Raw genomic sequence first — 70,618 nt, forward strand, 5'->3', positions numbered from 1 at the left:
TTCCCCTCCAACTTTCTGTATGTTTGACAGTTTTCACAGTAAAAGATTGGGGGAAAAGGCAGTCGACTGACCCTCGCTGGAATGTTCAGGAATGGTGAGCAGGTCTGCACAGCTAGGTTGTTGGGTTTGTGGTGGGAGTAGTTGGTGCAACTGGAGAGGTAGATGAGGGCCGGATGTGGACTTCATCCTGGAGGCATTGAGGAGCCAACAGAATGCTTTAAACAGGGAGTAACAGAAGTGGGTTTGCCTTTTTACTTCTCTGCACAAGTCATACCCTGCTTGAATTTTCTGAACAGCTGTTTACTTGACTTGAAACACAAACCATCTGGAGTGCGGTTAGGAGAGAGCAGTTAGTATTAGTTGAAGGGCTTCCTCCCCCTGTGTCTGCCTCAGTTAGTGGGGGTGGCAAAACTAAAACAGTACAGATTTGAGAGCTCACAGTCTGTAGCAAAAGGGCAGGCAATTCTAGCCTTATCTTAATGGCTTACTTGTTCTTGGAGGCAAGCAACATGAAGAAATAAAAATAAAATCCTGGTATAGACTGAATCACAGAGGAGTCCATTCAGGAAAATGATGTAGAAAAAGCCCAGGATCAGGAGTCAACCATCAGTTATGACATTTCCTGGCTGTGTGGCCTTGGGCAAATCACCGAAATTCTCTGAGGCTGGTTTCCCATTTGTAAAATGGGGATAACGCCAGTCAGTGCCTCATAGGGTTGCTGTGACGGCTACCGTAAGTGAGGGAAAGGTATTCGCCAGAAAGTCCTTGATATAGTGCCTGGTGTGTAGTCAGTTTTTAAGAAATGTTCAGTGTTGTACTTACTGTTCACTGGTCCACTTCTCAACAAATAGCATTGCAGTAGGAAGCTTATCTGTACTCGTGGCCTATGCCATTTCTCTAATGTCTTTAAAATGATTATTAAGTGTCTTACTGTAGTCCGGGCTATTCGGAGCTTTAGACCTATATCCTGTTTCCTCATGGGTGTCTTCATTTGCTTATCCCATTGGTACCACAAATTCAACAAAGTCCAAGCAGAACACATCATCCGCACAGGTTTCTTGCCTCCTTTATCATGGGAATGGCACCAGCCTCCCCCCCTCCCCCATCCACCCAAATGGCCCAGCCAGGCATCTGACAGTCCCACCAGACTGGGACCTCTTTCTCTGGCAGCCCCCGCCCCTGTGCGACTTGTGAGCAGCACGCAGATGCTTGATTTTTCGTCTGCACTCCGGTCCCCCTGCTGTGGGCATTACGGTTCACCTCCCTTCCTGCAGGAGACCCTTCCTGACCTCCCTGCTCCCAAACTTGCCTCCTCCAGTCTGTTGGTCTCTGCCATAATGGAGATCTGACCATCCACTGTCCCGTCCAAGTCCTCCAGAGGCCCCCACTGGGATCCAAGGGCTTCCACAGGTTGGCTTCTGTGACCTCTGCAGTGACTGCCACCTGGGACTCCTATCGCTCTTGCAATATCCAGCTGCCTGCAGCTCCCCCCCTGCACCCCATATCTTTATGCTGCCTCTGCCTGGAACCATTCTAACATGTCCCCTATCTTTGCCTGGTTGCCTGTGCCTCTGTGATGCCCCCTTGACCATTTCCATCCCAGGCTGTGCCCCGGCCGGCACTGACCTCCAACACAGTCATCATTGTCCATGACATTGACTGTCTGTAACCTCTGTCTTTCATCTTTGCAACCCTAGTGTGTAGCTTTGCATCCTTGGCATATTGTAGATATTATATTTGTCTGGTGAATGAGGTTGACTCTAGGATCAAAGGAGAGTAAAAGAAAACTCAGCATGTCAGCTAGGGGCCTGTTAGGAAACAGATGGCATTCTCCCAGGGGGAATGAAAAGACTTTAAAGAAGGGACTATTTTCAAAGGTGAGGCAGGGTTAAGGGAAATCATCAAGGGACAGTGAAGCACCCTGAGGCCAGCAGCAGTTGGAAGCCATTTTTTAAAAAAATGTTTATTTATTTTGAGAGAGAGAGAGACAGAGAGCATGAGCAGGGGAAGGACAGAGAGAGAGAGGGGAAGAGAGAGAATCCCAAGTAGGCTCTAAGCTATCAGAGTAGATCCCAAAGTGGGGCTTGAGTCCACCAACTGTGAGATCATGGCCTGAGCTGAAATCCAGAGTCAGATGCTTAACAAACTGAGCCACCCAGGCACCCCAGTTGGAAGCCATGTTCACCCCTAGACCTGAAGGAGGCAGAAGTGGTTCTAGAAAGAGGGAGACTTGTACGACAGAGCCGCCTGACAAGATCTGTGGCCTTTGGTAGAAGGACACTGCCATGTCAAACTAGGGTCTTGGATGGAGGAAGCCAGGGGACCGAATACCTTGATCTCATTTACCTGTGAGGGCTACCTGCAGACTGAATCCATGGCACGAGGGAGTCCATGAATGCAGTCCATAAAGGCCAGCCTGCCAGGGCACAGGGCAGGGTGGAAAGGGTGGGAAGTACATCTGGAGGATCAAGAAAATAGGCACTTAGGAATCCCAGTCTCCTGTCCACAGACTGGGTCTAGGTCCCTGAGACGGAGCATGGAGGAAGCAAGGCACTCACATCCATAAGAGCACAGTACTTCCTTTCTTCTTCCGGCTTCACCTTTTTTCAACCAGAAAAACCACAGTGGCAAGTGAGGAAGTCTGGAGCCATTCCTAGTCCTGGCACAGTAGTCACCAGGGCTCCTAGAGACAGACACTTGATATCCAGTCTCTCCTGGACATTCCCAGCAAATTCTGTGGAGGCCTTCCTATGGTGAGCTAGTGTTCTCTTCTGAAACCATTAGAACCTGCGGCTAGCTTCTGTAGCTCACAGCAGTCAGGAGTGAGTCCATGTTCTACTGCACGCTCAGCATAAACTTTAAGTACCCCACTTTTATTTTTGACTTCAGGTCTGGCCACATGCTCTGTTAGGAAGGAGCCTCCTAAACCAAGTCTCTAGGGCTGAACCTAATTGGTTTCCTCCTCTTCTATTCTGAGCACCCAAATTCAGCCCATGTGCCTCAGGCGGGCTCAGTTCATGCGCCTTCAGGCAGAAAACATCATGTTCGGAATCATGGACAAGACTAATCAGAAGTAGTTGGAGTCACTCTGTTCCCCCTGCGATCCACTTTTCTTTCCCTGGTAATGGAGTGACAGGAAAGCCTCATTCTATTATGATCAGGCACAGGGAACCAGCATTGTCCCAGGAGTTAGGCTGAGTTGGGTAATGTGTAAGAGCCCCCGCCCTCTGGTAAGGACTGCCAGGAGATGCAAACACACCTGAGCCAGTCCTGACTTCAGGGCTTATGTGCTAGTTGGGGAGGTAGAGGGGGCTACAGAGAACACGCAGGGTGGAAGTGTCGGCTGGGGGCTTCCCGAGCGAGGGAGGGTCGCCTGCTTGAGAAAGGGTTGTAGACGTAGATGGGGGCAAGTGGGGTCAGCGTGATTGCAAATACGAGCTGGGCGCGCAGCGGGGTGGTCCCTCTCCCCCCGCCCCCCCCCGCGCCTGATCCCAGGCCCTCGGGAAAGGGTGGGTGCTCCCGGGGCAGCCCTTGGAGGTTCCGTCCTGCAGGGTGCCGCGGGTCAGGACGGGCGGCGGCGTATGGGGCTCGGGGACCGGGGACGGCCTCAGGGGCGGGAGCGCCCTTCAAGGCCACATCCCACCGCGCCCGCCTCCGCCAAGTGCAAAAGATCCCTTGCTTCCGGGGTCAGAGTAAAAGCCCACCGCGCGTCGGGGCGTTTCCTCTCTCGAGGCCACAGCTCCCTGCCCATTGGCTGTCAAGAGAGTGAACAGCAGGCAGGTTGTCCATTGGCTACGAGAACATGGCCACACCCTCTCTCTAAGCCCCGCCTTCCCACCCCGTGATGGGGAACAGCGCCACCTCGTGTCCGGGTAGCGCGGCTTCGCGGAGTTCAGAAATGCTTCTGTTCCGGTTTTGGTTGCGCTCAGCAAATGTTGAATGCATGCCCACCGTGGGCAGGCACTATGCCAGGGGCTGATTTCCCCTACATGGCAGGGATAGGCTTGTATGTTACTCGGGATAGCACCACCCTTCTAAATTCCTCTCATCTCATCCAAACCACGCGACCCTTTAGGAATTCAGCAATGGAATGAGAAGTTTCTAGCTACGGTGGCATATCATTTCATTCAATCCTTACATCTAGCCTCAGCTTCTTTCACTGCGTTTCCTTTTTCTGGCTTTAAACGTTTTGGGAAGTTGAGGCATCCCTGATGTTGATTTTACTTTTTTCTCCATGAAAGTGCTGCTCTGCGTATGAATTCATCTCTAAGATTGTGGTTCTCAATTTTGGGGAGTGTGTTTTCAGTTTGCTGCGACTTCTAAACAACTAGAGTACCTGATTTAGATGTGTCTGCATCCATATCTGTCACAGTAATGGGACACCCTGAATCTTATTTATCATCCAAAATAGGGATTTTAGAACTTCAAGGAGGTGGTCGGTTAGCGTTCCCTCTTGGATTTGGGTCATATCATTTCTGATTTTCAAGTCAGATTATAATCTATAGATTTCTAGCCAGGTCACTTACCACTTCAATGGAATGTGCATTCCTGTTAAGATTTGTTGAAAGAGCTTTGAGTTTGGCAGAACTGTGACTTCTTTATCTTTCTTAAAAATTTTTTTTAATGTTTATTTTTGAGACAGAGAGGGAGAGAGAGAGAGAGAGAGGGAGGAAAGGGCAGAGAGAGAAGGAGACACAGAATCTGAAGCAGGCTCCAGGCTCTGAGGTGTCAGCACAGAGCCTGATGTGGGGCTCAAACTCACGAACTGTGAGATCATGACCTGAGCCGAAGTCAGTTGCTTAACTGACTGAGCCACCCAGGCGCTTTGTCTTTCTTTTTAATTGTACAATCTAGCATATAGATAAATACACATTAAATATATAAATATGGTTGTGTGATTAATTATAAAGCAAACTTACATACCTCTAAATCAAGTCATTGCTCAGTGCCCCGAAAGCATCTCCAATATCCTCATAATGACGTGCCTTCCTCTCCCTCACTCCACAAGAGGCATGTGTGCTGACTCTTGCCAAGCCACTTCTTTTCTCCAGACTAGTGTTCTGCTGTCTATGTGTGTGTCCCTAGAGGTTATAGATTGGTTTTGCCTGGTTTGAATTTTGTATAAATAAAATCTCAAGGAAGGCATTTTTTTTGTATCTTGCACATTTCGCTCAATTTCATATAGTTGTGGGTTGTTCATTGCTATCTCATTTTCTACTTTGGGAGTTTGCAACAATTTATATCTCCATTTTATCAACACTAGATATGACAGATATTAGGCTTGTTTTCGGTTTGGGAATGTTACGAACAATGTTTCTATAAATGTCTGGTGCTGGTGAATATGTGTACCTGAGTATATGCCTCAGAATGCAGTGGTGGTCCCATAAGCCATGTATCTCAATTTTTCTAGTTCATGCATGTTTTTCAAGGTAGTTGGTGCCAGTTTACTTTCCTGCCAGTGGTGTGGGAAACTGTTTATTGCCCCACACATCCTCACCAATATTGTCAGACTTTAATATTTTTGCCCAATATGGATGATTATTTTAAGTTATGTTATTGTGGCTTTAATTTACCTCACCCTGAATATTGATAAAGTTGAGCACATTTTGCTTTTGTTTTTGTTAAAAGATTTAAAAAAAAATGTTTATTTATTTTTGAGAGAAACACAGCGTGTGAGCAGGGGAGGAGCAGAGAGAGAGGGAGACACAGAATCCAAAGCAGGCTCCAGGCTCTGAGCTGTCAGCACAGAGCCTGATGCAGGTCTTGAACCCATGAACTGTGAGATCATGACCTGAGCTGAAGTTGGACGCTTAACTGACTGAGCCACCCAGGCGCCCCAGTTGAGCACATTTTGTAAGCTTATTCATCATTTGGATTTCCTCTTATGTAGTGTGTCTGCTCAAATCTTTGATCATTTTTCAAATTGGGTTGTCTGCCTTATGATTTGTAAGAATTCTTTTTTTTAAAGTTTTTTTGTGTGTGGGGGGGAAGGGGTCAAGAGGGAGAGAGAATCCCAAGCAGGCTCCTCACTGTCAGGGCAGAGCCCGATGCGGGGCTCGAAGTCACAAACCGTGAGATCATGACCTGAGCCAATATCAAGAGTTGGACACTTAACCGACCGAGCCACCCAGATTCCCACCCCCCACTTTTTGAATTTATTTATGTATTTAGAGCGAGAGGAGGACAGAAAGAGAGAGAGGGAAGAATTCTTTATGTTGGGTTAAACCATACGAAATCTCTAGTATTTGACCATTTTTGACTTACAAAACAGGTGGTTTCATATGGTTCAACTGAACACATTCTGGATACTGGACCTTTGTTAATTATATGTATTCTTTTTGTTTTCTTCATTTATTTTTTGAGGGTCAGAAGTTTCTAATTTTAATGTAGTTGGATTTTCAGTTTTTCCTCTACATGGCTAATACTTTTTATGTCCTGTTTCAGAAACCCTTCTTGTCTTTCGTGCTGAAGGTGACCAGACTGTGGGGGCTTGGAGCTGTGTTCCCAGGACGTTCTGTTCTGGGACCTGGGTCACAATGCTTCCACTGTGGGGTAGACAGATTCCTTTGACACCTAAGACTTGGCTGGGTTGGGTGGAGGAACTCCTGGGGTTCTTCTACCATGGATCCCAATTTTCCAAGAAGAGCTTTCCAGAAGGCTGCTCCCCCACCATTCTTATGAGCGTGGAAGGTCTTCTCAATGAGCCGACCTGTGTGCCACTTGGGGCAGGACTGAGCTAACATCTCCGTGGATGCTCAGGCGGGGTGGGCTGTGACAGGGTGAGTCCAACTCAGAACTGGGATATCTGGTTCCTGAATTGTGTCCCTGGAGCAGATGAGGTGGCACAGGGAAAAAACTGGCTGGAGACAGTAGAGCAGTAGGAAGCACCCTTCCCCCTCTATATCTGGAGTATTGGGAATGTAATAACATGATTTTGACCAATTGGCTCACGAGGAGCAGGTGGCCTAAGGACATGCCTGATAGAGGAGGGGGAAAATGTCATGATTTATTGGATCTTATTCCTCAGTGTCACCAGGGTTGGGCAAGGCAGGGAACTGTCCAACCTGTTTAGTTTCACTTCCACTATCCACAGTGCCTGCCACATGGAGATATTAGTAGATATTTGTTCAAAAGTGCATTCATAGTTTTCAAAGAATTGTGTGAAAAAAAGTTATTTTTTACTCTTCTAGTTTCATCTGAACAAAACTTTTAGTAGCCACTAGGTGGCGAGGTTAATCACATCTGTGTGGCTTGTAAGGGGGATTTCTGTTTCGGGGATTTGAATTTAAATTGAATCTTGTTTTAGTTTTGTTTTTGAACTCAGTCATTAAGTTTGAAAAGCATACCGTCATAAGAACCAACTGCAAAGTTGAAATAAAGGCCCTGGTGAATTGCTTTCTTCCTCAAGCTAAAGATGGTATGAATTTCTCTTCCATAGTGTTTCTGAATCAGTCCTTTTATGGCTTGGCTGGATGTAAATTCTTTCCATTCTTTATTCAGATAAACGAATGTCAACTCAGTTTGCCCTTCTGCACAGAAGTCTTTTACTGTCAGAATCTGGCAACCTCCTTTGTTTATTGCCTCTGGCAGATCTGAGTCTCTGAGAAAAACCTGGCCCATTTACAAGTCACCTCCACGGCTCTTCCTCAGCCCTCCCCCGACTACCCCCTCTTCTGCCCCAACAGCCTCACAGAGTCCCGGGATCTTTGGATTTCTCTTCTGCAGGAAATCAGAAGTCACGTCATCCCTGCTTTTTGTTTAAAACAAAACAAAACCCAAAAGCAATTTGTTTATTTGAGAATACAGCTAAGATCAGTTTTGAGGTATTTGGTTTTTATTTTATTTTATTTTATTATTTTATTTTATTTTATTATTTTATTTTAATTTTGAGAGAGAGAGAGAGAGAGAGAGCACAAGCAGGGGAGGGGAAGAGAGGGAGAGAGAGAAACTCCCAAGCAGGCTCTGCACTGTCAGTACAGAACCCAGTGCAGGGTCAAACTCACAAACTATGAGATCGGACATGATCCAAGATCACGAGTCAGATGCTCAACCAACTAAGCCACCCAGACGCCCCTTGAGGTATTGGTTTTGATGGGGAAAATGAAGATACACATCTGGAAATGACTCTGAGACTTTGAGATAGAGATAGGCAAATTACCTCAAATCTATCTCATTATTATTATAGTAAAACTGACTTTTTTCCCCCTGTGAACAGTTCTGTGAGTTTTAATGCATGCATAGATTCATGTAATCAACACCATGATCAGGATAAAGAATAGCACCATCACCCCCAAAACTCCCTTGCACTACACCTTGTTTAGTCACAGTTTCTGTTCCACATTGTGCCTGTACTCAACAATTACAAAAAATATTGTGCCACTTCCTCTGGCCATCATGGTTTCTGATGAGAAACCACAGAAATTTGGATCACTCTTCTTTGTAGGTAATGGGTCACTTTTGTTGGGTTGTTTTCAAGATTTTTCCTTTGTCTTTAGTTTTTAGCAGTTTGATCCTGATATGTCTGTGCTTGCTTCTTGGAGTTTGTTCTGTGTAGGGTTCACTGAGCTCCCCGAATCTTGAGGTTTATGGCTTTCACCAAATTTGAGAAGTTTTCAACCATATTTATTCACACAAGCAAAAGTCATTCTTCTGGATAGCTTTCATTTACTTCTCCAGATAGTCTTTCCACCTTTCTCTAGCCTTCTGTGTGCCCCAAAGGAGAGTCTCGTATTGATCACATCAGTAAGCTCTCATGTTCTATGACTTCCCACTGGGTTTGGCCAATAGGAAACACTAGCAAGAGATCGGAGGGGGGTACTTTGGGTATTTACTTGCCAGGATTCCTCCCTGAAAGTTCATCTCAGGCTGGCTGTGTCTCTCTTGGAAGGGGACAGCTCAAATCAAGCACCATTCCTGTCAACTTTCTCGGTGTCTGGCTGAAACACAGCAATTGCTTCCTTTCCTCATCTTTTGGGCCGAGAAGTAATGATACCCTCCCTGATCCCCCTAGGTTAAGGACCCCAGTAGGGCATGATCACATACAGTTCCCTACAGTTTGCTGGCACCCTTGTACATAGCCCCTTTATCAAACATTTCTCAAATGATCCACTTCGAGTGTGCTGTCCATTTTTTGCATGGACCCTGACAAAAAGAGTGTTTTTTTTAGGACCACAGTTGGCCTGTCACCCCCATCATTCCTAAGGACTCATCACCCTTGAGCAGGCAGCTGTCTCTCATTGTTCCTACAGGTTTTGGTACTTTTCCGAGTTGGGCATCCTGAAGAACAAAGGTCCATTCAATTTTTGCTGATAGGTTTTACATCAATAGATTTGATGAATGACTTTTGCACTAGTCATTATTGCATATTGTTTTGAAATTAACTCAAGCAAAGGAAGTCCTGATATGTACTTTTTATTGTGATTATATCATTCAAACGAAGGGGGAAGAAAATGTTTATGTGCAATTTTTGTAATCACAATCATAATCATAATGCGTCTACCAGAAACTATGACCACTACTGCAGACCTCTATGTAATTCTCTGTAGACACACTTTCCCCCTCCCCATATCTGATTCCCCTACCCTGGTTTTCCTCTTATCCATCTCCCTGCTTTCCTTTTTAGTTTTGAGATATGTAGGTATAAATAACACATTCTTTTATTTTGAAGTACTGAGGGGCAAGTACGAAGCTGGGTGTGTCAGGAATGGTCAAGACGGCCATCCCTGCGTGAAGATCAGAGACTGGATTGCCCTCCAGCAAGTCATGGGAACCCTTTCTGACAGAAGTCGGTACAGAGTTAGGAGCAAGTCTAGGGAAATGTAGAAGTCACCAGATCTGAGGCTGCTGCCAGGGCTGTATTATGGGCCAGAAGGAATATGGTCAGTGGGTCACCATAGCTCACCTCCCACTCACTGGGCTTGGACAGAGCAAAGCAGAGCCCTTCTTTAGGGGGTGATAGGACCGTCCTCGGCATACCCAGGTGGTAGGATACTAAGGGGACATGCACAGGATCCAGACAATTCAAGTAAAATAAGAACCTGACCATTTCAGTCTTTGGTCTGATGCTGGTTGATCATACCCCACTTTTCTTCTATGACTCATGTTATCCACATAGGCCCAAACAATGCTTCTTTAAATATATATAACCAGGGGCACCTGGGTGCCTCAGTCGGTTAATTGTCAGACTCTTGATCTCAGCTCAGGTCGTGATCTCACAGTTCATGAGCTCTGTGGTGACAGCATGGAGCCTGCTTGGAATTCTCTCTCTCCCTGTCTCTCTCTGTTCTTTCCCCACTTATGCTCTGTCTGTCTCTCTCTCTCAAAATAAATAAACTTAAAAAAAAAGATATGTAATGAGCTTTCAATTAGCTATAATCAAGTTGTGCTTTCCAGCTTCTGCTCTGGGAGATACTCAGTCTTTTTTTTTTATGTTTATTTATTTATTTTGAAAGGTGGGGGGAGGGACAGAGAGAGTGAGACAGAGAATCAGAAGCAAGCTCTGCTTTGTTCGAACAGAGCCTGTCTGACACAGGGCTCGAATTCATGAACTGTGGTCAGATTATGACTTGAGTCCAAATCAAAGGTTGGATGTTGAACTACTGAGCCACCCAGTTGCCCAACATACTCATTCTTTAGATGAAGGATTTTATCCACAATATGCTGACTAGACAGGCTTAGCTCTCACTCTTTTGAGGGGAATTGTATTAATTAGAGTAACATTTGGCTGTAAGTGACAGAATATGTAAAATAACCCAAGTTTCTTTCTCACATAAACATTTAGGCGAGCAGCCCAGGATTGAGTATGTTGTACTATGGGTTACACTTTTTCTGTCCTGTTGTTCTCCAATGAATGGACTCCAGTCCCAAATCACCTTCTGGTCTAAGAAGGCTTGCTCTGGACCCAGCTATCACACCTGCATTCCAAACATCATGAAAGAGGGCACAATGGGAAGAGGACACAACCCCTCAACGGGTGCTGCAGGGTACTGCACGTACTACTTTCTCCTAAATCTCATTGCCTAGAATTGAGTGACTTGATCATACTTTGCTGGAAAAGAGATTGAGAAATCTAGTCTGCATTCTGAGAAGTTATGTGCCCAGTTAACACCCAGGGGGCCTATTATAAGGAATAAAGGAAAAATGAAAACTGGAGAACAATACTAATCTCTGAGGAAGGGCACCCCATTGCTATTTCTAGGCACAGCAGACCACACCTTCTACTGTGCCTGCACAGTTCAGGTCCACTGATGGCTTAGCTCTGGTCTCCCTAATGCAAATCTAGAAGTTCAAAGGAGGGGATAGTATTTCCATTTGGGGATGTTATTTTACCTCCTTTGAGGGAAGGAGGAGAGAGGATTTGGGGATTGGTGAGTACTTTCTGTTCTCCCCAATTTTGTCTCTAGTAATCCACATTGCTTCAACAAATTTGTACTGTGGGATGTCCAATTTTTTAGACAGTGTTATATTTATATTTATCACTCAATCCTTACATTAACCATGGGTTTTAGGTACAATTGCCTCTGTTTTACTTTATTTTTTAATTTTTAAAGATTTAGTTATTTTTGAGAGAGACAGAGAGACCGCAAGCGGGGAAGGGGCAGAGAGAGGGGCAGGACAGAAGATATGAAGCAGGCTCTGCACTGACAGCAGTGAGCTAGATGCGGGGCTCAAACTCACAAAACTATGAGATCATGACCTGAGCCGAAGTCAGACCCTCAACCGACTGAGCCACCCACGTGCCCCCAATTGTCCCCATTAAAAAAAAATTTAATGTTTATTTAGTTTTGAGAGAGACAGAGACAGAGTGCAAGCAGAGGAGGGGCAGAGAGAATGGGAGACAGAATCTGGAGCAGGCTCCAGGCTCTGAGCAAGCTGTCAGCACAAAGCCTGACGTGGGGTTCAAACTCACAAACCGTGAGATCATGACCTGAGCTGAAGTTGGACACTTAACTGAGCCACCCAGGTGCCCTGCAATTGTCCTCATTTTAAAAGTGAAAAGACTATATTGCTCAGGAGGTAATTGTAACTGACTCAATGTTGAGGAGCTAGTAAGTGGCAGTGCTGGGATTTGTGCTCAGGTCTTCTTACTTCTGACCCAAAACTTGTCCATTCCTGCATTATTCTCCCTGTGGTCTCTGGTTTGGCTCTGCCAGCCAGGGAGCTGTCTGGTCTGAATGCCTACCTGGTCCAACTCCCCACCCCCCCCTTTTTTTTAATGCTTATTTAGTTTTGAGAGAGAGGGAGAGGGAGGGGCAGAGAGAGAGACACACACACACACACAGAATTCAAAGCAGGCTCCAGGCTCTGAGCTGTCAGCACAGAGCTCGATGTGGAGCTCCAACTCACAAACCATGAGATCATGACCCGAGCAAAATCAGATGCTTAACCAACTGAGCCACCTAGGCGCCCCTGGTCCAACTCCTTATTTGAGTTTCATGGGACAGTGAGATTGTCTGCTGATCTTGGTCTTTTTTTTTTTTTTTAGGCTTATTTATTTATTTTGAGATGGAGCACGTGCACTTCCACACATGCACGAGCAGGGGAGGGATAGAGAGAGAGGGAAAGAGAGAATCCCAAGCAGGCTCTATGCTCAGCACAGCACCCAATTCTGGGCTCTATCTCATGAACTGTGAGATCATGACCTAGCTGAAACCAAGAGTCAGACACTTAACCAACTGAGCCACCATACGTCCCTGTTCTTGGTCTTTTGATCTGTATCAATTTGAGAATTGGCTAAGCAAGAACTAAGAAAGGCTGTTGAGTTTTTGATTGGAATTTCATTGAATTAAGGAGTCAATTTGGAGCAAGAAGCCATCTTCACAGAACGGAGTCCTCCCTTCTGTTGACATGGTGTATGCATTTCTATTTATTTAGGTATTCACAAACAGTTTCCATTAATTTTATTAATGTCTTGAATATATAGATTTGATCTTAGGTAGCTTACAGTTTCCTTGTTATTGTAAATGGTTTCTTTAAGAAGTTATTTTCTCTTTTTTTTAATCAGTAAGGAAATAATTTTTTTCATAGACAGATATTAAAAGGTAAGCAATCCAAGGCTGGTTTGGCACATGCAATCATGCTGTGGAAGGCACAGGCTCCTTGGGTCTTCCTTTGCACGGTCTCCAGCCTGTGGATGGTACCCTCCTTGTTATAAGACAGCTCTTCCAGCTGGAAGTACAGATTCCTGCTTCTGGGAGAGAATGAATAAAATGGGAGAAGGAACAAGTTCTGCTGAATTGACCACTAGTGGCCTTTTCTTCTGTAGGAATGCTCTCTGCCTTAAAGTCTGATTTTAACAGAGCCAGAGCAATTTAATTCTTATATAACAAAATATTTGTATTATATATAAAATGTGTAATTGTTTAAAAATTTTTTTAATGTTTTTATTTTTGAGAGAGAAACAGAGCGTGAGTGGGGGGAGGGGCAGAGAGACAGGGAGACAGAATCCGAAGCAGGCTCCAGGCTCTGAGCTGTCAGCACAGAGCCTGACACGGGGCTTGAACTCACAAACTGTGAGATCATGACCTGAGCGGAAGTTGGATGCTTTAGTGACTGAGCCACCTACGTGTCCCTCTTGTGTTTTCTTAATTCAGAAAATTCCTCAGCCTTTATGTCGGATTTTCTATTTACTTTTCTCTTTCTTTCTCTCTATTTCTTCCTTTTGGAATTCTGTCCATACATCAAATCTAAATATCTCTTAAGTAGTTCTCTATTTTCCATTTCTTTTTTTCTGTCTGAGCTGCATTTCAGATAAATCTTTTAGACCTATCTTCTAGCTTAGTATTTCTCTCTGCAGCTATGTCTAATTTGTTTACTAGGGTTTTTATTCTAATGACTATAATTTTCATTTCTAGAGGTTGTCTTTGGGGTTAAAAAAAATCTAATAATTTTTGCCAAGCTCTTATTTTTGCCAATACTTTAATTCCTTTTTAAAATTTCTTTAAACATATTAAGCATGCTATTTTTAGATAAGAAAATAGCAATGACTGAAGGATTTGTGTTCCTGATTTGATGTTTGTAAATTTATGCTGAATTTCAGTTTCTTTTTTCTTTTCTTTTCTCTTCCTTTCTTCTTTCTTTTCTTTTCTTTCTTTCTTTCTTTCTTTCTTTCTTTCTTTCTTTCTCCATGAAACAGTGTTTTTAGGAATTCTTAGAGGTCCAAGGATGTAGGTGAATTTCTCCTGACAGAATTTGCAATTGGTTTCTGACAGGTGTCTAAGGTCACTACCATCTTGAGGACTTTGAATTCTTTTCTCAGGGTCTCAGATCACCCAAGCAGTAGGAATTCAAGCCCCAAGTCTATATTAGAGTAGATTTGCTTTCATGGGTCTCCAGTCACTTCTTTCACCAAGAGTTTGCTCGTCACATACTTTGATAGGGTGGATTTTCCCCCTAGTTGTTCCCTGAAATTGCAGATTTATATACAGGATTCTTCACTTTGACTCCCCAATTTAAGTGACTCTAGGATTTGATGGCTGCCTTTAGCATGGTTATGAATTGCAGTTTTGGGTTACAGAGTTTGATAGATGCCTCCACAGCAGTGAGCGGGAAACATTAACATAGAGGCTGCTCCTTGCAAGGCCCTGTTCGAAGGACTAGCTCTGGGCTGCCTTCTCCGAATTTGGTTTTTGGAATGTTCTTATACTGATAAGGTTGTTTTGTGTGCTGGAAGCACTGAATTGCATTGTATCAACTTTCCTGGACTGTACAATGTGATTTGAGGTGGACACCTGCTTTTCTTCTGAGAGCCTTGAACTGTGGTCATTGTGCAAGTGGAGAGACTGTCTACGTGAACAGCCTCCGGTAAAAACCCTGGGCTCTGAGACTTCAGTGGGCTTCTCTGAGCAGAGACACTGCATATGTGTTTGTAGGAGTGCTGATAATAGTGACTCCATCTTTGGTCCTCCATCTTGTTCATGTTTGCTAGATCAGAAATGCCAGCCAATGTCGGGATGGAGGAGGCTTGTTTTGGCCCCCCATACATCTGTTAGAGATAACATAGTTTTTCCCTTTCCTGATGCCCGGGTGGTGCCTCAAGACCTAATAAAAGGGTATCTGTCAATTAGGAGCATATAAACCATCTGAGGTGCATGTGAACCCTTTGATCTCATGACAGAATCTGTGGACGGAGGTCTGGACTTTGTGGAGAGTAACTTTGCAGCTGTCGTGGACCCCTTGCGAGTATGTTAGCCTGAATAAAACTCTGTGTAAATGCTATGGAGTGCCTCCTTCATTTTCCAGTCTCAAAGTGCCTTCCAAGTTTGGGGGATACTTGATTATCCTTCCCCCACCTTTGAACTGTGTTACTGTCCCTCCCTTACTGGTAGGAGGATATCGGAAGCCTGAACCCAGACTCCTCCCGAGTCTACCTGATACACCTTTGTCCCTGGTTGATACTGCTGTGGACCCTTTTGCTGTAATAAATACAGCCATGAGTACAACCTTGTGCCAAGTTCTATGGATCCTTCCAAGGCAGCACTGAATGTGTGGGTGCTCATAGAAGTCCCAGACAGGCAGATCATAATATCAAGACTCAGCTCTCTGAATTCATGCTCCTACTTATATTGTAGCCTATTCAAGTTAGCCATGAATTTAAAAATATATGATTCATATAGTTTCCAGAAGTTCTAGGTATTTTTTTCATGGGGCAACTATTCAGGGTTTCTATTTCCTCAACTGTCTTTAAAAGAAAATAATTTCCAAAATGATTACATCTTCTGTTTCTCACTTTTTCGAAACAGCCAAAAAACCAAAAAACAACAACCCCTCCCTCCCCCCAAAAATAAAACTAATTCTCAGTTTGCCCAGCATTCACTCTGTTAAATCTGAATCATAGGGAGCAGGGCTCAGAGCCCCCCGCTTGCCTCATCCTTTGTACACAGGCACTTGGATGTACAGTTCCAGAACCATCCTCAAAGAGAGGCTACTTTCATGGCCAGTGACTCCAGACCCAGATGGAAGGTTGGGACAGGGAGGAGCATCTTAGGTTTGCATCAGCTCATTCTCCTCCACCTCTCCCAGCCAAGAGAAATTCCCTGGAAGAATTGTGGAAGAAGCTGGGAGCAACAGCAGGACATTTATTAGCATCACTGCTCAGGAGGGACGGGAAGCAGAGCGGGATGGTGAAGGTGAGTCAGCCAGAAGAGCTTCTGTCACGATCAGTGGGGCAAGGCAGTGGGCACGGCAGTGGGGGCAGGAGCTGCTGCAGAATCTCTTTTCCCCAGTCTTGTCCTTCTCCCAGGAGCCAGAGGCAGGAACATGCAGTCCAGAAAGAGTCCAGGCTTGAACACTCAGGAAAAGCAAGGCTAGATTTCACTCACATGAAGCAGTTTCTTCTGGTCTGTTTCCTAAGGGAAGCAGAGGGGCAAGATAGCCCAGGGAGAGAAGGTGCAAATCCTTTCCTCCAGAGCAGCTTAGTTCTGGAGCCAACCAGATCCAACACTAGCCTCATGGTACCTGATGCAAAGATCCCTAGAATCCCACCATGGATATGGACTTCCCTGCCTTCCTGGGGTCCTTATCGTGGGGACCACTTGATCAAGGAGTGAGGCTCTCTGAACTGGGCCACCAATGGTGTAGAAAGACAGGCATGATGCCCCTTGGGACTCGCTGTAAGGGCTCTTTTCTCCTCCCCAAGCCATGGGCTCTCCATCTCTGTCTCCTCTGGACAGTCTTTTCACCCAAACACAGAAGCATACTTTAGGGACTCACCTTACATCGGAGCCTTTTCCAGCAGTACAGGCACACGGGGACCAGAGATGCCAGAAGCAGCAGAGCCCAAACCCCCAAGAGCATGGCCTGAAAACTTATGAACAGGACCTGGGGACAGAGGACCAAATCTGTCACCACCAAAGTGCTGCCATCTGTGCTCTGTGCTGTCATGCATTTCCGACCTAGGGTCTCTCTCTACCCCTTCATCCTCAAGTCTGTAGCTTCTTGAGGGGCTGAGGAAGGAGCTGTGCATGGGGGGTAAACGAGTCCAGCACGCAGAGAGCAGCCAGAAACCCCTCTCATCAGACCTCAGTGTCCTTGTTCCAACAGTGAAGGGCTCGGGCTACGATTTGGTGCCCCAGCAGCCCCACGGCTTGAGAGGATCAAGGGAGAACATGCATTTAATGCCTTTGCAGTACTTTGCACACTCACAAGGTTAATTCATTTATTATTATTTCAGTGTTTGTATTTTCCACAAATCTATAACACCCACAATCCCAGGAACTATTTCTAGTTTGTTTAATGCCACATTGGTGGTGACACTAGTCAAGCTAGGTGTGGAACAGGTAACACAGCCTTACTCTTGTGTTCCATCTTGGTCTTTCCTGCCCACTGCCAGCTGCACCCCTCCCTCTTGCCCCCCTACCTTCAGCATGCTCAGATAGGAGAGACACAGGTGCAGCCTTCTGACTTCTTCTGGACTCGGAGTGCTGGGGGGCGGGGTGCCCCTGTACCAGGTGCTCGAGGAGACATCACAGATAAAGTCTCCAAAATCAAAGTAGCTCTTATAGAAATTATCAGCCCCAATGATGATAGCAGCAATGGCCGTGGAGAAAGCTGCCAGGGCGAGCAGGGTCCTCAGCAAGGCCTGGTGAGCAGAGGAGGCAGAGAGAGACCTTGGAGACTCAGCGTCTCTGGGAACCCAGTTGGGGAGAGAGGGGTAGGCCCATGTAGCCTATGTGTGTTTGAGCAGAAGGCTTGGTTGGGTGGCCTCCAGCTTCTGGGCCTGGTGCCTACTCCTGCCCTTCCCCAAACTCACCCAGTAGATGCCACCCCGTTTCTCATAAATGAAGGCAACAGCTCCAGCCAGCACAGCCTGGGGAGAGATGGATGAGAGCAGGGCTAACACAGCAGATACAAGACTTTCAGCTGCCAGTAACCCCATCAGACAGAGCCAGCCATGGGCTGGTCCTTCCTTGGCGCACTGCAGGTGGGCCTGAAGTTTTGAGCTAAGCTTTGTCATCTGTAGTAAGCTAATGGTGATGGTTGGGCCAGGATCAAACTCTCAAGGTGACAGGATCCTCTGTTTTAGGGACATTGGAGAGCCCTCCCTCCCTTCTCCAAAACCTTCCTTTTAAAGCAATGGTGCTTTGTGAAAGTTCCAGATGGTGGATGCCCTAGGATATTGGAGAAGCTCTCAGTGCAGGATGAGCCTCTGGGTGGTCTCTAGTCCAGGCACCTGTCCCAGCAGGTGCTCAGCAACCCCACAACCCGGGCTGATAGAACAGGACATCTATTACATCATGGTAGACAGATGGATTCGAATCCTATCTGCAATTCTAGAACTAATCTGAGTGTTTTGCCTTTGGGTAGATGAGGATGATTACTTTTGGCTCCTCTCTCAATAAATGCGTGTGTTTTGCTATTACTCTGTGCGTGTGGGCATGCCAAAGGGCCCCTCAGTGCTACCATGACCTGCCCCCAAGCCCTTGTTGCACACACCCATCTGTTGACATTCATCACTGTCATTCAGTGACCCCTATTGGATTCCCACTGTGTACAGGGCCCGCACAGGGCACTGGGAAATGATGAAGAGTTGACTTTATCTTGTAGAGTATACACTCTCTAGTATGTTCTTCCTCCTCATCTCAATGCAAGTCTCTGGAAATCAGCTATGTCCTAGAGCCTTGGTTGATGTTTGCTGAATTGGGGTGAAGTGGCCCACCTGGTGGGAGAAGGCCGGGGCGGGAAACCAGGATAGCTGGCCGGTCGACTTTGGACAGACCACCACTTTCCTTGGCTGTTTTTTCATCTGCATTCTCAGCCTAGAATAACTGAGGGACTTTTTGATTGCTGACATTTTATAGTACCATGGATGATGGTGCTGGTGCTGATGGTGGTGGTTTATCACCTCTGATAGGAGGTGACTCTGCCCCTTCTTGGCCTGTCAACCATCCCCTTTCCACACTCACCACAGCCCCTGTCCAGATGGCAGCTCCTGAGTTGCACAAGGGGGAAGAGTAGAAGATGTACAGGAAACTCCCTAGAACCCCACTCAACACCCCCAGCACGATCTGTACCACCTGGAGGAAAAGAGAAGAACTAAGAGCTGATTCCCAGATGCCTGGGCCCAGGAGCAACCCTCTGACCCCAAGTCTCAGGCAGCTTTGAGGATTCCAGGTATAAACAGTTGGAACCCCCCATGGAAGAGAAATGGAGAAGGGAGAAGAGAGGAGGGAGAGCCAGCCCACGCTGGGTCTGGAGGAGGGGAGAGGATGGCTCAGGGCTCCACCAGGTGGGACTTTAAATGGCCATGTCTCTACTGCACCCTTTTAGCCCAAAGCCCACTCTGCCTACAGCTTTTATGGAGAAGCCAGTAAGTACATAAAAAAGTCAGAAATGGAGCACAGGAGATCTTGATTTCTAATAAGATAAAACTGGCTCAGCATCTGATTCAGAGAGGCTGGTAAGGAGTGTGCACAGCAAAAGAAAGTTCTTCTTTTCCTGATGTGGGGAGCATGGGCACCCCTCTGGGCCCCTACTCACCCAGGAGGCCACCAGTATCCGGCTCCTGCTCCTGGTCTGGGAGAGGTCGCTGGAGATGGGGGAACGAAGCAAGGAGCATCCACTTATCAGGAGTTTGGCCAGAGCTGACTCCTGGTGGATGTGCACATCAATGTGGGTGGGCTGCAGGGCTCCAGGGGCCACCTCATCACTGTCTACTGTCCCCATGCCCGTGGACATCTTTCTGGGAGGGAGGAGGAAGGGAGTGTCAGGGAGAGCATTGGCAGAATGTTTCCAAAGATTTCACTGGCTTTTGGGATTGGTGGAGGTCCCTGATCACAGAGCAACATCCCTGGCCCTTTTTTGAGAGGTGTCTTGTCAGGACAGCCTAACTCTCCTGGTGCTGTGGCAAATGCTGAGCCCACTGGAGCCTCCCCCTTCACCCTCGACCTGCTGTCCCCCCATCCTCCCATGGCCTTGAGGTCTGCACCAAGCAGTGCCTTGGATTCCTCACCTCTCCAGACTCTTCCCAACCTGCATGTGCCATCGCGGTCCCCACCCGGAGCCCTTGGGCTCCTGGGAAGAACCCAAGTGACCGGCTTCCAGGTGAACTTCTGTTGCCGCAGGTGCTCCACAGAGGGCCCGGGGACCCCCCTCAGCCCCTAAACACCCCCCTCTCTACCAACAGCCATTCAGCTCTGCACGGCCTCTTCAAGCTGCGCTCCCCACTCCCACACACATCACACACAAGGAAGGACCAAGTTGTGTGCCTGTGGAGGTGGAGGTCAAGGCCAGACTGACTTGGTATCAAAGAGGGACACACCTGCCTTCTGCTCCTGCCACCTTCCTGGAGTCCATTCTCCACAGGCAGTTGGTCCCTCCCTCCCACCATCCTCAGCAAGTTCTGGACCAGGCTTTGGAGGCTTGTGAGGGGGCAGATGGGAGTCCTGTGGGGAAGGGTCCTGGGAAAGGGTTGCCTGGCTGTGGGCTTGCCTCACCTGCTCTCTCTTTGGGTTTCCGGATGGGGGACGGCAGGGAGTGTGCCAACAGGGAAGGCTGAGCTGGAGCTGGGCACCAGGCGGATGGAGAAAGAGGTTGATAGAACACCAGAGGGGCAGGGTGGAGGAGGGGCAGGCTGAATTTTAGCCGCAGCCTCTCTGGAAGACAGCCCAGGCAGAAGGGCCCCTGTGTGGGGGGTTTCCAGCTGCCAGTACATCCTTGGGCTCCAGCTTGGAGAGCATGGGGGCAAGGTGGGTGGACTGGGAGTCCATAGAGGTGATCAGCCCAGGGAAACCCTGGGAAGCTTCCCTCTCCCCCATGGCCACCTGGGCAGGTGCTTTCTGAACACAGATCTGCCAGTGCTATGAGTGTGTGTGTGTGTATGTGTATGTGTGTGCACTCCCATACACACAGTCTCTTTCCTCCACCCCTCACCAGCCTGGTTATCTACTCAAGACTGGACCCCCCCCAGAGGGGCCCCTTTGCCTCAGCCTTTTTCTGGGAAGTTGCGGTGCTGAAGGTCAGGCCCTCCTCCCTCTACCCCTGGCTTCTGCTCTTCTTCTCCTTCCTACCCGCTGGCAGGGGCTCCCAGAGGACAGCAGGTGAGCAGGGCCCCCACAGGCCAGGTGGCCCCTTCCCTGGAGACTCTCACCACAGGACATTTTTCTCTTGCAGAGTCTCCAAAGCCAGTTCCCAAATCCCCCATCCTATCTCACAGGATGCTACTTGCCCCCATTCCCAGTTCCTATAGGACCTGCTTGGGGGTGGTGGGATGCCCTAGACAGAATGTGACCTGGGGAAGGGAGGGACATGTACTGGCTGCAGCAGCCTGGCTCTCTATCACCTCACCAGGCCTCACCCTACCTTCATTGCCAGTGCAGTAGCTGAGACTCAGGTGGTTTGGTGGTGAGAAGTCCTTCAGAGTGAAGCTGGAAAGTGGAGGGCCCTGATGTAGCAGGGGTCTGGTGGTGTGGGAGGGAAGTTCTCATGGGATTGTCCTGGTCCAGAGGTAGAGCAGGGGGCTCAGCTGAGCTGGGATTGTAATGTGTTGGGGGAAGTGGTGGTTCCCAGGAGGCTCAGAGAGGGCTGTTCTGTGATGCTGGCTCCTGGGACCTCAGGGGAGATCTGGCTGGAATCCAGCCAGACGTCCTTATGTATGTCTATCAATAAGTCTGAACCTCCTTGTGTGTCTGAACTGTCAAACACCTGTCCTTTTACCTCCAAAAAGAACAGGTAGGTACAAGTATGGCACTGCTCTGAAAAGAACATAGAATACAAAAGGAAGACTTTAGGGTTGCCATCATTGTTGTTGCTAGAATTGTTACTGATATGATTATGATTTCCATCATTGATGCTGAAGTAGGATGCCCATTAGAATTACTATGGAGGGTTGCTTTTGGAGGTGGGCAAGTTGATTCCAAAGTGCATATGGAGAAGTAACCTAGCAAAAACGGCCATGAAAGAAAAAAATAACACGAAGGGTTATGAAATAACTCAATTAAATATACTCATTTTTACTCCATACTCTTTAAAGATTTACTCCATATTCATTTAATTAAAAATTTTTTACATTTATTTATTTTTTGAGAGACAGAGTGGGAAAGAGCACGAGTGGAGGAGGGGCAGAGAGAGAAGGAGACACAGAATCTGAAGCAGGCTCCAGGCTCTGAGCAAGCGTTCAGCATACAGCCCAATGTGGGGCTCGCACCCACAAACTGTGAGATCATGACCTGAGCTGAAGTCGGACACTTAACCGACTGAGCCACCCAGGTGCTCCTCATTTAATTTTTTAAAATAAATTTACTCCATACTCATTACAAATTTTTTTAATTTTTTTTGGAGAGAAAAGGGAGAGGAGCAGGGAAGGGGGCAGAGGGAGAGAGAGAAAGAATCTCAAGCAATCTCCATGCTCAGCACGGAGCCCACAGGGCTCCATCCCATGACCCTGGGATCATGACCTGAGCCGAAATCAAGAGTCAGACACTCAACTGACTGAGCCACCCAGGCACTCCATAAACCCTATACTCATAATTAAAATTGTGGCAATGGTACCCGACTCATCAGAAACACCAATGGGTGGAGTATAAAGACTAGAATAGCCCTGAATTCCAATGAGAATTTCGTTTTTGTTCAAGGGAACATTTTGAATCAGTAGGACAAAGATAATATATTCTTCAAACAGACCTTATCCTTCAGAAGTTAACCATCTGGGGAAAAAAACCCCACAACAACTTGGACCCATACATTCCAACTTACAAGATAAATCCCAGATGGATTGACATTTAAACGTGAAATTGTAAAGAAATATTTGGAAATCATATCACAGATGGCAATTTTTTGAATACGCAAAGAACTCCTACACAAAACAAAACAGTAAAAATGAGAAGGACATAGGATATGAACAGAGAGCTCACAGAAGAAGAGAAAAAAATGGCTCTTAGACATAGGAAACAATGACCAATATCATTCATAATAAGAGAATTGTGGATTGAAATTATACTGGAATAGTCACAGAAAGCAGATCAGTGGTTGCCTCAGGCCAGGGGTTGGGAGGCTTACTGGGCAGGGAACATTGCAGAACCTTTTGCAACATAGAAATGTTCTCTGTCTTGATTGTAGTTGGGGTTGTACAAATGTATGAATTTGTCCAATGTCGCTGAGATATACACTGGAAGGGGGCAGTATATTACATAAAACTAATTAAAATCTAAAATGAAATGTAATTTTCCTGATATGCATTCGAAAAAGACTTAAAGATTTGCTGACACCTTCCTCTGGTCATGGAGAGGGGCAGTGGACCTTCTTCCATCTTGCTCCTAAGTGTGAATTTCATGGGGTAGCTCCATAGAGGGCAGTATCTATTCAAGTGACAAATGCTTATCCCATTTACCTGCCAATTGTTTGTAACCAATTATTCACTGGTTTGTAAGAGACAATTATTGTTTGCAAGAGAAAATAAATGTCTACCAATAGAAGACTGCTTAAAATTCATGATGCATTCCTACAACAGAATACTTTGCAGCTGGACAAATGAGTGAGAAAGGATCATTTTTGAATACAGTTCTGTGAACAAATCATTGTGCAGACAGTGTATGTAGTATCCTGCCATTTGTGGACAAAGGGGGAAGAGAATATTTTTATATGTTTTTGTGTGCAAAAAATGTCACTGTAGGATATAGAAGAAGATGATAATATTAGTTTCTGACTAGAAGGCAACTTGGTGGTGGGAGAGCAAGAGAGGGAGGGTTTTAAAAGTATACCCTTTTATATCTTTTGAATTTTTTCACCATATGGAAGTGTCATGTGTAAATATGTATACTAAGTAAATAATTCCGATTCCTTTCTTTGTCCAACCCAAGACCCAGACAAACCATATCAGACAATTCTGGGGAGAGACCCAAGAATATACGTGGTGAAGAACTCTAGAGGTGATTTGGATTTGCATCCCAGATTAAGGCCACGGTGACATTGATACTTGCTCCGGAAAGACCCTTTGGTTGTTGACAAGGGACCGTTTTCTCTCCTTTCACTCAGGTGACATATTCCTTTTTATCTTACTTGGTTCCCAGACCTCACTTCCGTACATCTTCTTCCCAGCAGGAAGGATGACCCAAAATATGGTGACTGTGAATGGAGTCGATGTGGCCTCTACGCTGTCCCAGCCCACTCACATCAACATCCACATCTACCAGGAATCAGCTTTGGCACAATTGTTCAAAGCTGGGGCCTCCCTGAAGGAGCTTTTTTCTCATCCTCTGGACACTAGCCCTTTCAAGGCCAGGATGAGCTATGGGCAGCTGGCACTGGGGGTAAGAGTGGCAGGTACTGCAGAGGATGGTAACTCTCCTTCCATAGGATGGAAAAAAAGTGGGTTGACTCCTCATGAGAACTTACTAATTGTATCCCATCTTTTTTGGGAAAAGAAAGTTTTAGCAGGTTCCCCACACACTTAGATGGAAAAGAATGATGGGCCTCTTCTTTGGTACATACAGCACGGGCTGTCCCAGCTGGAGGTGGGGGATAGGTGAAAGAATCCCTGGGGGCTGTTAGCTCAGTTGAATGGAACCCATGTGAACTGAGGGCCTGCAGATGTGAGGCAATATCATAAGCACTTCGGGGAGAATTACAGAGAGAATCCCTAGGCTGTAACCTAAAAGTGCTCAACATCCATCAGAGGGGATCAGATCACTACACGCATAACTAGAATTAAAGGTAAAGCAGGTGAGATCCTTGGGAATTGACCTGCAGGAGTTGGCATCTGAGCCAGACCTTGAAAGGAGGAAGAGTGCATGTAGACAGAGGTGAAAGATGGAAGAAAAAAGAAATCCCACGTCAGGAGAATGGCAGGAGCAAGGAGGGAGAAGAGAGTATGCATCGGGCAAGTCCCATCAGAGTAAAGAGAATGAGGTTTCTGGCAGATCAGACTGGAAATGCAGCCTAGGGCCCTATTGCTGAGAGCCTTGAGTGACAAGGTGAGAAGTTGTCCTGAATCAGCATCAGTGGTGGGAAGGCTGTGGGTGGCTTCTGAGCAGGAACCTGGGCTCTGGGCTGCCTCACAGCTGGGAATTGTCCAGATAAGAAGGGTGGAGGGTCTGCACCTGCCTGGGTCACAGTAGAAATGACAAAGAAACAGAGGAGTCGACATTATCTGTAAATGATATCTCTTTTACTTGGGAGTGGGTGGGCTTGTGGTACAAAGGAGGAAAGGAATCCAAGAACATGCTGAGGTTTGGAGTGTGGGTGACCAGGGAAGTGAGGTCCTGGAAGTCAGGAGAATAAGACACTGGGGGTGCAAGTGAGGTGTGGAACTTGGACATGACAGATCTGAAATGCTGCCGGGATGTGTAGGTGTTGACGTCCAAGAGACTGTTGGGTCTCCAGGAAGCAGGTGCTGAGTCAAGAGTTCAATGTGCAATGTCACAGTGTGACAGCTATGAAATGAAAAAAGGAGGGAGCAAGATTGGCAAAGGGAGCCACCAGAGCATGATGCAGTCCCGATAAGGTCTCTGCCAGCCCAGTATGGGGCTCCAGAGCAAGGACTGCCCATTAGCGGATGCCATGTTGGATGAAAGTGGCCCTCATACCACTGCCCTGCTTCACCAGTGGCCACTTGGCCATCCCCAAAGAGTGTGCCCATGGCTTGAAAGATGAGGGGACCCTGAAAATGCTGACCACTGAAAGCTGTCAGCCAACACAACTCTTTTTTTCTCTTGAAGGGAGTCCTTTCATCCCATCTTGGATGGGATGATGGGATTCCCAAGGGACAATGAGGAGAAAAAAGTGAGAATCATCAGGTAGGATGACAAAGTGTGATATTTAGGAAAAAGTAATGATAAGAATTCACATCAGAGGGATGGTGAAGAGCCATGATATGCTTGCTGGTTCATGGATGTAAAGGGGCCAGAACCTTCTAGAATCAGAGCTGCAGAGAGGTCAAGACAGGAAAAGGAGGGGAAAGACAGCTAGGTAGGAGTTGAGTGGCCATTCCTGGGGCCTGTGGACTGGTGGAAAGGGACCTGGCTTTTCACCTTGTCTTTCAGGTGACCCAGATATTGCTGGGGGCTGTGAGCTGTGCCCTTGGAGTGTTGCTGTGCTTAGAGCCCTGGATAGAGCTGTGTGCCTCAGGCTGTGCCTTCTGGGCAGGGTCTGTGGTGAGTAAGGAAGGGGCTGTAAGCTCAGTGGGAGGCAAGTGGTTATGGGTGAGGAGAAAGTTCCTTTGGATCTGGGTCAGGGATTTGGGGAAGAAACCAAACACCCGGATCCAAATGCCCTTTGCCATGAGGAAGGTGCCTTAAGGGACAAGCAAAACCCTTTTACTCTCTACTTCCCTCCCTAAGGCCAGGCTGGGAAGGATGGGGCTGCTGTAATGGGGCCCATCACAAGTGTCCATATGCTTACTTTCTTTGTCAGTCCTTCAGATCCTGCTTCAAATCAGCAGTCCTGGGAATAAATGAGGGGTCATTTCAGGAGGGTAAACTGGAGGCCTTTTCCTGTGTCTTGTCTTTCCAGGCTATTGTAGCAGGAGCTGGGGCCATTGTCTATGAGAAGCACCGGGGAAAACTTCCAGTGAGTCTTGGGTGTCCTCTGCCCCCTCCTACGTCTGTTTTTCTGCCCTAGTTTTTGGTCTTCTTCCCTTTGGTCCCTGATACCTTGGGATCTTTGCTACTGGGGGGATGGGGAGGGATTTCTGGGCCAGGAAGTGAAGAAGAAGAGACAAGTTTGGAGCCAGGACCTTATGGCTCTACCCTTAATAAGGAGGCTCTACCCTGCACTTCTCCCTTTCAGGGCTGCATATCAAGTCTGCTCATGCTGGCTGGTGTCGCCACAGCCATGGCTGCTGTTGTCCTTTGTGTGAATAGCTTAACCTGGCAAAGTGATGGCTTCTACGACATCGACTATGTGTGTGATTACCCAGAACCTGCTGCCACAACCACTGGGTACCAAGAGACATGGCAAAGAAGTCACAAGTCACATTGGACAGAGGATAGATGTAAAACCTACATGCAAATACTGATGGTGAGAAGAGTCCAGTCTTCCAGAGATCTATCACAAGGCTCTATTCCCAAGGAGCTAGGGCACCAGAGGGCAAAGATGTAGGCTTTTTGAGCGTGGACCTAGGTCTGTGGTTCAGGAGGTTTTAACTTAGCTGGAGACATATTTCAGACCCTCATAGCATAAGAATTCCCTGAATCAAAGGGAATGAGGAGCAAAGAGGAGACACTGAAGAGAGGACATCATGGAATACCCTTCTAGCTTTCCTGGTGTGCCCCTGTCCCAGTTATCTATTGTTGTATAACACAACACCCAACATGTTGTGGCTTAAAACTAACTTGCTATTACTTTTTACATTCTGTGGGTTGGCTGGACTCAGGCAGTCTTCACTTGGGTTTTTTTCATGCAGTTGTAGTCGGATGTCAGTTGGGGGTGAAGTCGTCTGAGAGCTCATTTGGGCTGGATCTCCAAGATGGCTCTCACATGGCTGGGAGCACAGCTGAGGCCATCAACCAGAGAGCCTACAATGGCTCCTGCATGTGGCTTGGGCTTGGGCTTCTCACGGCATGGCAACTAGGTTCCAACAGGAAGTATCTCACTGTGCATATTTTAAGAGGCAGGAAATGGAAACTGCCAGGCATAGTGTCACCCTCCACTGTATTTTATTGTTCAAAACAATTATAGGCTGTTCCAGATTTGAGGGGTGGAGAAATAGACCTGCCTCTTCATAAGGTGTGGTAAGGTCACATTGCAGACCACTATGGCGTAGAGCTGTCGCTGTCCAGTAGTTGGAAAATGCACTCCGTTTTTGTGGGAAGTAGTTGGTTGGACAGAGTCTGATACCTGGCTGGGTTGATAAGATGGTTGTAAGAGCAGAATCAGAGGAGCAGACTCCTGACTATCTCTTTTTCTTCTTTCATCTCTAGAACTTGTTCCTAGGAATTCGTGCTCTGCTCCTGGCTGTCTGTGTCCTGCAGGTCATTGTATCTTTGGCTTCCCTGAGCGTGGGTCTTCGAAGCTTGTGTGGCCAGAGCTCTCGGCCCCTGGTGAGTTTTCGAGGATGCACTGGGGAAAGAATGGGTCTATTTGGTGAAGCTCTGGGAACATGGAGGGTCATCAGGGAGCACGGCTCAGTTGCTTTCTGGAACATGGCTGAGCCCTTTGCTGTGCGAGGAGCATGTGCCAGCACCGTGTCTGGGTTGGCCTCTGCCCTCTGCCTCTCCAGGCCCTCCTTTGCCCCTTTCTGTCCCAGATCTCTGGCTAGCTCACCCTCCTCTGTATCTTTTCCTTCACCTCCTCTTTCCTTTCCCAATTTCAAGTTCTATGAAGCTAACAAGGTCCTGTCTTTTCTCCCACAATTATTGACTTCTCCCTGTTTTTTTCAGGATGAGGAAGGGACAGAGAAGAAGCTACTGGGAGAGAATTCAGCGCCTCCCTCCCCCTCCAAGGAGAAGACCATGGATGCCATCATCCTGTGAGCCGCCAAAGACCCTGCCTGGGCTCCCACATGTCCCTGATGGGAGTAGCCCAGTGCTACTGGGGAGGACAGCACCCACTCCCCAGGACTCCTTGCTGACCTGCCCTTCACACTTGCCTCTCTTTTGGCCACTGTCCTGGCCCTCCTCCTCTCCCCACTGTTCCCATCGCAGTGGCCTCAAGTCATTGAACAGGTGTTGTCGCATTTTCTCCAGCGCTAATTAAACAGAAACAACAGGAAACATCATTTTGCCCAGAAAAGATGTGGTCTCCCTTTGTTTATGCACACAGTGTGTGCATAAACGACTTACTCTGTGTTGATACATATTGAATTAAATGAGGGCCAGTTTGTGACATGGAAACAAAGTCCCACTAAGACTAAATTTAATTATGTTCTGCTCTATATCCCAAGTGGCAAACTTCCTTTTTTTGATTTCCTTCTATTCAGTGTAAAGTGAAAATAATTCTCATATACTGTACTTAGAATCTTTTTACCTATTGAATTTGTCTTTAAGCATCTATAATTTTGACTATAACTTTCTTTGGGATTTATGGGACTATGTGAGGCATGGAGCAAGACTTTTTTTTTTTTAATGTTTTTTATTATTTATTTTTGAGAGAGAGACAGAGCACGAGTGGGGGATGGTTAGAGAGAGAAGGAGACACAGAATCCAAAGCAGGCTCCGGGCTCTGAGCTGCCAGCACAGAGCCTGACTTGGGGCTGGAACCCACGGACCACTAGATAATGACCTGAGCCTATATCGGATGCTTAACTGATGGCTCCAAGCTCTGACTGAGCCACTCAGGTGCCCCTGGAACAAGACATTTCCCTCCCTCCCTTCTTTCCTTCTTCTTCCTTCCTTCCTTCCTTCCGCCTCTCTTTCTCTTCTTTCTGCAGTAATTTGTTAGTTCTTTCCCTCTACACACACACACATGCACATACCTATTATTTTTCACTTTCATTTTAAATGATATGAGGAATTTTTACAACTTTTTTCATTTTCAGGGTGCCCGAGTGACTCAGTCGGTTGAGCATCTGACTCTTGATTTCAGCTCAGGGTTATGGGATTAAGCCCCGCATTGGGTTCCTCACTGAGTGTGGAGCCCACTTAAGATTCTCTCTCTCTGTCGCTCTGCCTCTCTCTCCTCTTGTGCATTTTTCCTTTCTCTTTCTAAAATAAAAAGAGAAAGAAAAAGAAAGGAAAATAGCTAAAATTTTTTTCACTTAAAAAATTTTTTTAAATGTTTTATTTATTTTTGACAGAGAGAGAGAGAGAGAGAGAGAGACAGAGCATGAGCAAGGGAGGGGCAGAGAGAGAAGGAGACACAGAATCTGAAGCAGGCTCCAGGTCAGCACAGAGCCCAACGCGGGGCTTGAACTCACAGACCGCGAGGTCATGACCTGAGCTGAAGTCAGATGCTCAACCGACTGAGCCACCCAGGAGACCCTTTTTTCACTTTCTTTATACACCTATAAAAATATATTATAAATATATAGATGTAAGCATTTCTGAAGGGTAAGAAAGCAGGTTATGGTCTGTAGAGTTAACAAGTGATAGTGAGTCTGGCTATCTGATTCCAACGTAGCCAGCGGCCTTGTACCTCCATGTGGCTTTATGAAATCGCTGTGAGGTGGGATTTATCACTCCTTAGCAGACCATGGGAAGAACTGGTCTTCAAATCCAGGCAGACTGGCTCAGAGCATCAACCTTCACCAACCACACAGTGCTGCCTCACTGGGTTGTGCTGAACAGATGCAGAGCTGCTAAAATGAGTGAAGGATGGCCCTGCACATGGGGGTTCAGAATGGAGGGTCTGTGTCTGTCTCCCCAGGGCCCCTTACCACCTCGTCCTTGATAGAGGGTTGTAAATAAGCTTGTGGAAGAAAAGGTCACAGAGATGAGACAGAAATATGTTCAGAGAACTGAACAGGGGTTGGCAAATTTCACTCTGAGGGTCAAGTCCCATCTGTCACCTGTTTTTGTCAATAAAGTTTTATTGAAACATAACCACACCCATTTGTTTACACATTGCTTCAAAGGCAGAGTGGAGTGGCCTCAACAGAGACTGAATGGCCCACAAAGCCTAACATATTTACTAGCAGACCTTTTACAGAAAAAGTTTGCCATCCCCTGGTGTAGGGGACCACAGTAGGGAGAGTGGCTAGTTCTACCGGGTGACTGATGGCAGCCTATATTCTTTTTTTGGTTTGTTTAATTTTTTAATGTTTTTATTTATTTTTGAGAGAGAGAGAGAGACAGAGACAGAGAGAGAGACAGAGAGAGAGAGAGAGACAGAGCACAAGCCAGGGAGGGCCAGAGAGAGAGGGAGTCACAGAATCAGAAGCAGGCTCCAAGCTCTGAGCTGTCAGCACAGGGCCCAATGTGGGGCTCAGACTCATGAACTGCGAGATCATGGCCTGAGCTGAAGTCGGACACTTAACCAACTGAGCCACCCAGGAGCCCCAGGAGCCTATATTCTTGCTGCCTCAAGTGTGAATCTGCCCCCAGATGCACTGGCCTGTGTCACAGGCAACTCAGGGAGATTGCTAGAGATACAAACCCTGCCCCATCCCAGACCTGCTGGATAAAAATTTGTATTTCACAAGATGTACAGGTGGTGTTTCATGTGCTGAACACATTTTGAGAAGCATAGGGATAGATAATGACACCTTGCTGGGGAGAATTCAGATATGGAACATGGCCCCTTGAATTAAATCTTTTTGTTTTAGTTCTTTGTATGAGCTTGTCAGATGCTATTAGTTTCTGTGCATCAGTGTTTCTAAACCAGTCCATTTATGGCCAGATCAGACAGAAGTGGTTTTCATTTTTCATTCTGGTAAATAAATGTCAACTTGATGAGACGTTTTTTTGGGGGGTTTTTGGATGTTGTTGCACGAAATGGTCTCTTACTGTCGGAGTCTGACAACTTCCCCCTGAAGTTGCTAAGTCTCTGAGGGTGGTGCTCCCTCCATCTCATCCCTCTCCCCTCCCCCATTTCCTTTATTCTTGTCTCTCCTGCCCTCCCTCTCCTCAGTCTGTGACTAGCCCTGGATGTTTCTGAATCTTTTTCTTTTCTGTAGGAAATCAGATGTGAAACCCCTCTCCCCTTGCTTTTGTTTACTTAGAAAAACCAACAGCTATTGGTCTATTTGCACAGCTTGGTCTTGGTGGTGAAACTGTATATATAGATGGAAACAACCTCATGGCCCTGACATGGGGTCAGGCAAGTAATCCTAAGCTTTATTTACATTTATTGAAGGATTTAAAACCAGAGTATAAACAGGAAATGGTTCTATTTTTATTTCCTAATCACTGCTTTTAACTGTGTTTTGTCAACTCGTCATTTCCTCATTGGATATGAGGTCCTTCAGCATCAGGGCCAGGTTCCAGATTCCAAAACCTGCACATGGTCTCACATTTGGTGTTCAAGACCCAGTCCTATTCATTTTCATTAGTTTTTTATTGTTTATTTTTAAATGTTTATTTATTTTGAGAGAGAGAGTGTGTGTGAGAGTTTGAGCAAGGGAGGGACAGAGAGTGAGGGAGAGAGAGAGAGAGAATCCCAAGGAGGCTCTGCACTTTTAGCACAGAGCCGGGTACGGGGGCTGGAACCCATGACTGGTGACTTGGTGATCTGAGCTGAAGTTGGATGCTTAACCGACTGAGCCACCCAGGCGCCCCACTGTCCATTATTTAAAACTTCACTGGTCAGAGCTTGGCTCCCCTGCTCCAGTGTAGACCAGGATGCTAGACTGGGAGGGACTGGAAGGAACTGTACCCCACTCTGGGAGGCACCAGGCAATTCCCCCCGCCCTCTGCTCCATTTGCTGCAAATGGGAAAACTTCCTGGAAAAGTATGTCCAAAAGACAGCGCCAAGATGGTGGGAAGGGGAAGGCTTTCTGGCAATGGGAATCTTCCTTAACTATTTCTGGCCCTTGCAAAACACAGTCTCTTCAGATACGTTTCTGAGAACAAGGTCAAACCCCATTGTCTCAAATCGCACAAAGAAAGCCCTGGAGCCTCAGGTCCAAAGAACTCTCTCTCTCTCTCTCTCTCTCTCTCTCTCTCTCTGTCTTTCTCTCTTTCACACACACACACACACACACACACACACACACACACACACACAATGTGCAATGAAAGTTTAGGAAAAACTGTGGACTTTATTTTAAACATTCCTTCTGAAAGTAGGAAGGAGACATGACAACTGTTCGTTTTCACCGCTAGGGGCTGCTGTGGCCGTCGTCAGTATTTTCTGGCTGAGTTCATTTCTCTCTCTCCCCTCTTGAGGCGCCCCCTCCTCATTCATGAGGATTTCTTGTTTTGTTTTTGTTTGTTTTTGTTTTTAGTGGATTCCCTTGACATCTTAAAAAAAAAAAACCAAATAACAACAACAACAACAAACTTGCGCACTTGACCAAAAGGTGATCAATATCCTATCCTCTATCTGAAAAATACAATGCCTTTAGAGGATTCCTTGCTACATGCCATTCTTGTCTTGAATTTTAAGTTCTATCTTGATTTATTTTAATCTCACAAATTGGATATCTTATTTTTTTGGTGTGCTCAATGTTTGTTCAGATTTGCTTATTTTTTTACTAAGAAAAGAACGCTCTCCTTTTCTTCTTGTAATTCAGGCCTTCTTTCTGATACTGGTTTTCTTCTTAAGTTACATCCTTTCTAAGTTTCTTTAAAAGTAAAGGTCTCACCTCACATCTGTCAGAATGGCTAAAATTAACAACTCATGCAACAACAGATGTTGGCGAGGATGAGAAAGGGAACACTTTTGCACTGCTGGTGGGAATGTAAAGTGGTGCGGCCACTCTGGAAAACAGTATGGAGGTTTCTCATAGATTAAAAATACAGCTACCCTACGACCCAGCAATTGCACTATTAGGTATTTACCTGAAGGATACAAAAATGCTGATCCGAAGGGGCCCATGCACTCTCCTGTTTATAGCAGCACTGTCAACAATAGCCAAGGGGCGCCTGGGTGGCTAAGTCCGTTAAGCGTCCGACCTCGACTCAGGTCATGATCTCGCGGTCGGTGAGTTCGAGCCCCGCATCGGGCTCTGGGCTGATGGCTTGGAGCCTGGAGCCTGCTAACGATTCTGTGTTTCCCTCTGTCTCTGCCCCTCCCCCATTCATGCTCTGTCTCTGTCTCAAAAATAAATAAACATTAAAAAAAAAAACAATAGCCAAAGTATGGAAAGAGCCCAAATGTCCATTAACTGATGAATGGGTAAAGAAGATGTTTATATATATATATATATACACATATACACACACACACACACACACACACATACAATGGAGTGTTTCTCGGTGATCAGGAAGAATGAAATCTTTGCAACTATGTGGATGAAACTAGAGTGTAATATGCTAAGTGAAATAAGTCAGTCAAAGAAAGAGAAATATCATATGATTTCACTCCTATATGGAATTTAAAAACACAACAGATGAACATAGGGGAAGAGAAGGGAAGGAAAAATAAGATAAAAACAGAGAGGGAGGCAAACCATAAGAGATTCTTAAATACAGAGAACAAACTGAGGGTTGCTGGCAGGGTGTTGGGTGGGGGCAGGCTAAATAGGCGATTAGCATTAAGGAGGGCACTTGGGATGAGCACTGGGTGTTATATGTAAGTGATGAATCACTAAATTCTATTCCTGAAATCATTATTACACTATATGTTAACTAACTTGGATTTAAATTAAAAAAAAAAGAATGCATAAAGTACTAAAACAGAAAAAAAAAGTAAAGGTCTCTTGGTGGTAAACCTTTTTAGTTTGTATTTATCAGAATATTCTTTATTATACCCAGCTCAAGATAAACAGTTTCACTGGACATACAATTCTAGCTTTTGCTAAATGCAACCGATTCTGGTTGCTCCTTAAAATCTTTTCCCTTTCTTTGGTGTTTTCAAGATTTTCTTCAAAATGTGTTGGTGCATATGAATTTATTTTCCCTTGAAAAAGCCTTCCTGAGGAATTATTTTAAAGAATTCTGAGTCTTGGAATTCACACTTTTCTTTTTATATTATTTTTTTATTTTAACTTTTTTAAATGTTTATTTTTTGGGGGGGAGGGGCAGAGAGAGAGGGAGACACAGAATCTGAAGCAGGATCCAGGCTCTGAGCTGTCAGCACAGAGCACAACTCAGGGCTCAAACTCATGAACTGAACTGAAGATCATGACCTGAGCTGAAGTCCAATGCTTAACTGACTGAGTCACCCAGGTGCCCCCACACTTTTATTTTTAAAACCTGGGAACCTCTGAATTATGTCTTTGATCAGTCCTTTTCCCGGGTTCTCCCCTGTAATTCCTTCTGAAATCAAAATGAGACATGCATTAGACCTTCACACTCCAGCCCCTGATCTCCTTGTTCCCTTCCTGATTTCCATTTTTCATCTCTTTGTTTCTACTTGTTTCATTACGGATAAATTCTTCATAATTATTTACCACGTTCACTCATTACTGCCTAAGTTATAGCAGTCTGCTTTATTTTTGAGAGAAAGAGAAAGGGGGAGGAGGAAGAGAGTGCACTCATGAAAACAGAGGAGGAGCAGAGAGAGAGAGAGAGGGAAAAAGACAATCCCAAAGAGGCTCTGCTCTGACAGTACAGAGGGAAGCTGGATCTCATGAACTGTGAGATCATGACTTGAGCGGAAATGAAGAGTCGGATGCTCAACCTACTGAGCCACTCAGGCGTCCCTGTAACAATCGGCTTTTAACTATCCTATTACATTTAAAATTCTTATTAAATATCTCTAGACATTATATTCACTTCTTTTTCAAATCTTCCTCTTTTCTGTTTTTTTAATGTTTATTTTTGAGAGAGACAGACAGAGAGAGAGAGAGAGAGAGAGAGAGAGAACAAGCTGGGGAGGGGCAGAGAGAACAGGAGGGCAGAGGATCCGAAGCGGGCTCTGCACTGACAGCAGACAGCCCGACGCAGGGCTCGAACTCATGAACCATGAGATCATGACCTGAGTCGAAGTCAACCGACTGAGCCACCCAGGTGCCCCAAATCTTCTGGCTCTCCTGATCCTCTCTTGTTCCTCAGCCATCCACTGAGGATCTCTTATATTTCTTTAAAAGCTTACTGCATTATTTATTTTATTGTCTGTAGGAAATAATACCAAAGTTTGAAGGTTTGAAGTCTTTGTTGTTTTCTCCTAACCTACTCTCACTAATGATATCTAATTTATTTTTATATACAACTCTTTTTTTTTTTTACCATTTTAATCAGTATTAAGTGTACAGTTCGATGGCATTAAGTACATTCACATTGTTGTGTGACCATCCCCACCCTCTGTCTCTGGAATGTCTCATCTTCCCCAAAGGAAACTCTGTCCCCATGAGCCACTAACTCCCCCCAACCCCCACACCCCCTGCCCCCTGGTTTCCAGCCCCTGGAAACCACCATTCTATGTTCTGCCTCTATGAATTTTATGCTCTAGGTGCCTTATATAAGTGGAATCACACAATATTTATTCTTTGTGACTGCTTGTTTCAAGGTTCACCTATGTTGTAACATGTGTCACAGTTCCCTTCCTGTTTAACCATGAATAATATTCATTTGTATGCATATAACACATTTAGTTCAGCCACTCTCCTGTGGATGGACAGTTTGGTCTGTAAATGTAAATTTGGAAGTCAGCAGTGAATTGTAACGGTATACAAACCTTCCTGTTTTGTATATACAAGAGTGATAGTAGGGAGAGTTGGGAGGACAGCTTCTAAATACTTGTTGGATGGATCAATAAATGGAATGGATTATTTTTTCTAGCTGTGCATAGAGTTTGTTTGAGCCACTTACATTCAGTTTGCATTGGGATTAGTGGGACGTGTTTGGGTGGTAATTGAGTAGGGTTGTGATTTCCAGTGTGGGGTTAGAAGAACATTCCTACTAGGAGATACATCAGAACCATCTGGAGGCTTTCTCAAATTATCCACCTTTTCTTGGTTGAAACATTGAGGTGGGGAAAATACTTTTTGGGAACCAATGGGTGAGTGTTAGTATGGAATCTCAGAAGCAGGTGGCCTCAGCATTCATTCTCCCTTTTCCTGAGGACGGCCCTGGATTTCCATTTGGGGATCCTCCTTTTCCTCATTGTCTGGCTATGTGTTCATGGTGGGGCTTTATCTTCAGTTCCAGGGATGAAGTATGTAACCCAAACTTAGACCCCAAATTAGGCCACAGATCATTGCCTTGAGACCATGGTGATTGTTTCACGAGTGGGCACACCTAAACTGGCCACATCAGGGTAAGTCTTAGGGCTACCAGAAAAGACTTTTGCTCTTTATGCTGAACTTGAACCTGGAAGGATGTAGAGTTGGAGCTGTGGTGGCCATACTGTCACCATGAGAGGTCCACCCTAGGAACTTAAGAATGAAGACAAGCTGTGGAGTCAGAGCTGAGGTGGAAAAAAACCCACTCCAGATGATATTGCTTGGGCCTGAATTCAGCAGTGCCTGAAGCCAGAGTGACTCTTGATCATTTTAGTATGTGACCAGGTAAGTAATATTTTCCCTAAAAGCCACTTGCTGTTGAAACAGGTCCAATTAACAGGTGGATAGGGATGCCTGGGTGGCTCAGTCAGTTAAGTGTCCCACTCTTGATTTCGGCTAGGTCATCACCTCATGGTTTATGACTTCAAGCCCCACTTTGTCAGGCTCTGCACTGATAACGCCAAGTGGGCTTGGGATTCTCTCTCTCCCTCTTTCTCTGTCCCTTCCCTGCTTGCACTCCCTCTTCTCTTTCAAAAATAAATAAATAAACTTTAAAAAAAATAGGTAGAGAGACAGAGATAAGTAACTGGCATTTAAGTTGGTGCCCAGGAGTCTCTAGCTTCCAGATGCTAGGTGGTGCCCTCAAAGCGTCCTGAGCTGGGTACTATTTCTGGGAGTGAATCGGGCACTTGCTTGATTGTTGTTACTTGGTGGGATAAAACATTATGTAACACCAGGGAGAAAATCACATATGCACCAACGTGACTGTCACATTATACTGACACCATTCCCCTAAGTTACCACTCCCTGATGAGCAAATTTGGGTTACAAAACCATATGTGTAGCATAACAGATTGTATATATTCTTTACAATGTAGGCAAATATACACATGCATATATATGTAAATGTATGGATATTTATGTACATATGCACAGGATGGTTTGGGGAGGAAACACCAAAACTGGTGACATTGGCTGCCTCAAGGGGGAGAAACTGAGCATGTAGGAGAAGAGGTAGGAGGGAGATTTTTATTGTATACCTGTTCCTATGTTTTGGACATTCTCCAATCAAAAAAGTAATTTGAATTAAACATTATAAAAGCTTCTAAAAACTGGAGGAAGACTTCCCCTACATCCTCTTTCTGCTCCCCGAGCCATCTGGCTTTCTCACTAAACCCATCTGCTTGTGTCATTTTACTTCTTTAAAGCGAGACAACAGCATGGCATCCTACAATCTGTGGGCTGACCCAGCGTGCACAGAGAAGGACCCAGAGGGCTGGCCAAAGAGCAGAAAAACTCATAAACCATGAAAAGCCCTTCTCTAGAATGACTGAGTCTCTTGGGAGAGCTGAGATTTCAAGTGGTCCCCTTTCTTGAGCTGTTCTGGGGGTTGGGAGTCCCTGACTGGACTGCTGGTGTGGGGAGGAAGCCCTGGAGAGAGAAACCCAGGGTTGACCAGGTACCTGAGGAAAGTAGAAGGCTAAATGAGCTGAGAGAAAAGCAGGCTCTAAGAGAAGCAGAAGGGAAATGAAGAACATCCAAATAGCATATGTAGCATCCTTTTTAATGGCTGCATAATATACCCCTCATCTCCCCACTGGTGAGCTTTGACTCCACATCCTGTATTTTTGTCTCTGGAAACACTGCTGCATTGCTAGAAGGCCCCGACCAGAGCTTGTATTGCTCTTAGAGGAAGTCTTTGGATAAGATTGCTCGTTGAAGGGCATAAATATTTCAAAATGCAATCAATATCATCAGAAAGCTTTCCATAAAGGCTGTAATAATTTACATTTCACTGGCAGTCCATTAAAGCATCCTTTGTACTTCTCCTTAACCTCCCCACTAATTTGTGCCCGTCGTGGATATTATTACCCTTTCCAGTGTTTGCAAGTTGATATTTTAACTTTCACCTCCTTTACTGTTTACAAAGTTGAGTATGTTTTCATAATGTGGATCGGGTGTTTATTGTGTACCTTGGAACAGCCCACACATATGGTGCACACTTCCTGGATTTTTGTGAGCTCTTTTTAGAACAGATTTTAAATTTTCATTTTTAAAAAACGTTTATTTATTTTTGAGAGAGAGAGAGAGAGAGACAGAGCAGGAGCAGGGGAGGGGCAGAGAGAGAGGGAGGCACAGAATCCAAGGCAGGCTCCAGGCTCTGAGCTGTCAGCACAGAGCCCAAATTTTCATCTTTTTTCAAATATGGTGGTTTTTTTTTCTCATTTAACTTTATTTATGGCATCTTTGCCATAATAAAATATTTAAAGCTATCTTTTATTTATTTATTTATTTATTTATTTATTTATTTATTTATTTATTGGATAACTTCTGTCTCCATGTCTTGGTTAAGAAAGTATACCCAACTTGGATTGCACAGTTTCCTGTATTTTATTTTAATATTTTTGCTTTTTTTTAATACATGGGAATTTGATCTTTCTTAGATTTATATATAGTGTGAGGTAGGAGCTCAGCTTTATTGTCTTCTAGTTAGAAAAGCATTCAGGTCAGCAACTCTGACCACATAAACTGTTACTTCCCTGCCTTTGTCATATATTAAATTCCATTATTAACTGGGGTTCACTCTGTCCTATGTATATTATTCTATTGAATTATTTGTTTGTTCTTATGTCAATATCAGACTGATTTCATTATACTTAGGCATTTTTCATCCCATGGGGGCCTTAAAGTATTGTGTGATTCTGCACATGAAAAGTTGGGATTTCAGTTGGAATTACATTAAATATCTATCCATTTTGGAAGAATGCATACTTTTATAATATAGTATTTTAATTCAAGAAGATAGTACATTTTTCTATTAGTTCAGATCTTGTTTCGTGCTTTTCAATCTGGTTGAATTTTTATAGTTAAGTATATCATGTATGTGAGTGTATGTATAATGTAAAGAATATCAATGAATCCAGTGTAAGAAATAGAGCATTGACTTTGAGGCTCTTCATCCCAATTTCTTCCTTCTTGGTCACATAGCTCTTCCTCCCTCTCACCCTGATGTAATCACTACCCTGTCCTTTGTGACCATCATTCCTTGATTTTATTTACAGTTTTACTGTAAAATTTATGTCTGTTGCTGTAATACATATTTTTAGTGTTGTCCATTTTTAACCTTGACAAAAATGGAATCAGACTCCATATTCTTCTGGGAAGTGCTTCTTTTGTTCAACATAATGTATATGAGATTTTTTCAGGTTGATGCTGATACCTGTACTTTGTTCACTTTTACTGCTGTGTATTTTTCCATTGTATGTGTCTTCTGTGACTTGTTCATCCAGTCTACTGTTGATGGATATTTGGGTTGTTTCTAGGTTCTAACCTTAATGAGCTTTTTTATAAAAATATATCATCATGTGTTTATGTAAGAGTTTATCTAGGGCAATGGTCTTCTAACATTTTTGCTTTTCTATTCACTGAAGAAAATTTATGTATGTATGTATGTATGTATGTATGTATTTATTTAAGTTTTTGAGAGAGACTGAGACAGCATGAATTGTGGAGGGACAGAGAGGGAGAGAGAGGAAATCCCAAGCAGGCTCCACACAGTCAGCACAGAGCTCAGTGTGGGGCTGGATCTCACAAATTGCAAGATCATGACTTGAGCCGAAATCAAGAGTCAGACACTTAACCCACTGAGCCACCCAGATGCCCCTTCACTGAAAGGATTTTAAAACTCTAAGTGTTCTCTTGAGCATTTTAAACTGAACTTCTAAAATTTTTTCATCCTGAGTGCTTGTAAAGAATGCAATTTCTAGCACGTTGTGGATATTAACATTTTAAAATAATATTACTACTTCTTTAAAAAATATAAAAACACAGAAATTGAATACCTATAAACTATTTAAAAAATACATGAAAAAATACGTGAGATTGAGTCCCGTGTCAGGCTCTGTGCTAAGCGTGGAGCTCGCTTGGGATTCTCTCTCCCCCTCTCTCTGTTCCTCCCCCACTCACACACACACACACACACACACACACACACACACACACACTTTCTCTCTCTCTCTCTCTCAATAAAGAAAGAAGCATTTAAAAAAAATACAAAATACATAATACATGTGCAAACTCTTTTTTAATAGTCAGAAAATTTACACTCTTCCTTTTTCTCCTTCACTGTCCACTTACCTGCCCCACTGAACTGTATTTTATTATAATAGATTTTTATGCTGGGAAATTCTGATCACCCTAGTCACCTACATTTCTGCTATAAAAATATATATGAAAATTGAGGAAAATGATGTGACTATAGAGCTTTAAGTTTGAATAGCTTATGTAGCTACAAATACAGAAGTGTGTCTTCTGTATTTGGTTATTTCTTAGCTGTTATTTGTACACAATTGATCAAAGCAACACAAACGTACCACATTTATAGAAAAAACCCCCAGAATTCTATTTTGGAAATGCATCTCTCAATGGGATGAATGACATTTCCCCCATTTCTTTCATATATATGTGCATGACTATTATTCTTTGCAGGAATGGGGCAATGTTCAGATTAATTCTATTCCAATATTTTGTTTTAACCAACGCAGGCATTGAGAAGCCTCAGTCACATAAATAAATAAATAAATAGGGATGGAAACAATTTCGTTATGGCAATGCCACTCAATTTTAGTACTCCTTCCAAGATGAATGCCAAAACTACAATAGCGATCTGCCATTAATTTTTAATTGTCTGTTAATGGATACATCTGCCTTCCTTTTTGTTGAACACAAAATAGTGTAAACTGCTTGACTTGCAAAAGGATTTATCAGCCAGTCATTGGAGACATGAGATTTCGCAGTCTCTGGGAAGTATACCAAAAAAGCTTTACCAAGATGTATCAAATGACTGTACTGTCTCTCTTACTTTCTCACTGAGAGACTGGAAGTTATCTTGTTTAGCCCAATATATCTAAAATGTTTGGGTAAATGGAAATTTTGTGAACTTTGACAAATCTTTGTCAATATATTTTGAGTGGAAAATTCTATATAGAGAAAAGTTGAAAAAATAGTGTACTGAACTCCAAGTATCCATCATTAAACGTCAACTACTACCATACATGGCAATCCTGTTTCATCTAAACCCTATCCCTTCCTCTCCCGATTATTTGAAAACCAACACTAGATATTATCATTTCATCTGTGAACATTTCAGCACATCACTCTAAAGCAGTAGGACTCTCCTTTTTATTAATATCACATCTAAGAAGTGAATATGTAATATTAAATTTCTAGGCAGTGTTCAGTCTTCCGCCACTGTCATGATTTTTATTTTGCATTTTATTTGAATCTATATTCAAAGGATGTATTTGGTTTATATTCTATGGACCACATAAGGTCCATGTGTTGCAACTTATGAGTAATGTGTACACTTCCTCCTGGAGGCATGTGATGTCCACTTGTATCTCTTTTAGTGATACCTATAATCATTGATGATCATTGCCTAGATCCATTAATTTATTTATTGGTGTTGCAAAATAATAATACTTTATCATGCCTCCGTGTTTATTAGCTATACTCTATCTATAAAAAGAAGGCCTTGGCCACTGGTAACTCTTCAGGTTGCCTCTTGTATCCTTTTGATATGACCTCATAGAGTGCTATATCTCTCAAGGAAATAAATAAAATCTATACTTTAAACATTCCGAAAAAAGGAAACTCCAGGCCCAGATTATTTCACTGTTCAGTTCTATAAAATATTTAAGGAAAAAACATCAACTCTACACAACACAACTCTTTCTGAAAATAGCTCACTTCCTTAACTTCTTGACACTATAAGACACTCCAGGCTCATCTTGTATTTTCCCTGTCCCAGCCCTGGAATCAGCTACTTCTCTAAGGAGTCCTGGTTCCTTTTTACTGGAGAGTGGTTTTGGAAACTGAGATCTGTGTGCTGACTGTTCTTGTTGCTCCTGGGATGTATGTGTTACTGATCCATATATACACACACACATATATTTGTTTCTCTATTAAAAAATAACAGTCACTAATTCATATTGGTTGTTCTGACTCCAGTCCAGCAAGAAGGTTTATTCTAGCATTCTTCCTTTGCTCATTTGTAATTTCTTGCTTTGACAGTGAGAAACTTGGCTCTTGTTAGCTGCAGTATATTTGCTAATTGGTTGGACCGTAGTATTCTACAATTTCAAAATTGCTAAGTTTCCCATCTTAGGGCTAAATCATTCAGTGTTTCACCATTATATATAATGTAATGCAATGCAATGTAATATAATATATACATTATAATATATTAATATATTAGCATGGTACTATAATATAATATTTTTGGTAGATGCCCTTTATCAGAATGTAGAAATTCTCTTCTTAGTGTAAGAGAGTTTTAATATGTTTCTTGAATTTTGTCAAATTCTTTTCTGCATCTAATGAGATGATTACATGATTTTTCTTCATCAGTCTATATACATGGTGAATTGCATTGATTGATTTTTGAATGCTGATTGATTCAGCCTAGCATTTCTGTGATGAAACACATTTTCATCCTTTTGAGATATTGCTGGGTTTCACCTGCTAGAATTTTGTTTAGGATTTTTGCATCTATGTTTATGAGACATAAATGAGGATTTTCTTTTCTTGTAATGTCTTTCTTTGATTTTGGTATGAAGATAATGCTGGCCTCCTAAACGAGTTGGGGAGTATTCCCTTCTTTTCCACTTCTAGAAAGGGTTGTGTAGAGTTGATATTATTTTTCCTTAAGTATTTGATAGAATTAGATGGTGAAATAATCTGAGCCTGGAGTTTCTTTTTCTTTTTTGGAATGTTTCAAAGTATGGATTTAATTTCCTTGAGAGATATATAACTATTTAGGCTATTTTTTCTTGACTGAGTTTTGGTGGTTTCTGTCTTTCAAAGAAGTGAAGACTGTTGAAAGTCTATTTTTTCTAAGATGTCAAATCTATGGGTATAGGGGTGTTCATAGTATATCCCTAATGACTATTTAATTTTGGTGGGATCAGTAGTGATGTCTCCTCTTTTACTGGAGATATTGGTAGTTTGTGTCTTCTCCCTTTTTCCCCTTGGCAAATATTTTTTAGAGCTTTATTAATTTATTGCTCTTTTCAAAGAATCAGCTTTTGGGTTCATTGATTTTTCTCTATTATTTCTTCTGTTTTTAATTTCATGATTTCTGCTCTCATCTTTATCCTTTTTTGGCCTTTTTGCTTGCTTTGGGTTTGCTTTGTTTTCATTCCTCTAGTTCTTAAGGTGCATGCAAAATTACTTTTCTGAGAACTTTCTTCATTTCTGACAGAGGCAATTTATGCTTTCTATGGTCTGAATGCTGGTGTTCCCACATATTCATATGCTTATCATTAGTGTGGTACATTTGTTTTAATAGATGAGCCAGTGTGATACATTATTATTAATGAAAGTCCACAGTGTACATGAGGGTTTCCTCTTAGTGTTGTACATCCTATAGGTTTTGACAAACGCATAATGACACATATCCACCATCACCATATCATATCATACAGAGTAGTTTCACTGCCTTAAAAATCCTCTAGCCCCACCTATTAATCCAATCCCCCAAACCCTGGCAACCAAGTGATTTTTACTGTCTCCATAGTTTTGCCTTTTCCAGAATGTCATAAAGTTGGAAGCATATGGTATGTAGTCTTTGCATATTGGCTTCTTTCACTTAGTAATCTGCGTTTAAGTTTCCTCCACGTCTTTTCATAGCTTGGTAGCTCGTTTCTTTTTAAAACAGAACAATATTACATTATCTGATGTACCACAGTGTATTTACCCATTCACTTATTGAAAGATCTCTTGTTTTTTTCCACATTTTGGCGATTATGAATAAAGCAGCTATAAATATAAAGATGCTGTAAAAATATATATATTATTTATGTCCATGTAGATTTTTACATGGACATAAGTAATATGTCCATGTAGATTTTTACATGGACATAAGTAATATATATATTTTTAAAGTTTATTTATTTATTTATTTATTTAGAGAAAATGCGCAATGAGTAGGAGAAGGGCACGGAGAGAGGGAGAGAGAGAGACAATCCCAAGCTGACTGTGGGGAGCCCAATGGGGGGCTTGATCTCAGGAACCTTGAGATCATGACCTGAGTTGAAATCAAGAGTTGAACGCTTAACTGACTGAGCCACCCAGGTGCCCAGTAATATATTTTTAAATAAAGGGAGGAAGTGGGGGTGGGAGGACTTTCTAAGAGTGACAGAAACCGTAAAGAAAACAGTTGTTGTAATTTCTGGACTTAGTTAAAAATGTACCATAACTAACTTATGACAGACAGCAGGGGGTGGTATTTGCAAGACATTTGACAACCTTTGACAATTCTGTTTTGCTTAGCACACAGTGAATTTAAACCACATTAAGATTTCCAAACTCTGATTATTCTATTTTGTTTTATTGTATTACCTGCGTGCCTGTGATAGAAGAGGGAAATATCAGCGATCTCTTTTGGATCTGTCCAAGAAATTTTGTAAGTATTTCGATCTCTCAGGAATCACTAGATTTCAGTATACATCTCACTGATAGGGAAACTATTATTAAGAAGGACAACCATAATTCTCCAGACTTTTGGAGGTGACGCCCAGGACAGAGCTACAATTTTCAAACACTGACTAGTTCACAGACTTCTTTGTAGGACCAAATATTTGCTGTTTTTCTCTGTAGCTGTAGGAGAAAAGGAACAATTTCCCCCCCTCTTTATTGCTGACATTTCTCTCGTCAGTGTTTGAAGTGCTGTCACTGTAATTCCATGAATTAATGTTGAGAGAAAAGAAGAGACCGAATGGCTATAAACTCTGAATGCAGAAAAGAAATGGGCAAAAAAGGATTGTTAGCAGGTGTAACAGAGAGTGGCTGATATTTTGCTTTCTTGAATCAGAAATAAAGGCCTTTCTTGAATCAACTAGAAAAATACATATAATTTAACAGAAAAAAAAATCAACCAAGTCTTTGAAGCGAATGTGTAGAGGAAAAGGAAACTGTCCCAAATAGAAGGCCATCCCACCTCAGTCTACAGAGTAGCTGAGGAAATGCCTAAATACAGAATCAATATTCTTTTTTTCCCTCCATGGTTAATTTGTATTTTCTCTGAGGCACAGAAAGTAGCTGATTGAGATCCAGTCTTCTGTCTCTGGTGGAGACACAGGAGTATTAGCCTGGGTAGTTTACAGGTTCACCTCAACCATGAAAACCATGCATTTGATACCTTTGAGCAAGGTCCCTTTCTTGCATGTTAACTATTTACAAAATATATGCTGAGGCAATTAAATGAGTTGGCTTCAGGCATAAAAATAAAATAAAATTCGTGATAAAGCAGTTTAGAGCTGATAAAGTTCTATTCAAAATAATTATTGGGGCACCTGGGTGGCTCAGTCGGGTAAGCATCTGACTCTGGCTCAGGTCATGATCTCGTGTTTTGTGAGTCCAAGCCCCACATGGGGCTCTCTGCTGTCAACGTGGAGCCCGCTTTGGATCCTCTGTCTCCCTCTCTCTCTTCCCCTCCCCTGCTCTCTCTCTCTCTCTAAAAAAAAATAAACCTTTAAAAAATAATAATTATTTTTGTTTTGGAGGAGCTGATCTTTAGCCTTTTTTTTTTTTTAATCTTGGCAAAAATGGGATATCAGAGGTATTTCTAGCTGGTGAAAGAAAATGATATCTTCTATGCATTAGACACATGCCATTCTGTCCTCCATAGCAAGAGGGCAGATACCCACCCCATTCAGTGTAATAGCCATTATTATTTGGAAAGTGAAGACTACAATATTAATATGGGAGAATATTTTGTAAGTCACGCATGGCTTTCATCGCAAAATGTGAATTGTGTTTATCTGCACTATGATTGCCCTTCTCTCTAAACTAAGCCAAGAACCAAGAGTTACCTGTATCTCATTTTCCTGCTTCTAGGTGCTCTTCAAGAAGCAGTCTGAACTCAAATGTGCAAGCCACCAGTGGAACTCTGCCCCACGCAACCTAAGGATGTCTCCAGAAGGGCGTTTAAACCACCCAGGACGCAGGTGCTCTGCAGCAGGGCCAGTGGGCACAGGGAGAGGTGGAGCATTACCCAGGGCAGCATGAGGGGCCCAGAGCACCCCTGACCCCTTCAGTGCTTGTCGCTTTGCCTCAATCACACCGTGGGGTGGGACCGGATGTCGCCCTGGTTTCTGTGCATGTACGAATCCACCTGTGTGGGAAGAAACTTACTAAACCTTGTTTACCTCTCAGGTCAGAGCACCAGCAACCCAAGTGCAGGGCATTTGGCAGAGAAATAAGAGAGAACGCAGAGCCAGAGACCATCTCAGCAAGATGCTGGCCTTGAGCTCAGCCTTCACTGCCATCTCGAATCACGTATAAGAAACTATCTTTATCCCAGAGAGGTATGTGGCAGGGATAGGGAGATGCATATCCAGTCTGAAAGTTTTATTTCTCCCAGAACCACTACATTTGGGATCCAGTGAAAGGCAGCGGCTGGCTTGGTTTGGGGTGACTCAGAGGTTGATAGGCTTCTCTGGGTCTCCATTCTGCTGACTAACTTGGGTAGAGAACTTGTTTTGCACAGAAGCATTGTGAAGCTGTGGTGGGGAGAAAGGAATGCAGCCGTTACTAAAAGCAGAACAAAACAGAAAACTCTTCTCCTCTGGAGTCTCCGAGGGCTTCTGGGTCACTTGGAGAATGGCTTTTTGAGGAAACACACCTGTTGTTCTTTTCCTGTTCCCAGGGACACGGTCTAACACCTCCCCTCACCAGACAGAATTTGTGGCGGCCAGTTTTTTCTTCTCTCACTGCGTGTGTGTGTGTGTGTGTGTGTGTGTGTGCGCATGTGTGTGTGTGTGTGTTTGAAGAGACCAGAAGCCAGTGAGAGAGCTGCACAGGAGAGGAGGGAGGGGAAGATTGCTCAGACACCCTCTGTAGAACTTGCAAAATAATCCCAGGGCCCACCAGATAACAGGGTTCTCCCTGTCTCTGTCTCTCCCCATTTCCCTCTATCTCTGTCCTCTGTCTCTGTCTATCCCTGTCCCTCTTGTCCCAGGTCCACCAGTAACATCTGTGTCAATCTGGACATTTGATCTTTCTAAACCTTATCTTTATTCTTAAATAATTAGGGTCAAGGATTATATACCCTAAAGCCCTCGATAAGAGCAAACTGAAAATATTACTGATACTATATTTTTCAGAACCTAAAATTTTGAACAGAATGAGCTCAGAGCAATGAAAAGCCCTTTGGCAATATAAGCTTATTTCCTGTGTTTGTGCAAAAGCGTTTCCACATATACACCTGCTGCACCCATACCTGGGTGCACATGTAGGGTGCCCTCCCCACTGCTGGGCAAGGAAAGATGCTTGAACTTCCTCCCCTACTTTTCCCCCGGAACTCATAGGATGCCCTTTGAAAAACAGTCTGAAAACTTGCCTTTTAAAAAAAAGTTTATTTATTTATTTTGAGTGGGGGGAGGGACAGAGAGAGAGGAAGAGAGAATCCCAAGCAGGCTCTGCACCGTCAGCACAGAACTTGATGTGGGGCTCGAACCCACAAATTGTGGAATTGTGGAATCATGACCTGAGCAGAAACCAAGAGTTGGATGCTTAATCAACTGAGCCACCCAGGCACCCCTGAAAACTTGTCTTTTGATTTTAATCTTCATTTCCATCACTTGTTTTTGTTGAATATACCACCCAACTTGGTGGAAACAGTTTCCATTCTAAAGCGAGGGAAAACGATTTCAGGGGGTATGGCTCAAAGTGATCTGCTCAGGTAAAGCATTTTTTTTTCTGATAAAGAAACACACGCTATTGTTTAAAAATTTATTTAAACCTCATCGTTAGCCAGAATGTAGTTATAAGCAGCAGGGTTCTATTCCTGGGAGATGACCGGCCTCTACCCTCTCACTGGCGGTTTCCTACAAATGCACCTGCATCAACGGGACCATCTCCAGCCCCTCCAGTGGGGGAGGGAGGGATGACATTACTGTTACTCTGGGTAAACCACAGTGAGTTTCAGACCACTTTGCACTTCCCCCAGAGGTGGCTCCACCTTTCCTCTCCCTGCGCTCTCTCTCACCACTAGCTGGAGTGTTGCAGGACGCAGGGCTCCCCAAGGGGGATGCAGGGGACCCCCTTCCACTCTCCTTCTCTCAGAGGTGCTTTCCTGGCAGGAAGGAGCTCTTGTCTACCGCCCCCCCCCCCCCCGCCGTCCACCAAGCACCATGAGGTGCTTAATAACATTTATTAACGGATTAATGGGAGGACGGATGGCTGGAGATGAGAGGCGGCTGGATGGGCAGCCCTGAGTAGGGTTTTGAGCAGGGGGGAAGCCTGATGTCTAGAGGGGACTGAGTGGCCACCAGGGCACAGCGACGCGACGCGCGGGGACGGAGCGGGGAGGGGTGGCAACAGCCGTGTGGCCCCAGATGGCCGCTGGACTGGAGGAGTAGCACTGTGACTGGGGAAGGAAAAATCCGCCCTCCCCCTCCCCCCCCCCCACGCCTAAACAATTGAGGAAGCTGAGAAAGCCTGAGATGGCCTGGAGAGGGACTCTTTTTTTCACTTCTCTTCCGTTCAGTCTGGCTTCCGGGCTAGGGGCCGAGGGCGGTCACCCCCCTCCCCACTCTGCGCCCTCCCCCCCCCCCCCCCACGCACGGGGCAAGAATCACTGAGAGGTCCAGGCAGGTGCAGCCCCTTGAATCCCACCGTCCCTCCATCCTGTGGTCCTGGGCGAAGACGGCTTCGTGTCTCTGCCGTGTTAGGGGCCCCGCAGTGCATTGCCCCCCCCCCCCCCCCGCCACAGGTAAAAGAACTGATGATGTCACCTGACTCCAAGGTCCTCTCTCTGCCAGTCTATGCACACCAGCCCCCTTCCTGGCCGTGCTCCCCCTCTGGAGACCACCACCGAAGACGATCCAAGGACAGTCAGTATGTGGGAAAACAGAGCACCTTGGTTTCAAAATCCTCAACATCGAAAATAAGCTGTTATCTCAAAAACATCAGCTTCCAGCATTGCCACCACCCATGCAATCAAGTCTTCCAAAAAAAAAAAAAATCTCCATCTTTGAAACTCCATCCTTGAAAAGAACCAGACAAAGATGAGAATTATGTTCAGGTTTGTTCCTTCCCCAACTTTCAATAGGGGGAACTGGGCTAGACTGATGTATTAGTGTTCTCCAGAAAACAGAACCAATAGAACATATAGATGAATACATATGCTTTAAGGAATTGGCTCATGTAATTATGGGGGCTGGTAGGTCCAAAATTTGTAGGGCAGGTTGGCAATCTGGAAACTCAGGCAGGAGCAGAAATTAAAGTCTTGAGGCAGGATTCTTTCTTCTCTGGGAAACTTTGCTTTTTGTTCTTAAGGCCTTCAACTGATTGCACGAGGCCCACCCATGTTGGCAGGCAATCTTAAGGACATCCAAAGAACACTCTCACAGCAATACCTAGATCAGTGTTGGATTAAATCACTGGGTGCTATGGCTTAGCCAAGCTGACACCTAAGATTAACCACCACACTTGATTAGACAGGCCCCTTCATGGATGGCAGGATGACAGAAAATTCTTGGGGCTGATCTCCATCCAGCAGACCCACACTTGCTTTGACATAAAAGCAGGGCCTGACTTGAATATCCAGTACTGTGGTTAAATCTGGATAACTCTTATTCAAACTGGACATTCAGGGGCACCTGTGTGGCTCAGTCGGTTGAGGATCTGACTTCGGCTCAGATCATGATCTTGCAGTGTGTGAGTTCACGCCCCACATTGGACTCACTGCTGTTAGCCTGTCAGTGCAGAACCCTCTTCAGAACATCGCTGCTTTTCTTTTAGGCGTTGTTGGATGTAAGCATGATGCTTGGAACCCCAGCAGCCATCTTGCATCCATCCTGATCTTGAAGGCAACACTTCCAAGCAGACAGAGAGATGGAACAAACCTGAGCCTTGAACCAGCCAGTCCTGAAGCCCACCCTATCTCTGGATTTCAGAAATGTTAACCTACAAATTTCCTGATGCTTCAGTTCTTTTGGAACTACACTTGGAAATATTTGAACTAATGAAGAATTCTCCATATTCCTTTTTAAAAAATCTTTAAATCTCTCAGATCTTTCCTGTTCCCATGCTTCTTCTGAGGACAGGGCACTGAGAACAGATGAACTGGTTTCTCTTTTCTTATTCCTAGAATTGGGAAAGGCCTCCCTCTACTACTAACGTGTCTGATCCATAGTAGACATTCAGCGAATCCCGAGTAACGTGAAAACTCCATTTAGTTGGATGATTTTGATAAAATGGGAGAGAGTAGGGGAAATATGAGCCTCTCTTGGCAAGTCTTCTGTGTGTTTCCTTTACAGTTTTTAGGAGAAACAGAGCTTACCTTTGAACACTTTCCAAGGAATTTCTTTGGCAAACATTTTCATGTGAGTAAATGTTTAACAAAACCGTGTCTTCATCCCTGGTATAAAATACCTTTGGGCCAGCTCTCCAGCTTTATTCCCCCTGTAGAGCAACAGAGGTGGGATGCAGTCTGGATTACTGGGCAATGACACAGACCCCTTGTGTGAGCCCCAGGCTGGACCGGGAGTCTGGGGATGGACCAGCCACACGCCTGGAGGGAGGCTCTCCTCCTGTAACCCTGCTGCAGCCGATACTTTCTTGGGCTGTTTATGCCTCATCCAGATGCCTTCCTGAAGGGAGGCCAGATCATCCACTCTCTCCTGGATCTGTACTGATGTCTCAGAAGGCTTCAAGGTTGGCACATTCAGATCCAAAGTCTTCACCTTGCTCTGCTCAAACCACTCTCCCTCTGAAGGTGCAGGGCAGTGAAGGGAGCTACATGTCACAGGGTGGCCCAGACAGAAATCTGGTTCCCTCCCTGATTGATACAGGAATCTCCTTCTTTTGAAAGTTCATGGTACGCCACTTTGCTTTTATAAAAGACTTACAGGGGCGCCTGGGTGGCTCAGTCGGTTGAGTGTCTGACTTCGGCTCAGGTCATGATCTCACAGCTCATGAGTTCGAGCCCCACGTCAGGCTCTGTGCTGACAGCTCGGAGCCTGGAGCCTGCTTCAGATTCTGTGCCTCCCTCTTTCTCTGCCCCAACCCACTCGCATTCTGTCTCTGTCTCTTTCAAAAGTAAATAAACATTAAAAAATTTTTTTATGAAAGACTTACATTAGTACCTGTTTTGCTTAGTGAAAGAAATCTGAAGAGGATTTTCATTTTTATGTCAAACAGCAAAAAGTGAAAATAGATTTTAGCATTGGTTTTGCAATGAGACTTTGGAGGGGCAGATGCACCCCAGGCAGTGAGGGCGGCCCTGTCAGTGCTTTCCCCTGGAGCTCCACACAGCGTCTCAGCATCCAGCCTCCGGATCTCTGGGCTTTATCTCAACTGATTTTGTGCACCTGTTAGCGACATGTGCCTGAAGAATGGTTATTTTGTGGGTCTGGGAATGCTCAAAAAATTTTCATATAAATTAACAGTAATTGTTTCTTTGCTTTATGCCATGTTGGCTTTCAAAAGGTTTCCTAGGAATGTCCTGCTTTTGGAAAAAGCAGACAGCCTGTGTTGCTGTCTAGGACCACCTGGTGTTGATTCTGCCCCTCCTCAGTGTTGCCCATGGACATCCTCTCCTTTCCATCCATTTCTTTTGCTACAGCTCAGGCCCTGATGGCTGAGATGGAAATCTTCTCTTCTAAATGTTGTCCCTGCCCCTGGGCTTACATTTATATAATCCAACCACCACGTTGCTGCTACGGGAACTTCTTAAAATATACTAAGCTCTTTAAAAGCCTCCAGTGACTTCCTTTCTGTAGGAGACAGCCATGGAGCCCCGGAGGTGATGCCCAGGACCCCCCTCAGCCCTGTCTCTCCCTGTCCCAATCCTCCCGCATGTTGATTCACCTCTTCGTCCTTGACAGTGGCCTCCCCCAACCCAAAGTGACTGCCCAGAGAGGCCAGCATGTTCCTAGACGGCACACAGCACCCTATCTAGGGAGCCTGTGTAGTCTCCTTTTGGTGGACACCTTATTTCTCCAGTAAATTTCCCTTATACCTACTTCCATGTGCCCTTCACCCTTCCACCACACAGTCACGTGAGTGAAGCAGGAGCCACGTACCGTTTATGTTCTATTCCTGGTGCCCATGTAGAACCCGGCACTCAGTACTCATGTAGTAAACGCATGCGGAGCTGGACCAGATTAACTCAAGGAAGGAGAGACCAAGTAAGGCTGGCCAAATTGGGACTACTGCCTTCAGGAGGTGGTCCTTGGCCTGAAAACTCAAAGTTCCTTAGTGTGTCCAGGGCTTGAGGAGCTTAAACTTAACACTCGTGGAACATGTCTGGAGTCAGTTACGTGATACAGTTGTAAGGTTCAATATGGCACCTTTATTACCAATACAGGCTTGGAGAATGATGCTTGGGTGTCACATCGAGTTCCTGAGACTCACCCCACATCCAGTCGCAGGCTGCCCAGGGTGACTGCAGGTCCCTCACAGGTACAAAGGAGCACAGAAGGAGGGGCAGCTATCAACAAGATGGCAGGGGAGGGGCCACCAGACACGCCCTCATCTGATTTCCTGTTTCTGCTGAACTCATGACCTCTGCTCAGATTCCACCCCAGTGTCTGCCCTCTTCTCTTTACTACCATCGAACAGTTGGACACGACCCTTTTCCCAAAGTCCCACGGAGAACACACATGATTGAACTGGCGTTTCCTGGGTTTGAGGTTAAGATGTTGCATTATAACATAGCTCGACCAGCAACAGGAAATATACCATAAGATAGACCCACTCTGGCCTGCTGTGTGTTTCATATGTCCTGTGAGGGAAGAGAAGCCTTCACATTTTAAAATGGTTGAAGAAATCAAAGGAAGAATTATGTTTCATGGCCACATAGGAAAGTTACATGACATTCAGATGTCCCTGTTCATTAAGTTTTATAGGAATGTAGCCTTGCATTGCCTGTGGCGGCCAGGGCAGAGCTGAGCAGACTACAGACCATTTTTAAGCCTAAAGTATTCACTATCTGGCCCTGCCAATGCCTGCTTTAAGACATTACAGTTCCTTCATTTCCCCGCCACTGGAATTTCTCAGCGATTGCTTTTCCTAAGGCTCAGCCCCACCCCGCTGTGGTGACCCCTTTTCTCTCCTTGATCATGCCAGACCCTCTTGTGCATTCCGTCCCGGACCTCTTCTTGCCTTGGAAAGTCCCCTCAAGTCCCCTCAACAACCTCATCATCCTCTCTCGAAGGTGTGGGGATGGGGATGGGCGTCTTTTATGACCAACTCCAATGAAATCAGAGCATGTTTCTGAATAAAATAAAGAATTTTGCCACCAGCTTTTAATGTAACGCGTGTCTCCCCTCGACAGCATCGTTGCACAAAATACGGCCCAGAGGTAGGACATCCGCACAGCTTCACAGTCCACCACCTTCCTTCCTGCAGACATCCTGTGACGGTTAGTTTCTCATCCCTTTTGTTCTTACTGCTACAATTTTTAACAAAAACAAAAAATTTTTTTTCCTTTGGATTTTATTTACCTAAAAGCACTTGAAAAGAAAAGGTGGCATGTCTAACACAAGGAAGAGAAACTGAAGTGAAATTATGTAAAAAGGCATATAAAGAATCTGACACAGACAGAGACGGGGACTCAAAAAATAATATAGCTGACTGCAGAAATCATCTGAAAACGCTCAGTGTGCATGAGTAATACACAAGTTAATTAAAACGGCAAGAAAAATCAGAAAACATATAACAAGGAAGGCAGATATCCCAGGGTTAGAAAACACCCAGGTTTTGACTCTGAGGAGCACCCTGGAGGCCCAGTTACTGCCTCTCTCTTTCAGGGCTCGCTGCTGCTTTTCCACATACTCCTGCACCTTGGTCAGGAAGCACCTGTGCTCTTCCCCGTGGGCACTGCCCCCCTCTTGCAGCAGCATCTGGGCTTCAAAGAAGAGGCTGTTGGTGTGGAAGGCGCCCTGGCTCTCCCTCTCCAGCCTCTCGACCACGGCCATCAGCTGGGCCCGCTGCTCCCCCTGCTCCTCCCCGGTGGCCTTGTTGTTGAAGGCGCAGTATCTCTTGCTGCACTCCTGGACCACGCTCCTCAGGCTATGGTTGTCCGTGTTTGCGACGTAATTGTCCAAGGACTCGCCCATCAAGTCCTCCTTGTGGGTGAAGAGGACCACCATGTGTTTCATGGCTTCTTCCCCGAAGATCTCCATCACCCTCCTCACCGCCACCGTGTCCTGGGCAGTGAAGCGCCCCAGCTGGGTCACCAGCAGCAGCACGTGGGGCCCCGGGGCAGAGAGCAGGTAGCAATCCCCAATGTCCTTGTACGTGTCCTGGGTCTGAGCCCCTGCCTCGAAGATGGGGGGTGTGTCAACCACCAGGATGTTCCTTCCATCCCAGGTCCCTGTCTCTGCCTGGCACTTTCTGGTCACAGGCTGGCTCCTCAGCTTGGACTCGAACACTGGCTGGCAGAGGATGCTGTTCCCTGTGGCACTCTTCCCACTGCCTGTCTTGCCCACCAGGATGATCCTCAGTGAGGACGATGTAGCAAACCAGTTATCTTCCCCTCTGCCTATGAAAAAACCAATTTGTGTGTGTCTTACTAAGTTAGTGATTAAGATTTCCAGGGCAGGGACCTTCATGGAATCGCATGAAAACCCGTGGACCTCCCTGTCGTCAAAACAGTCACATCTAAATACATATGAAAGTTCGTATCCTTTAGGATGTTCTTGGATCAAAGAAAGCCTATGTTAGAAATTAGAAGCTTGGACCCACAACCAAGGGAGGGACCGCTCCACTGAGAAGAATTCTCTAAGCACTTCATCTACAGCAGGGAAAATACAGCTTTTTTTTTTTTTTTTTTTTAAGGAATGTGATCCCAGGGCTTTTCCATAGATGGTGCTTTGGTCAATTTCATGCTAGATAAATGTGAGATTAGAAGGAGGCAGAGGATGAGAAGCCACGAATGAGAAAACATTATCACCTCTTTTCCACCCACAAATCCCCAGGCTCAACGCACACATATGAACCTCAGGCATAAAGTGCATCTCCGCTGTCAGAGCTTCGGTGACCTCCCGCCAAGGACTAGCTGAATGTCCCTGGATGTCTGCTCTGTGGGTGGGCAGCTGGAGGCTTGAAACTGAGATGACAGAAGGTTAACGTCAAGGACAAAGTCTGGGAGATGCCCCTGGATGGGAGGCTGAAGAAAAGTGGAAGAAAGGACATTAGAAGCACATGTGTTGGAGATATCTGGCTGAGTGAACTGCACAGGGAGGTGTTGGAGGTGGGGTGACACGAGCCAAGAGCTAAAATCTTCAAGGGTTGGAGGGGGGTGAGAACCTGAGGACTTTTAGAGTTTTCATGAGTTCAAATGAATTAAGGCCATTTTCAGGCTCCTAAAATCTGTTATTTTATTCCTTCTACTTGGTGTTGGTTCCTCCTCTCCTTAAGCATTTGGAGCATGCAGGGTTACTAAATCTCTACGGGAACTCTTCCTCTTTCCAGTTGGGAGCAGACAAGGAAAGAGAAATCGTGTTCACAGCCTGGTTCCAAATCCTCCAAACCCTGACGTGAAGTTTCACCTCCACATTTCCCACCGATCATGTGCAGGCGAGAGTGTGCTGGGCATGATGATGACAGGGAAGGGGAAGAACAGGTGACAGTTGTCTCTTTCTTCTTCAGCTTATTTTTTTTTTATGTTTACTTATTTTGTGAGAGGAAGAAAGCGCGAGCAAGGGAGGGGCAGAGAGAGAGAGGGAGAGAGAGAGAATCCCAAGCAGCCTCCTCACTGTCAGTACAGAGCCTGTGGCAGGGCTGGATCTCTGCCCTGATCATGACCTGAGCCGAAATCAAGAGTTGAATGCTTACCTGACTGAGCCACCCAGGTGCTTCTTTATGTGTATTGTCTTCGGTGATATGTTTCTTCATATCACCCATTTTTTATTTATTATTTATTTTATTTTTGATGTCTTAGTATTAAGTTTGAAGATTTCTTTTTTTTTAAAATGTCTATTTATTTTTGAGACAGAGAGAGACAGAGCATGAACGGGGGGGGGGGGTCAGAGAGAGAGGGAGACACAGAATCCAAAGCAGGCTCTAAGCTCCGAACCATCAGCACAGAGCCCGACGCGGGGCTTGAACTCACAAACTGCGAGATCATGACCTGGGCTGAAGTCGGACGCTCAACCAACTGAGCCACCCAGGCGCCCCATGAAGATTTCTTTTTTGAATATACCATAAAATTAGGTATGGATTTTTCCAATATTTTCTCCCAGTCTGTAGCTTATATTTTTTCATTCTCTGGACAGTGTGTCACACCAAAGAGTGCCACCCAGGCACCTCCTCAGTTTAAAGTAACTGGGTTTCTGTCCCCGTGTTTGAGGTGAGAGTCGGTGGAGACAGAACAGTGATGCTCCCGGGTGCCTGGAGCTCCTGCAAACACCAAGGCTTTCTTACCTTCAGTCATAGTTCCATATCTGCTTCTCTGAAGCCCTTCCATTCTCTTCTGGAATAAAAAACAGGAAAGGAATAAAAGCAAGTGTCCATATGGGAGTTGCTAAGGCCTGAGAACACTTTCAATTCAGACAACTAAGAATAATTATCCTGGGATGAGCCATTTCCATTGCTAATTTTCTAACTCATATTATACTTCCAAACATCTATGAATAACTATGCAAGCCAGGCAAATTTAAGTTAGGTTATGTTAACGCAATGCACTGTTGCTTTTTTTTTTTTTTCAACTTATAGGAAATTAGGAAAGATTTTTAAAATGGAATCAGTTGGTTTTTCTTTCTCCAACTTGAAAAGGTATGAAATGAAGAAAGCATTCTTCTATGGAACCAGGAGTGGGGCATTATTATTAGTTGGAATCAAAGTAGGCAAACTTGCTAGAATACAGAGAAAAAAAAAAAAAACAAAACCCTGCCTTTCTGTAAATAATACTGGTTTGTTTGAAGTACTGAGAGTTTTTGCTCCCAGAAACTGTGTCAGATACTCCATTGGCAAAGAGGAAAGCACAATGTTCCTTCCAGTGGGAGAGCGGGATGGGAACAAGGTTAACTTCAGGCACTGACAGCAGAGGAAGAAGTTGTAGAGGGCCGAGCCCCAGCACCTTCCTTACCACCCCATCCCCCACCTGGCCCCACCCCAGGGAGTTTGGTGGAGAGAAGGTGGTGCCATGACTGAAGGGACAGAATCAACATTCAGGACAAATTCAGGATAAACTCATTGCCTGCTCAGATCTTAATCCAACTTCTTTTCTGGTGGGCTCTGAGGTCCTGGTCCCCAGATAATCGCCTTTTCTGTATCTCAGCGGATTTAATCAGAAATCGGCACCAGGATTGGCATAAATGTTTCATTCAAATGAGGCAGATTATTGGGTCATTCGTCTTGGTATTAGGAAAGGTAAGTAAGCATTAGATAAGGCAGGCACGAGACATGCAATATAATTAAGATGAACTCTGAGGTTCTTTGTCTTTATCCAGGTTTAAAGATTACGCGGTTTTGAAACACATTTTTTAAGTGGAGAAATGCATGAAGTAGCTACCATTTGCAATGAACAAATGTAAATATTTGGGCATTTTTACTGGAGCTATTCTGTTTGAAAAGTCAAACATTACACATGTAGTTTCATTAACATTGTTTGGCTCCCCAGTCTTATTGTCCCTCCCTCTGTCCTCTGAAAGACAATATTCTGAGGATTTTATGGATCATTCTCGTTTGCCTATTTATACTTCTGCATACACATGTCTCTATAGATAATGTATAGTACTGGTTTTGTATTTTAAGCTTTTTATGTAGATGACCTTGTTTATGGAACATTTTATCAATTATCAACAAACTTTGAGCTGTTTCAAGCTATGTGCTTGTACTATCAACAATGCTGCAAAAGAATCCCCATGTATGTCCTCTTGTGCACACGTGCAGCAATTTACCTGGGATAAACAGCTGACATGTGACTAGGTATTGCTAATTATGCCCCCAGGATGGTTGTGCTAACTCACATTGGCACCAGCCATGTATGAGAATTCCCAAACCTTCACTGGCATTTGGTGATATTAGGCTTAATGTTTTGTTGCTCTTCTGGGCATAAATAAGGATATCTTAATTGGTTTAAACCCGAATTTTACTAATTGCCATAGAATCAAAAGTGTTTTTCATAGCTTATTGGCTATTCAGGTGGCTTCTGTCATATAGAAATAACTTCTGCATGCTTTTCTACTCATGCAGTGGATGTGTTTTTTTGTTTGTTTGTTTTTGTTTTTGTTTTGTTTTGTTTTGTTTGGCCCTCCTTAGGGGAAACCATCCTCTTCCACATTATCAGAATATATTAAGACAATTTCCTTCTTTTCCCTTCTTCCTTTCCTTCTCTTTCCTTTTCCTCCCCTCCCTTCTTTAAGCCCAGAGAAGACCATTTGCCTCACCATCTTTCACATGCTGTCCTTTGCTTTTGGTAAATTATATTCCAGCTTTTGCTAAAACTCCTCAAGTTCTCTGACATCTTTTGTATTTTTAGACGACATTTTCTGAGGTTTGGGAACCTCATAAAACATGCTGGAATCAATCTACTGATTCCGTAAAGGCGATGATGATAGGGGTGAGGATGTTGATGATGGGTTTCATCATTGTGAACATCCTCTGTGCAGTCATCTATAACCTTCAGAATTCTTTCATGTCCACGATTCTAACTGTTCTTCTAAGTTCCCTGTGATGTGACGGGTGCCCGGGTGGCTGTCGGTTACATGTCCAACCTTTGATATCAGCTCAGGTTGTGATCTCATGGTGGTGGGATCGAGCCCGTCAGGCTCCATGCTGAGCATGGAGTCTGCTTGGGATTCTCTCTCTGTCTCTCTCCCTCTGTCCCTCCCTCCCTCTCTCTTTCTCTCTCAAAATAAAGAAAAACAACAACAACAAAAAAAAGAAATAAATTCCCTGTGATGTGATCAAGATAGTCTTGAAATTTCTATTAAAATATTAGGAAATTGAGCATCAGATGACTTGCCCAAGGTCACCCAACTGCCATGGAGCTAAGCTATATAAAAAAGGCCACTTTTGCCTGCATATCCTCCTTGATTCCACAGGGGGTAAAAGAGATTATTCCAAAGAAGTCTACCATCATCTTGGAACACCGCATACAATGTTAGCATCCCACAGTCAGAACATCAACTGGTGTTGACAGGCCGGATGTCTGCCTTAGAATCAACACGGAGAATTGTGTTGCAAAATCTTTAAAATTTTTCTTTTACATTTATTTATTTTTGAGAGACAGCATGAGACAGTGTGTGAGTTGGGGAGGGGCAGAGAGAGGAGACACAAAATCCAAAGCAGGATCCAGACTCTGAGCTGTCAGCACAGAGTCCGACTCGGGGCTTGAACCCACGGACCACAAGATCATGACCTGAGCTGAAGTTGGCTGCTCAACTGACTGAGCCACCCAGGCGCCCCTATTGCAAAATCTTGAGTGCATGTTCTAAAAAAAACATATATATATATGTTCAAAAAAATTTGCAGGAGGCAGGAGTTGCTCTGAATTGAAGTAGTTTGGTTTAAAATAATCTGGTGTTTTTGCTTGACTTGATTAAGTGTGACCCAAATGGTGCAGTGTGGCTGTCTCAAAAGGCCAATCAACCCAGGTTACATTAGTGGAAATGCAGTATAGTGGTTCTTCTGAACTATCTTCTGAGTGGGTCAGGCTGCGGGGGGAGACATACCTCCCCCTGAGGGATGGATTTTTAGGCAGATATTAACAAATAAGAAAGTGTCCGGAGGCAAGTCTGAGAGGATATTGACAGAAATGTTAAAATGAGTCACAGACAAAATATTAACAGGATGGAATAAAGCCTCAGAAAAGGCTGGGGAAGGATTGTATACCTGAAAGAATGTGGTACGTGTCAACCTCAGCACAGGCAAAAGTGAGTGATTTGGGAACGAAGGCAGATTTCTTCTCCAAAAGGAAAATTCTGCTAACCTTCTCCAAAATGGGACGAGGTATCATGAGAGAGTGGCAGGCAGCATGTAAGCAGAAATGACAGAATCAGACAGGGATTGTAGGAGGATCTAGCCTAGGTAGGAATTGAAAGCAAACATAATGTGCATTCTGATTTTAAAATTGTAGGAGCCTGATTTTATCATGATGCTACTTCATTTTATCAAACCATGAGAAAGCAGGCTCTCTAATGCTGTTCTGGGAAAGATAAAAAATATTTCTTGCCTAATTCACAAATATCTCCTTCACTCATCTGCCCAGTCCCTGTATTTCCTGGTTTGGCTCACTTGCTCTGTACTTCAGTCACTGTGAGGTTGTGACACAACTCCCACCAAGGGTTAGCAGACAAAAGGATTGTTCCCATATGCCCTGAGCATAGTATGTTTGCCCTAGAATAGAGTCCTACCTATATCGTGTCATACAAAAGATGGGGGGGGGGTAGTATTTGGGGGAGAATGGAATGGCTTCTGATCAAAGTCATGGGACAATGTCCCCTGAGGGGTCTTTTTGGAACACCTGGCCCATGGGACTGGTGTGTGTGGGGGTGAGGGAATAGTAATCCCACATTTGCCCTTTGCAACCCTAGGAATGCGTCCTCTTCTCCCAGACCTTTCTGGGCCTTGGCACAAGTCAGGGATCGAGGGTGGTGGGGAGGTTAAGAGATTGAAACTGAGAGGTGTGTCCCTACCTGGCTAGGGTACCTGGGGCGTTTGAGTTTTCTCATCTGTCAAAGGGGAGGACAATAGTCCTGCTTTAAGAAATTCTGCGAGGCTCACGAGGATCACCGGGGCCAGGAAGTGGACAAATGGCCTGTGGCGCCATGAAATGTGCTGGGTTGTGAGCGCAGGCTGAGTGGTTCCAAGCCTGTTTCCAGCCACCCCGAATCCCCTGAGCCCATAACTCCCACCATCACCATCCGGGTTCACTGAGGGGCTAACCCACAAGTCCTGCACCCTGGGTGAGATCACACCAGAACTGGGTGGGACTAAACCTTGGGCCCTCAGACCCCCTAAAGACTTTGGGACCGTCCCCTTACCAGGAGCGGCGCTGCTGGCTGCGTGCTCGACGTCGGCTCTCGAGGCGGCGGGGACGCGGCGGCAGGAGGCTCTCGGAGGCCCGTGGCTCTCGGGCGGCTTTCGGGGCGGCTCTCGGGGCGGCGGGGACGCGGGTGGCTCCCGGGGATGGGAGGTGGGGTGAGGGCGGGGACGTGGGCGGCTCTCACGGCGCTGAGGGCGCAGCAGGAAGCGGGGCGGGTGCATTTAGGGAGGAACCGCGGGGGAGGCCGCGGGCTCCAGGGCTCGGCCTTGGCTCCAGAAGGCAAAGGGGATCAGGGAGACTGGCCCCCGCCCGGCCCAGACGGGGACGGTCCCTTGGGGTCCGCAGCACCTGGAGAGCGGCGAGCGAGTGGGTGGCCGTGTGGCTTCCATAAAGGGACAATTCCTGTTTGAGCCTGCTGGGGTCGCCACGTCTCCTCCCATTGCCTTCCCCGCCCCCCCCGAATATTATTTTATTTTATTTTATTTTATTTTATTTTATTTTATTTTATTTTATTTTATTTCATTTAATTTCACTTTATTTTATTTTATTTTATCATTTCATTTCATTTCATTTCACTTTATTTTATTTTATTTTTTAATATGAAATTTATTGGCAAATTGGTTTCCATACAACACCCAGTGCTCACCCCAACAGGTGCCCTCCTCAATGCCCATCACCCACCCTCCCCTCCCTCCCACCCCCCATCAACCCTCAGTTTGTTCTGTTTTTAAGAGTCTCTTATGGTTTGGCTCCCTCCCTCTCCAGGTTTTTGTTTTGTTTTGTTTTTTTTTTTTCCCCTTCCCCTCCTCTATGGTCTTCTGTTAAGTTTCTCAGGATCCACATAAAAGTGAAAACATATGGTATCTGTCTTTGTATGACTTACTTCACTTAGCATAACACTCTCCAGTTCCATCAGTGTTGCTACAAAAGGCCATATTTCATTCTTTCTCATTGCCAAGTAGTGTTCCATTGTGTATATAAGCCACAATTTCTTTATCCATTCATCAGCTGATGGACATTTAGGCTCTTTCCATAATTTGGCTACTGTTGAAAGTGCTGCTATAAACATTGGGGTACAAGTGCCCCTATATATTGGCACTTCTGTATCCCTTGGGTAAATTCCTAGCAGTGCTATTGCTGGGTCATAGGGTAGTTCTATTTTTAATTTTTTGAGGAACCTCCGCAGTTTTCCGGAGCCGCTGCACCAGTTTGCATTCCCACCAACAGTGCAAGAGGGTTCCTGTTTCTCCACATCCTCTCCAGCATCTATAGTCTCCTGATTTGTTCATTTTAGCCACTCTGACCGGTGTGAGGTCGTATCTCAGTGTGGTTTTGATCTGTATTTCCCTGATGAGGAGCAACGTTGAGGTTGAGCATGTTTTCATGAGTCTGTTGACCATCAGGATGTCTTGGGACCTCATGAAGATAAAAAGCTTCTGCACTGCAAAGGAAACAATCAACAAAACTAAAAGGCAACTGACAGACTGGGAAAATATATTTGCAAATGACATGTCAGACAAAGGGCTAGTATCCAAAATCTATAAGAACTCACCAAACTCCACACCTGAAAAACAAATAATCCAGTGAAGAAATGAGCAGAAAACACGAATAAACACTTCTCTAAAGAAGACATCCTCCCATTTCCTTTTTAGGACTTGTTAAAATAAACGGAATTTGGAGGTAGAGGCTCTGAAGACTGTGGAGGACCCCCAGGTTAAGAAACACCTCCAGTGACCCAGGAAGGGCCCAGTGGGGCACTCCCCTCAGCACCGATGGTACCCAGACTCCTGTTTCTAGAATGCTTCTGCTTATCAGGGACGGAAAGGCTGTGCTGGTCCACAGAGGGGCTGAAAGAACAACTCTAAGGATGTGATTTCAAGGGCTTTCCAGACCCTGCGTTCTGGCTACCCCTTGCCTGTCCTCTGACAAGCCAGTCTTAAGGGGCTTAATGGGGTTTGGCGCTTATGTGTCCATTGATTCCTGGGGCAGGTTTGGGAGGCTGTGGCTCTTCTATTTGTCAACTGATTGCACATTTCAGGCTAGAGTAATGAATATAAAACAATTACTTTGCATTTGGTTCTCTTGCCTCAGGAAACTATTGGGGCTATATCAAAATAAAAAGCTTCTGTACAGCAAAGGAAACAATCAACAAAACTAAAAGACAGCCTAGGGAATGGGAGAAGATATTTGCAAATTACATATCTGATAAAGGGTTAGTATCCAAAATACATAAAGAACTTAAATGGCTCAACAACAAAACCCAAATAACACAGTGAAGAAATGGGCAGAAGACAGGAGCAGACATTCTCCAAAGAAGACATCCAGATGGCCAACAGACACATGAAAAGATGCTCAACATTACTCATCATCAGGGAAATGGAAATCAAAACCACACTGAGATATTACCTCACACCTGTCCAAATGGCTAAAGTAAAAAACTCAAGAAGCAGGGTGCCTGGGTGGCTCAGTCCGCTAAGCATTCGACTTTGGCTCAGGTCATCATCTCACGGTTTGTGAGTCTGAGCCCCACATTGGGCTCTGTGCTGACAGCTCAGAGCCTGGAGCCTGCTTCAGATTCTGTGTCTTGCTCTCTCTCTGCCCTTCTCCCGCTGATGCTCTGTCTCTCTCAAAAATAAATAAACATTAAAAAAAACTCAAGAATCAACAAGTGTTGGTGAGGTTGTGGAACAAAAGGGAAACCCTTGTGCGCTACTGGTGGGAAGGCAAACTGGTGCAGCCACTGTGGAAAACAGTATGGAGGTTCCTCAACAAATTAAAACTAGAACTACCCCATGATCTGGTAATTGCACTACTGAGTATTTACCCCCCAAATTACAAAAAAAAATGCTAATTCCAAGGGATACTTGCATCCTTATGTTTATTGCAGCATTATTTACAATAACCAAACTATGAAAGCAACCTATGTGTCCATCAATAGATGAATGCATAAAGACGATGTGGTGTATATATACAATGGAATACTACTCAGCCATAAAAAGAACAAAATTTTGCCATTTGCAACATGGATGGCTTTAAGGTGTATAATACTAAGTGAAGTCAGAGAAAGACAAATAACATGATTTCACTCATATGTGGAATTTAAGAAAGAAAACAAATGAACAAAGAAAAAGAGACAAACCAAGAAACAGACTCTTAACTATAGAGAACACACTGGTGGTTTAGTAGAGGGGAAGTGGGGGGAATGGGTGAAATAGGTGATGGGGATTAAGAGTACACTTATCATGATGAGCATTGAGTGATATATGGAATTGTTGAATTGCTGTATATACACCTGAAACTAATACAACACTGTATATTAACTATACTGAAATTAAAATCAACCAATCAATCAAAAACAATTATGTTGCAAAGCAAGATCAGAGCATGATACGTGTTTAAGCAGAGCCCAGTCTTATCCTAGAGAATCTCCAGATTCCTTTCTGCTCATATTTGAAGTTAGGCTTAGTGTCACCTAATAATCATTGCCTGAGATTTTGGGGGGGGTGGAATATAGTTTGAAACAATCTCTTGCTAATTCAGAAAACCTCTCCATCAAAATAGAAGAGAAATAAAACAGTTTTATCTTGGAACAGGCATTAAACCAGAAGGTGATGTGCGTCACAGGTGATCCTCAAAGAGATTGCAAAGACAAGGAAATTGTAGCCTGCTATGTAGCCAAGCAGATGCAGCCCACTGCATATGTGGTCAGGATAAACTGTAACTATTCCTCAAGTAAGAAGACTTGACTGTATTATTTGTTAGACACAGTTCACCCTAAATTCACATGGTAATTTGGAGGACCACCTGTTAGCTAATTGCCTTTATCCAAAGGGAAAGTAAACTTCTCCAATCCATCCTTCAGATAATAGGAAGCACAGCACTGGGTAAGGTAAAAAGTGAATGCAAAACCGATTCCTCTGTGGGGGGTGGTAAAGGGGGTTGATTTGCACAAGAGGTGCTAGAAACAGTTCAGTGACAACATAAGAAGTCATGAGAGGCCATAGCTTGTGTATTTCTGACACCCACAGCCTCTGCTGCCATTAGCCTCGGGGAGACGTGCATGTATACATTTTTTCATCTGCAAGTTTAACCCAGTGAATAAATAAGTTCTGTGTAGACAGAAGGCAAGAAAGACAGCCATGGGAGGTGAGAGCTAGAAGGATCTCAGAGTTCATCCAGAAGTTTTTCTTCTTCTTTTTTTCCCTTTCATTTTACAGATAAGGAGACTGATGCCCAGAGTGGAGGAATGCCACTCACAAAATCACATGGTTAATTTTACTATACAGTGTAAGTATGCATCAAGATTATTTTTTATTTCAAATCGATGCCCATTTTCTATCCCCATGTCTTGAAAAGATTATCCTATCTCTTTCTTTTTCTCTCTCAATTTTTGTAAAAATTGCCAAGAATTTATTGGTTTTTATTGGTCATATTTCCTTTGGTCTATTTCTGGACTCTATTCTGTCCCACTGATCCATATGTATGGTAACCTTTACTAATACCTTACAGTTATGATGCGTATAGATTTACAGCAAATCCTGCAATCAGAGAGTGTGAATCCTCCAACTTTTTCTTATTCAAAATAGTTTTTGTTCTTTGTTTTTTCATATAAATTTTAGAAGCAGCTCGTGAACAAAAAAATCCCACTCAGATTTTGATCAGGATTGTATTGCTCTATAGATGAAATTGGGGAGAATTGACATCTTAATAATACTGAATTTTCTTATCCACAAATGAGATATCTCTCCATTTATTTAGGCCTTCTGTGATTTTTCTCACCAACATAGTTTTCAGCATAAAAATCTTAGATTTATCCCAAAGTAGTTCATGGTTTCTAATGCTATTACAATAGTACTGATAATTTAATTCCAATATCCAATTGTTCATTGCTAGTACACAGAAATATAATCAGTCTTTGCACATTGATCTTGCATTATCATACCTTGCTAAGCTGATTCATTAGAATCAGAATATTTTTTCCCCTCTAGAATATTTTTTTCCCCTCTTTGGGATTTTCTGCATAGATAATCACATCATCTCTGATGAAAGAGAGCTTTATTACTTCCCTTCCAGTTTTTATGACATTTCTTTTCCTTGTCTTAGTTCACTGGCTGGATGTCCAGTATGATGATGAACTGGAATGATAAGGAGGGACATACTGGCCTTTTCCTCACCTTAATGGGAAAGTATCCAGTCTTACGCCTTCTGTATTCTTACTGACTTTCTGTCTATGTGTTTTACCCAATAGTAAGAAAGGAAGTTAAAGTCTCCAAGTATACTTTTGGATTTGTCTGTCCTTTTGAGTTGTGTCGCCTTTGCTTCATGTATTTTGAAGTTTTAGGTGCATGCGTTTTTAGGACTGTTATGTCTTCCTGGTAAATTGACATATTTATCCTTCTATAATGTCTGTCTTTATCTTTAATAGTATTCTTTGTTTGTAGCCTACTTTTCTATTGATATAGTGATTCAGCTTTCTTTTCATTAGTGTTTTCATAGTATTTCTTTCCCCATCCTTTTGCTTTTAACCCATCTATATTGTTGTGGTAGAAAGAATTCTAAGATGGGCCCCAAGATGCCCCTGCTACTGGTGCACAAGACCTGGACTATCCCCTCCCCTTGAGCATGGACAGACCTGTGAATAGGACAGATGTCACTTTACATGGCAGAGGTGAAGGCATTCTGCCATGTGATTAAGGTTCCTAATCTGTTGGTTTTGGGTTAGTCAAAGGGGGATTATAGGGGAGCCCGGGTGGCTCAGTCTGTTAAGCGTCTGACTCTTGGTTTCAACTCAGGTCATGATCACATGGTTTCATGAGTTGGAGCCTCCCATCCGGCTCAGCGTTGACAGTGCAGAGTCTTCTTGGGATTCTCTCACTCTCTGCCCTCCCCGACTCACACTCTCTGTCTCTCTCAAAATAAACAAACTTTAGAAAAAAGGGGGTGGGGTGGGATTATACCAGGTGGGCCTGACCTAATCAAAAAATATTCAAAAGCAAGAGATTCTCCCACTGGAGAGAATATCCATGTTGAATATCCGTATTGAGAACTGCCTATCAAGAGGGGCAGCCAGGGTGACCCTCTGGGAGGAGGAACTCAGTCCTACAACCACAAGCAACTCAATGCTGCTGACAACTTGAATGAATTTGGAAAAAGACCGTGAACTCCACAGAGGACACCACTGAGCAGCTGACTCCTTGACTGAAGCTTCAAGCAACTCTGAGCACAGGATCCAGTCAGGCCTTGCCTAGACTCCAGACCCCCAGAGATGGAGCCAATAAGCGTATGTTGTTTCAAGTTGTTAAGTTGGAGGTCATTTGTTAGGCACTGATAAAAAAGTAATGCACTTGTTATATTTATAGTGAGTTTCTTTTATTTAAAAAAACATTTTTTTTAACATTTATTTATTTTTGAAACAGAGAGAGACAGAGCATGAACGGGGGAGGGACAGAGAGAGAGGGAGACACAGAATCGGAAGCAGGCTCCAGGCTCTGAGCCATCAGCCCAGAGCCCGACGCAGGGCTCAAACCCACGGGCCGCGAGATCGTGACCTGAGCTGAAGTCGGACGCTTAACCGACTGAGCCACCCAGGCGCCCCTATAGTGAGTTTCTTTTAAATAGCATGTGGTTGGCCTTGCTTTTTAATCCAATCTTACAGTCCCTGCTTTTTATTCTGGGATGTTTAGACCATTTATCACAGTCTACATGGAAGTACTATTAGACCACTTCACATGTCATTTAAGAAACTTACATTAGTGTACTTACAATTTCTGTCTCCTGGGTGTTGTCATATGCCTGACTTTCACATACGTTGTAGGTTCCTCAATACACTATTACTATATAGATATCCATAGATATAGATCAAAATATTTCCACATTTGCACTTTGTAACTGGCATCTAATCATATCCTACCTTATACTTCAACTAGCTCCCAGGAATTTACACACAATAATGTGCAGTATTTATTATTGTGAATAATACCTGTGGAGTATGTATGAGTGTGAAATGTATCTGTGAAATCTTTTTTTTTTTTAATTTATGAGTATTTACTGTTACGAAAAGTTTCCTCTTGGATTTGATGATTCTGTATCACAGTTTTATGGAATTTAACCTACAAAGTGGTTTCATCATATTATTTCATCATACACGAAAGCTATCAAGATGAACATTAATGTGATCATGTCAATAAAGAAACGGAACCCCTTTCGGCCCCACCTCTTGGAGCAGGTGCATAGGGGATGGCTCTGAGACAGACACAAGTCCGGGGCCACGTGCCACACCCTGCTCTCTCCGCTACTCCTTCTAACACGCCCTCGCAATGTCCCAAGTAGGCCTTTTTACATGTGGGTGTCGAAGCCTTCCTTTGATTCAAGCATACATTTCTGTATGCGAATTTAAAAGCCTTAATACTTATATTTACTTTAAATCCCATTTCTATATGCAAACAAGACAGAAACAAACAACAATTGGAGGGCGTGTGTGGACACGTGGTCACGAGACAACGTGAAATGAAAGAATGACGGGTTAAAGTCAGCCCCACAGTGCGTGCTTGTGCACACGCGGCCCTGGAGGCAGAGCTGGGGACAGCGGCCTTCCCCCCAACCCTGGCCCCCTCCCTGCTGCCCCGCGGGTCCCTGAGTTGCCGGGTTACCAAAGGGATCCCTCATCGCTCAGAGCCCCCATGTGAGCCCCGCAGGGCTGCTGAGGACGCTTCAGACGGAGATTAATGGCGGACTTCCGCCCAGCGGCACTTCACCAAGCCCAGCTCACTGCAAGGGCCACTGGGGCCCTCAGGCCTCCTGACCACAGCTCACCACAACCCCGAAGTCCAAGCTGCCACCCCCACTCTGGCGCCCCAGGAACTAGTGGCATCTAAGCACAGGCGCCCACGGGCCCTTCTAATCCACGTGGAACTGGGATGGCCCTAGGGGTCCCCCCAACAACCACCTTCTCCACGTGGAGCTGCCCCCACCTCCCGCCAACACCACCTTCCTTCCAGCCCCTGACCCTGGGCCAGGTGAGTAGGTGCCTCCTGTTGCATCCACACCTCCGGACTAGAGCATGGCTGATTTGAAGTGAGGAGCCAACTTCTTGAAAGTGTTTTGTCACATTCTGACAGAGCAATAAGGAAACCCTATGGGTTTGGTTACACAACCTAAGGATGGCATCTGATTTTCTAATGATGTGGCGGTCAAGCACTTTCATGGGCTAGCCTACCCCCATTAAACTCCATGGTACCACCATAGCAGTGGAATGTCGGGGTCTGAGGCTTTCCACAAGTGCACCTGTGGCTCCCTCTTTCTCCATTGTGTGAGAAGACCTCTGGGTTTTGTATTGTTTTGTTTTATTTGTTTGTTTGTTTTGTTTTTTTGCATAGTAATCCATTTGAGAAGCACAATGAAGACATTCCCCAAATTTCGACTTCACTTTGGAAAGACATCAGCCATAATAAATGCTAGAAACTTGGGAACTGTGTTATTTTCAGTATAGTTATTTCTCTTTTTTGGCAGTAAATTATTGTAAAGGAAATAAACAGATGAATTAGAAGTAAACATTAATATGTATGACCCTGACATCACTTTCACTGGTGAGAATAAAACATACAAGGGTCACAAAGGACCAGATCTAGCCGGGTATAAGAACTAGGACAGTATTAAGGAGGGTCAGTGTCTGTTTTGGTCTGAATGTTTGTGTCCCCCAACAGGTTTCATATATTGAAAATTTAGTGCCCAAAAGGATGGTTTTAGGAGCTGGGACCTTTGGGAGGTGAGTCAGTCAAGAGGGTAGATCCCATATGACTGAGAATTATGCCCTTCTGCTAGTCTTATCATTCTTAAAGAAAAGGAGCTCTTTTCAGCTATTAAAGATTAGATGGCAGGAAGAGGATGAAATTTTCATACGAGGCTTAGTCTAGCTTCAGTTGGTATCTCTGACCCAAGTTTCTGTTTCTCCTCTCTGGAGGGTCATGAGAGAGGTGAG

The 70,618-nt window shown here is 44.5% G+C and overlaps 3 protein-coding genes across 11 annotated transcripts; 1 reads left to right on the plus strand and 2 right to left on the minus strand.

The window, feature by feature from the left end:
- Positions 1-6,594: 6,594 nt before the first annotated feature.
- TMEM176B (transmembrane protein 176B) lies at positions 6,595-28,648 on the plus strand. 7 transcript variants are annotated; one of them, XM_027051199.2, is made up of 9 exons: positions 6,595-6,779; positions 15,882-16,127; positions 20,872-21,035; positions 24,031-24,242; positions 25,974-26,084; positions 26,443-26,499; positions 26,719-26,949; positions 27,852-27,971; positions 28,311-28,648. In XM_027051199.2, the coding sequence occupies exons 4-9, from the start codon at positions 24,039-24,041 to the stop codon at positions 28,401-28,403; spliced, it is 816 nt and encodes a 271-aa protein (XP_026907000.1). In that variant the 5' UTR covers positions 6,595-6,779; positions 15,882-16,127; positions 20,872-21,035; positions 24,031-24,038; the 3' UTR covers positions 28,404-28,648. The 7 variants fall into 7 exon arrangements, with proteins under 7 accessions (XP_026907000.1, XP_014927303.1, XP_014927371.1 ...); XM_015071817.3 differs by having other exon boundaries at positions 16,021-16,127; XM_015071885.3 differs by having other exon boundaries at positions 16,021-16,127; positions 24,034-24,242.
- Positions 16,057-20,558, minus strand: TMEM176A (transmembrane protein 176A). Of its 3 annotated transcripts, none has more exons than XM_015072182.2 (7): positions 20,433-20,558; positions 19,477-19,678; positions 18,903-19,013; positions 17,750-17,806; positions 17,357-17,578; positions 16,711-16,818; positions 16,057-16,346 (listed from the first exon to the last, which is right to left on the minus strand). In XM_015072182.2, exons 2-7 carry the CDS (start codon positions 19,672-19,674, stop codon positions 16,305-16,307), a joined length of 738 nt encoding a protein of 245 aa, XP_014927668.1. In that variant the 5' UTR covers positions 19,675-19,678; positions 20,433-20,558; the 3' UTR covers positions 16,057-16,304. The 3 variants fall into 3 exon arrangements, with proteins under 3 accessions (XP_014927668.1, XP_026907003.1, XP_014927728.1); XM_027051202.2 differs by having other exon boundaries at positions 19,477-19,674; positions 20,433-20,540; XM_015072242.2 differs by lacking the exon at positions 18,903-19,013.
- A 24,801-nt stretch (positions 28,649-53,449) lies between the features above and the next one.
- GIMAP5 (GTPase, IMAP family member 5) lies at positions 53,450-61,760 on the minus strand. The gene is made up of 3 exons (XM_015072539.3): positions 61,640-61,760; positions 57,075-57,123; positions 53,450-55,191 (listed from the first exon to the last, which is right to left on the minus strand). The coding sequence occupies exons 2-3, from the start codon at positions 57,115-57,117 to the stop codon at positions 54,305-54,307; spliced, it is 930 nt and encodes a 309-aa protein (XP_014928025.1). The 5' UTR covers positions 57,118-57,123; positions 61,640-61,760; the 3' UTR covers positions 53,450-54,304.
- Between the last annotated feature and the right edge of the window lie 8,858 nt (positions 61,761-70,618).

The sequence above is a fragment of the Acinonyx jubatus genome, chromosome A2, assembly GCF_027475565.1.
Source record: "Acinonyx jubatus isolate Ajub_Pintada_27869175 chromosome A2, VMU_Ajub_asm_v1.0, whole genome shotgun sequence".
NCBI classification, from domain to species: Eukaryota; Metazoa; Chordata; class Mammalia; order Carnivora; family Felidae; genus Acinonyx; species Acinonyx jubatus.

Coding starts and splice junctions, on each gene's coding strand:
- TMEM176A (XM_015072182.2), bottom strand. CDS start 19,674: ATGTCCACGGGCATGGGGACAGTAGACAGTGATGAGGTGGCCCCTGGA. Junction 17,807..18,902: donor CCATCTGGACAGGGGCTGTG/GTGAGTGTGGAA, acceptor ATCTCTCCCCAG/GCTGTGCTGGCTGGAGCTGT. Junction 17,579..17,749: donor AACGGGGTGGCATCTACTGG/GTGAGTTTGGGG, acceptor TCTGCTCACCAG/GCCTTGCTGAGGACCCTGCT.
- TMEM176B (XM_027051199.2), top strand. CDS start 24,039: ATGACCCAAAATATGGTGACTGTGAATGGAGTCGATGTGGCCTCTACG. Junction 26,500..26,718: donor AGCACCGGGGAAAACTTCCA/GTGAGTCTTGGG, acceptor TCTCCCTTTCAG/GGCTGCATATCAAGTCTGCT. Junction 27,972..28,310: donor GCCAGAGCTCTCGGCCCCTG/GTGAGTTTTCGA, acceptor TGTTTTTTTCAG/GATGAGGAAGGGACAGAGAA.
- GIMAP5 (XM_015072539.3), bottom strand. CDS start 57,117: ATGGAAGGGCTTCAGAGAAGCAGATATGGAACTATGACTGAAG. Junction 55,192..57,074: donor ATATGGAACTATGACTGAAG/GTAAGAAAGCCT, acceptor GTTTTTTCATAG/GCAGAGGGGAAGATAACTGG.